This window comes from Symphalangus syndactylus, chromosome 3 (assembly GCF_028878055.3).
Source record: "Symphalangus syndactylus isolate Jambi chromosome 3, NHGRI_mSymSyn1-v2.1_pri, whole genome shotgun sequence".
NCBI classification, from domain to species: domain Eukaryota; kingdom Metazoa; phylum Chordata; class Mammalia; order Primates; family Hylobatidae; genus Symphalangus; species Symphalangus syndactylus.
In genome coordinates, this window is record NC_072425.2 from 58118275 (window position 1) to 58190363 (window position 72089).

At 42.4% G+C, this 72089-nt stretch overlaps 1 protein-coding gene across 4 annotated transcripts; it reads left to right on the top strand.

Moving 5' to 3' along the window:
* Positions 1–1342: 1342 nt before the first annotated feature.
* On the top strand, positions 1343–43192 carry C3H9orf153 (chromosome 3 C9orf153 homolog). 4 transcript variants are annotated; one of them, XM_055269951.2, is made up of 5 exons: positions 1358–1450; positions 32426–32517; positions 34032–34521; positions 36095–36231; positions 42892–43192. In XM_055269951.2, the coding sequence occupies exons 2-4, from the start codon at positions 32452–32454 to the stop codon at positions 36124–36126; spliced, it is 588 nt and encodes a 195-aa protein (XP_055125926.1). In that variant the 5' UTR covers positions 1358–1450; positions 32426–32451; the 3' UTR covers positions 36127–36231; positions 42892–43192. The 4 variants fall into 4 exon arrangements, with proteins under 4 accessions (XP_055125927.1, XP_055125926.1, XP_063492364.1 ...); XM_063636294.1 differs by lacking the exon at positions 42892–43192 and adding an exon at positions 40211–41502; XM_055269952.1 differs by lacking the exons at positions 36095–36231; positions 42892–43192 and adding an exon at positions 40211–41696 and having other exon boundaries at positions 1343–1450; positions 34032–34207.
* The last annotated feature ends 28897 nt before the right edge of the window (positions 43193–72089 follow it).

Here is a 72089-nt window from a genome sequence, read left to right on the forward strand (position 1 = left end):
GGTGGGGAGGTTACAGTGAGCCGAGATGGCGCCACTGCACTCCAGCCTGGGTGACAGAGCAAAACTCTTTCTCAAAAAAAAAAAAAAAAAAAAAAAAGCAGATGCTATAACAAAGGTCCAGGGCAGAGCCTGAGATTCTGCATTGGTAGCAAAGGCCCAAGTGAAGCCAGTGCTGTTGCTCTGCAGACCACCTTTGAATGGCAGGCTTTTGAAATATTTTCTCATTGGAAGAATCTTCTGTATTTATTAAATTCTGCTTAAAATTATTAACATTCTTGTACATCCATGTTCATAACAGCATTATTCACAATAGCCAAAAGGTAGGAACAACCCAGGTGTCCATTGACGGGGGACAGGGGGTGAGAAATTAATTTCATGGACACAGATTCAGTTGGAAAAGATGAAAAAGCTCTGGAAATGGAAGGCGGTGCAGGTGGCACAACAATGTGAATGTACTGAATGCCACGGAACTGTGTACCTAAAACGGGTTAACATGATAAGTTTCATGTTATGGATATGTTGCCTCAGCGTTCACAAGTTGTTAACTCAATTAAATCAGACTATTTAAATACCCAGTAGATTGCATTCTGGGGAAATGGCTGTTTCAGGAAAATTTTCAGTGATTGTCACAAGGACCTCCCAGTGGTGGGGACGGAGTCTGGAGCACAGCTGCATGGCACATGGAGAGAATTTGCACAGCCAGGCAGCCTCCGGTCCACTTCTCCCCATATCTGGCCAGGTGCAAAGAGCATAGCTCTACCTCCTATTATCTCTCTCAATTTCTTATTTGCACTTTGCCCATGTCTATAGAAGGAAAAACTTGACTGATTAGAAATTACATTCACGGCACCTGTAGTCCCAGCTACTCCAGAGGCTGAGGCAGGAGAATGGCATGAACCCGGGAGGCGGAGCTTGCAGTGAGCCAAGATCGCATCACTGCACTCCAGCCTGGGCGACAGAGCGAGACTCCATCACAAAAAAAAAAAAAAAAAAAAAAAAAAAAAAAAAATTATATTCATGCCAGCCTGGGCAACATGGTGAAAACTCATCTCTACAGAAAAATCCATAAATTAGCCAGGCATGGTGGTGTGCACCTCGGGTCCCAGCCACAAGCTGAGGCAGAAAAAAAAAGTAGCTACTCAGCTACTCAATGTTCACCCTTTAAAAATGCTTTTCCATCATCCTCCACCATCTTCCCACCTATTATTCTCCCACCCCCCACCAAGCAGCAAGATAATTCCCCATCGCTTAAGCATCATATAGCTGTTTATGTGACCTTGAGGATGTCCACATGTCACAATGGACAGTCACTTAACACTAAGCAATGACACATGCTAGGAGTGGGGCTGGGCTTTGGGGCTGCTGGATGAATGAGACTCAGCCTCTGCCCTGGGAGTGCAGAGACTCAAGACAGATATGACCACGTGAAGAGACAACTGTAAAACAAGTGGTAAGTGCAGCTACAGCCATAGCCACAGGGCACTGTGAGTCCACAGAGCAGCGAAGGCTAAGCCAGTCTAGGCTTGGCAAGGACAGATGGAGTGAGGTGGGCAATGGCTAGGGTGGGAAGACCGGAGTTGGGAGGTGAGATGGGATTTGGGTTTATCTTTACCAGTAAGGATGAGGAGCCTGTTTCATCTTCCTCCAGGCAGGTCACAAAAGCTGGAACGCAGTTGATTGTGCCAAGCCTGCAGACTCCCTCATCCCTTCCAGCCTTCAACACTGACAGCCCTGCCCTCTCTCCCCAGCCTCTGTGCCTTCATCCTCCCCCGTGTTCCCATGGATGCTTGGTCCTGACTTTGCACCCCTCCCTCACACCCAGTGTCCTTTCTCTTTCCTCTGCCACTTGGGAGGCTGATGGGAGGATCACCTGAGCCTGGGAGGTTGAGGCTGCTGTGACCTGTGTTCACACCACTGCACTCCAGCTGGGGTGACAGAGTGAGAGCCTATCTCAAAGAAAAAAAAAAAAACACTGCTCTGTATGATACTATCAAAGTGGATATATGTAATTGCACATTGTGAAATCCCATAGAATGCACAACACCAAGAATTGACCCTAATGTAAACTGTGAAGTATGGGCTTTAGCTAGTAAACATGCGTTGATATTGGCTCATCAAGTATAACAAACGTACCACACAAACATAAGTAGTAAAAAAAAAAAAAAAGGGGGAAGCTGTGTGTATGGTACAGGAAAGGGGGATGTGGGAACACTGTACTTTCTAACCAATTCTAAAATTGCTCTAAAAAGTATATTAATTGTTTTTAAAAAGTCTTTCGTTAAATTAGCAATATAATAGTTGCTTACCCAAGAAAATTCAGGTTTTCAAATATTGCATCTTAAAAGCAATTATTTCCGGATGTGAGGGCGATCTGGCTGCAACATCTGTCACCCCACTGATGGCCAGGGTTAATTTGTCTGATCTGGCTGGCTAGGTAGGTGTCTCCTTCTTCCCTCATCGCTCCATGTGCATCCTTCCAGATGCTGCAGATGACCTTCCCCAACAGAGGAGGGCCGTTCTTTGGTCAAGGGTATATGAGTAGCTGCACTCCCCTGCTAGAACCTCCAAACAAGATCTCTGAAAGTAATTACTTCAAAGGAAGGATTAAGAGTTTCATCTTCTATGACAAAATTAATTTTTCCTTTTTTTTTTTGAGACAGATTCTCACTCTGTCACCCAGGCTGGAGTGCAATGGTGCAATCTCGGCCCACTGCAACCTCCACCTCCCGGGTTCAGGTGATTCTCCTGCCTCAGCCTCTGGAGTAGCTGGGACTACCGGCGCCTGCCACCAGGCCCAGCTAATTTTTGTATTTTTAGTAGAGACAGGGCTTCACCGTGTTAGCCAGGATGGTCTTGATCTCCTGACCCCGTGATCTGCCCCCCTTGGCCTCCCAAAGTGCTGGGATTATGGGCGTGAGCTACAGCACCCGTCCAACAAAAATTTTAGTAATAAAGGTTGTCCTTAATAGTTGAGTGTGCACAGCTATAAAACCCACACAAGAAAGCAATCTGGCCTTCACATCAAATATCTGCTCAGGATTGATGAGCTCTCTCCCCATCCACGTTAGCACCAGATGGGTTGTTTGAGCTGCCTACACCGCTCATTCCCTGAAGCCATCGTGACAGGACACTGTCACCGTTGTCATCCATTGTGTTGGTATATAAATCCACTCAACTGATCTGTTCCTGGCCAAGACCACAGAATTTTCCCCTCTCTTTCAGGAGCTAAGTCTGATTGTCATATTTTCAGTTCTGATTGTTATATCAGTAGTAGCAAATTGCATTCCCTGTCAATCAATCGTGTTGTCAATCCACCCTCTGACAACTAAAGCAGAAGGCCTAAAATTACTGAGTGCCTACTCTGTGCCAGCTGCCATGCCAGACAAGCGGCTCCCCTGGGAAGACAGCCAGACTCAAGGGTAAGAAATCAAGGAAATCATCCAGGAAAGCCTATTAGGCATTTTGGGGAAAGACCAGGAAGGAGCTAATGAAGTCTAGATGAAAAGTGACAGCTGAGAGAACTGAAAAAGGGGCAGATGTTGACTTGTTTGGCTTGATGGAGCCTCCAACTGATTACAAGTGAAAGCCAGGAGGGAGGAGTTTAAAAGGCCTGCTGTTCTGCAGGGGAATCTCCAGGTTCCTATGGGCTCTCATCTCCTCTCCAAGGAGTCTTCTCACTTAGACCAGCACTCCCAAAGCATGGAACCCAGTAATATCTGCAGTGAGCCACAGGTGCTTTGGGGTTTCAGAGGAAAAGGCAATGTGTTGGCCTAAAGGAAGAAGCCAAGGCAAAATTAATATAAGTAGAGAGCTTATGTGAGCCAAGTTTGAGGACTGCAACCCTGGGGACATTGATTCAAGTTGCCCAGACTATATGCTCCAATTGGCAATTATAAGTGGATTTTTAAAGGGAAAAAAGAAGGGGTAGTTCTAAAGTTGTTTACCAAGTATTTACATTGGTTCATTAAAATACCATAAGCTTCTTTTTTGTTCTTCCTCTTGTTGAGACAAGGTTTACCCCTGTGTTGCCCAGGCTGGTCTTGAACTCCTGTACTCAAGTGCTCTCTCATCTTAGCCTCCCGTGTAGCTGGGATTACAGGTGCATGCCATGGTGACTCACTCAAAATAGTATAAGCTATTAATTGGCTATACGTTGTTCTTTGTATCACAAACTCCAGAAATATGAAGATATGGGTGAGGGTCACATTGCGCAACTCATAGCATTTTAGGTAATTTGTCAGCTAGTCTGGGAACTACAGGCAATAGAAGAAAAATACAAAATGGCTTTAAACAATTAACCCTGGGCATAAGAGTAATGAGACTCTCCTGTCTCTCTGATAAATTTCGCATTCCTCAGATTCTTCCGACTGCTCTGAGCTACTTTCCTTTCCCAAATGAAACAGTTGTAGTCACACTTCATAAATTGAAAATGTAACATAGTAATGATTTCCCAGAAATTTCATTTTGTTCCTAATAGCTCCTGCATATTTAAATGTTGAGCATTTTCCATGAAGATGACATTAATCAAATGTTCTTAAATAACATTCAACTAGCAGGATACAGTTAATTCTGGTTAATATATTTTTCACATTTGCTTATTTCTGTTTAGTAAGTCTACAATCTTTATCATTGCTATTGGGTTATATTAGATTGAATCAGTGGCTCAAAGGTATTCATTGAAACCTAAAATAATGATGGAGACAGTAGTGGATATTCCACACATCAGAATCATCTATGAATGCACATAGTGCTCATGATTCCAGAATGATTTAGGATGGCAACCAGGACTCACTGTGTCAAGCAAAGCTGCAGGTGTGATGATCTTAGAGAGGCAGCTGAAAAGTGAAAGTGAGTAAGAAGTGCCACAATGAACATCTGAAAAACGTGTTAGATTAAATCGAAGTTCTCCTTCCCCAAGTCCCCTGAGCAAAGTATAAGACCTGGCCAGATGAGCTTATTAGGGCTTAGAAAACAATACCCCCGTAGGAGCCAAGGGAAAAATGTCCTTTTTGCCCTCTGAAGGTTTGCTGAAAAAATAACTCACAAAAGGCAGATTCACTGGAGAAAAGGTGTACAAATTTATTTATGTGCACATAGGAAAGAACCACAGAGTGATTACTCCAAATGCCCAGTGGAGTAAAGAAGCTTACTTACCATCTTGAGGTTACCAAGAGAATGGGAGCTCAGAGAATGGCCCAAAACAAGTTATGGTGGTAAATCAGGTTATGGTACATGACAGGTTACGGCGGGGAGAGAAGAGGAGGCCTGGCTAGCAAAGGTGGTCTTGCTATGTAGATGAAACCTCATAGGTAGCAGCCTTCAGAAAGAATAGAGGGTAAATGTTTCCAACCTTCAAAGGTGTCAAACTCTCAGTTAATCTTTCCTACATCAAACAAGGGAAGGCTCAGAAGAAGCCAGGCTGCACAAGACAGGGATGCCCTCTCTCACCACTCCTATTCAACATAGTGTTGGAAGTTCTGGCCAGGGCAATCAGGCAGGAGAAGGAAATAAAGGGTATTCAATTAGGAAAAGAGGAAGTCAAATTGTCCCTGTTTGTAGATGACATGGTTGTATATCTAGAAAACCCCATCATCTCAGCCCAAAATCTCCTTAAGCTGATAAGCAACGTCAGCAAAGTCTCAGGATACAAAATCAATGTGCAAAAATCACAAGCATTCTTATACACCAATAACAGACAAACAGAGAGCCAAATCATGAGTGAACTCCCATTCACAATTGCTTCAAAGAGAATAAAATACCTAGGAATTCAACTTACAAGGGATGTAAGGACCTCTTCAAGGAGAACTACAAACCACTGCTCAATGAAATAAAAGAGGATACAAACAAATGGAAGAATATTCCATGCTCATGGGTAGGAAGAATCAATATCGTGAAAATGACCATACTGCCCAAGGTAATTTATAGGTTCAATGCCATCGCCATCAAGCTACCAATGACTTTCTTCACAGAATTGGAAAAAACTACTTTAAAGTTCATACGGAACCAAAAAAGAGCCCGCATCGCCAAGTCAATCCTAAGCCAAAAGAACAAAGCTGGAGGCATCACACTACCTGACTTCAAACTATACTACAAGGCTACAGTAGCCAAAACAGCATGGTACTGGTACCAAAACAGAGATATAGACCAATGGAACAGAACAGAGCTCTCAGAAATAATGCCGCATATCTACAACTATCTGATCTTTGACACACCTGACAAAAACAAGAAATGGGGAAAGGATTCCCTATTTAATAAATGGTGCTGGGAAAACTGGCTAGCCATGTGTAGAAAGCTGAAACTGGATCCCTTCCTTACACCTTATACAAAAATTAATTCAAGATGGATTAAAGACTTACATGTTAGACCTAAAACCATAGAAACCCTAGAAGAAAACCTAGGCAATACCATTCAGGGCATAGGCATGGGCAAGGACTTCACGTCTAAAACACCAAAAGCAATGGCAACAAAAGCCAAAATTGACAAATGGGATCTAATTAAACTAAAGAGCTTCTGCACAGCAAAAGAAACTACCATCAGAGTGAACAGGCAACCTACAGAATGGGAGAAAATTTTTGCAACCTACTCATCTGACAAAGGGCTAATATCCAGAATCTACAATGAACTCAAACAAATTTACAAGAAAAAAACAAATAACCCCATCAAAAAGTGGGCAAAGGATATGAACAGACACTTCTCAAAAGAAGACATTTATGCAGCCAAAAAACACATGAAGAAATGCTCATCATCACTGGCCATCAGAGAAATGCAAATCAAAACCACAGTGAGATACCATCTCACACCAGTTAGAATGGCCATCATTAAAAAATCAGGAAACAACAGGTGCTGGAGAGGATGTGGAGAAATAGGAACACTTTTACACTGTTGGTGGGACTGTAAACTAGTTCAACTATTGTGGAAGTCAGTGTGGCGATTCCTCAGGGATCTAGAACTAGAAATACCATTTGACCCAGCCATCCCATTACTGGGTATATACCCAAAGGATTATAAATCATGCTGCTATAAAGACACACGCACATGTATGTTTATTGCCGCACTATTCACAATAGCAAAGACTTGGAACCAACCCAAATGTCCAACAATGATAGACTGGATTAAGAAAATGTGGCACATATACACCATGGAATACTATGCAGCCATAAAAATGATGAGTTCATGTCCTTTGTAGAGACATGGATGAAGCTGGAGACCATCATTCTCAGCAAACTATGGCAAGGACAAAAAACCAAACACCGCATGTTCTCACTCATAGGTGGGAATTGAACAATGAGAACACATGGACACAGGAAGGGGAACATCACACACTGGGGACTGTTGTGGGGTGGGGAGAGTGGGGAGGGATAGCATTAGGAGATATACCTAATGCTAAATAACGAGTTAATGGGTGCAGCACACCAACATGGCACATGTATACATATGTAACAAACCTGCATGTTGTGTACAGGTACCCTAAAACTTAAAGTATAATAATAATAAAATTGAAAAAAAAAAAAAAGAAGAAGCCAGGCTGCATCAAGGCAGATTCTGTACAGATGCAAATCTCCCCACGAAAGACAGCTTTGCAGGCCTACTTCTGTTTGCTGGCTCTCTGAACAGACACCTCAAAATATATCAAAGAAGGATATTTTGGGAGTAAAATATTTTTATTTCTGTCAGTCCTACTTTGAAACTTTAAAAAACTTTCACATATTAAAAGCCATGTTGATAGCTTTGGAGAGATTTGGGTTAGAAGTTGTTAGATAGAGATAGGCAAAGGAGTGGGAAAAATTCGGGACAGGCATAAAAGAACCAATTTAAATATATTGTCCATATATTCTTGAATTAGTCTCTTTTTTCTTTTTTTTTTTTTTTTTTTTTTGAGACAGCGTCTCACTCTGTCTTTCAGGCTGGAGTGCAGTGGTGTGATCTTGGCTCACTGCAACCTCCACCTCCTGGGTTCAAGCCATTCTCCCACCTAAGCCTCCTCAGTAGCTGGGACTACAGGCATGCATCACCATGCCCAGCTAATTTTTGTATTTTTGGTAGAGACGGGGTTTCACCATGTTTGCCAGGCTGGCTGGCTGGTCTCAAACTCCTGGCCTCAGATGATCTTTATCTCCTGACTTCATGATCTGCCCGCCTTGGCCTCCCAAAGTGCTGGGATTACAGGCATGAGCCACCAAGCCCAGCCAAATTGTAGTCTTATTATACTTGCTGATTTATTGCATAAAGTGAAGCAAGAGCTGGGCACTGTGGCTTGGTCCTATAATCCCAGCTACTTGAGAGGCTGAAGTGGGAAGAGCTCTTGAGCACAAGGGTTTAAGGCTTCAGTGAGCCATGATCATGCCACTGCACTCCAGGCAGAGTGACACAGAGCAGGATCCCATGTCTTTGAAAAACAAAGAAGTGTAGCAAGAATAATGATTGGTTGATTGGTTATATGGGCTTTTTTAAAGTTGGCTTTTCTGGGTTTTTTTCATAAAGAATTTCAAATTAGGCTTTTAAAATCCTCTTGAAACTAGGAAGCCTAGCCAATGATTCACCATCAGACTGTGCCTGTAATACCTGTATGATTTGGGTTAATTCCTCTCTTCTAGAAGTCCCCAAAATATCTTGAGTTTCTTGGACCTGTCAGAAAGTGACATTCTTTACTTACTGCAAGTTCAGAAACCTTGTAAAGATACTGTAGACAAGACACCAGGCCAGTCTTTCCAAAGGGTTTTTTATCAGCTTCATAAAATCAACCTTGATTCCTCAAAGCAGTCTGCTCATATCCAAAACTATGTCATTCCAAAGTCTTGGTAAAATAACAAGTGTATTCAATTATGTCCATTACAAAAGAAGATGGGTTCTTACTGAAGTTTTGCAAATAACTGTAATGCCATAAATTAAGAATACTCACAAATAGTTTCCAAATTTTGAAGAAATCAGGTGGAGAGAAAGGTAAATGTTTCAGTTTTTCTCATAAAAGTGTAATTTACCCAATAGCTTAAAAAAAAAAAGTTTTCTTGACTCTGGAAAACAAAACCTAAAAAGCATCAGCAATGTTTCAAACAAAAAGGCATAGAAAAGCATTTCAGTTCTCTATCAGATCAGCTCCAGGTAATTAACTTTTATTTTGTTTGATGTTGGGTTAGCAATCTTCATGAATCTGTAAGATTTGTATTTAGAATTATGGAAGTTTTTACTGAATCCAATGGTAGGATCTCTAAAGTTATCAGGAACCTGTACTCAAGAGTACTTACCAACACATATCTGAATTTTAGGCATCTCATACAATTTGGGGACAAATATTAGTAACAACACATTTATCCAAATATAACTAAAAAATGTTAAACACCATTTCTTATTTGATAATGCTTCCTGAATGATTTTAACACACGAATTAAGCCTAATATATCAACCTTGGACTTCCAGGGGCCCCAATAGTAAAAAAGTTCATTGGAGGTCAAGAAGATTGAATTTAGAATTTAAAATTTGTTTTGGGGAAGTTTGTCAAATATCAAAGGTTTAAAACACTTGATCAGAATAGGATAACAGGTCACTGTAAAATAAGTCATTTGTCTAGCCAAAGTGATAATTTAAAGATTTCAAAAAGCAAAAATCTTTACTTTTTGGTAGAGAGGAGACTCAGTTTTCCAAACAATCAAAAGGCCAAATGAAGGGCCAGGTGTGGGGGCTCACACTTGTAATCCTAGCACATTGGGAGGCTGAAGCAGGCAGATCATTTGAGGTCAGGAGTTTCAGACCAGCTGGCCAGCATTGTGAAACCCCGCCTCTACCAAAAATACAAAAATTAGCTGGTTGTGGTGGCGCACACTTGTAATCCCAGCTACTTGGAAAGCTGAGGCAGGAGGATCACTGGAACCCAGGAGGCAGAGTTTGCAGTGAGCCAAGGTGGTGCCACTGCACCCCAGGCTGGGCAACAGAGTGAGACTCTATCTCAAAACAAAACAAGAAAGACCAAATAACGACAGCATGAGACCAACAGAATCTGTCTCAGAATCTGTCTCGTCTTCCCTCCTCCCCCTCTCCTCTCTCTCTGTCTCGTGTGTGTGTGTGTGCATGTGTGTGTGTGTGTGTGTGTGTAGTTTACCTAAAAGCTAAAGAAAAACCTTTTACTATCTCTTGTTAATACTACCTGGAAATCTTGTTTAAAAGAGGAAAACGAATTTTACCTTTGCATCAGTGTATTATTAATGCTAAAACTAACTTTAGTAAAACCTGATAAACAGATCCATTCAATTATAATCACTTTTGACCACACATGATAAGGTTTCCATAAACCTTTTATAACCTCTTACAATTTTTTTATTCTTTCTTTCTCCAATTTTTTATTTCCATTTAGATTTATCCATTTTTTATTCCTTTAATTAAAAAAAAACTTTCAAAACCTCTAAACTGACAAAATTATATTCCCTATAACAAAAACATATTCTCATGATGTTGTATAATTTTTTCCCAAAACCACATTCTACTTTTCTTATTACACTTTGCATGCAAAATTGTTTATCTTATACTTGGTAGTTTTAGTTTATATATCTATTAATTACAAAGTTAACTCTTAGAAACCCTAATTTTCAGTGAAAAACCTAGAAAGTAAGCAATTTTAACTGTTAGATACTAACAATCTTTGATACACATTTTATTATTTTTAGAAACATAGGCTTTCTAATGAAACAGTTTTTCAATGTAAAACAGGACACATTTACTAACAGATCTAAATAAGTTTTATTTCTCTAAAATAGGAAGCCAAAGTATAGGAGCTTAAACTCATATTTAATCATTAATGTCTTGGCATTATATCATATTTGGATATCATCTAGATAGTTAATGAATATCCATTATTTAATTTAGCTTAGCAAAACTCTAAGAGTTTTTATTATCAAAAAGGTTTGAGAAAACTTTTCTAAGTAAACACATTCTAAAAAACAATTATTATTAAACATTTGGCCAGCTGCAGTGACTCACGCCTGTAGTCCCAACTATTTGGAAGGGTAAGGCAGGAGGATTGCTTGAGCCCAGGAGTTTGAGGCTGCTATGAGCTATGACTACATCTGTGAATATCCACTTCACTCCACCCTGGGCAAAATAGCAAGACTCTGTCTCTTAATAAAAAAGGAAGATTAAAAATTTATACTCCTTTTTCACAATTCGTTTCAACTACCCTTCTGAGGATAGAGGAGAAGCTTTCCCTTTGTTCCTACAATACCACTGAAACTTCTGATTTATTAAATAAACAAACACAGTAACATTCTAATAAACCAGTAGAGTTTCTCCGTAACAAAAACAACAAAGAATTACCTTCTAGGACAAAACTGATTTCATTGCTAAATAGAATAAAGACAAAAACGTCCAACACATTATTCAAATGTCTTACTTACTGAAACACAAAGAGATGCATGTTACATTATTATAAAGAATCATAAACCTGGCTACAGAGTTCATCATGTATGTTATACTTAGAGAAAAATACAATGAGCTATTGGCCAAACAGCCTAATCAAAGATCTTATTGTATAAATATGGTACTGTTGGGGCTCAGAAACCAATACCCCAAAATATGGCCCTTTGACATGCTGAATGGAAGAAGCCTCAAGGCCTCTGTGACCTTCCCCATGTCCCGTCTCTCAATTCTGTATGACCTCCCAAAGCACAGGCTAAAGTTGTTCTCTGAAGTTCCCTTACCTGCCTGGAGTACAGATTTGCCGAAGAAAACAATTACCTCCAAATCCTGTCCCTGAGTTTTCATTAACTGAACTCATATCACATGAAGAAAGACTGTCAAAAGAAAAACAAAGTTTAAAAAGAAAAAAACATTAAAGTCTGTCAACACACTTGGACAGACTTTTGTCAGAAACCATTGTCTGCTCTGTGTGTCCAACAGACTCTGTGCCAGGCCATTGTACATTCTTCAAGCCCGTAGAATTCCACCCTCTCAAATCTTTTACTGTCCCCATAAAATAATCCACACTGCTCCATCACCCTTGCCCCCAGGAAGACGAACATATAACCATCTGTACCCCATTGAGTGGTAGGGTAATCACTGTGATTTTCCCCCTATGTACTCTAGTAAATTTCTATGCCATTTCTCCTATCAATCTGCCTTTTGTCAGTTGATTTTTCAGCTTAACTTCAGAGAGCAAAGGGGAAGTTGGCCAGGTGCAGTGGCTCACGCCTGTAATCCCAGCACTGTGGGAAGCTGAGGCAGGCAGATAGCTTGAAGTCAGGAGTTCAAGACCAGCCTGGCCAACACAGTGAAACCGTATCTTTAAAGAAAAATTAGTCGAGTGTAGTGGTGCACACTTGTAATCCCAGCTACTCAGGAGGCTGAGGCAGAAGAAGAGGCAGAAGAATTGCTTGAACTCGGGAGATGGAGGTTGCAGTGAGCCAAAATCGCGCCACTGCACTCCGACCTGGGTGACAGAGTAAGACCCTGTCTCAAAAAAAAAAAAAAAAAAAAAGGGCAGGAGACGTTTTCCTTTGGCCTCTACCATTTGGCAATATACAATGTGACAAAGCATTTACAATAGCAAATGTGAGCTAGTTTACTGCTTTTGATACATACTGTATATATACATGAAGAAGAAAGATGCAACAATGCTTTGTTCTCTTTGTCACCAGTTACTGTGGGAGATGGTTTGTAGGCTGAAACAGATGCCCAAATTCTCCTACCAAAGGAACATCTGGAAGGGAACAGGAAGGAAGGCTCCTGCTCTAAAAAAAAAAAGAACGGTCTCTGAATGGCTGTCCACACTCTGTCTTACTCCCAGGGAGTCTTTTTTTGGTTGTGATTTAGTTTTAGAAGACACTGTGAAAACTGAACACACAATCAAATGTGGACCCTGCGTTTTCATCCTGCCATAGACAGAAAGGGGTAAAGAATGAGGCTAATGAATTTGTAAGTTAAGATGATGGATTGAAATCTGTAAATAATTTTATACTTACTGAAACCTGGACCAAACTTCGACACCAGAATTTGCTTTTTAAAGACATCACACAAAATAAAGATGCTAACAGCAATAACATTTTGGAAGCTGGCAGGCAGATGGCTGTGGCGTTACTGGCATGGCAGACTTGAGAAAGCTGGGAACCAGATGAGATTACACCTCAAAATCTTCCAACAACTCTGCTACAGGCAACACGAGGAGCCACTGGAACTGGGGTGATGGGGAAGGTGGGCTAAGAGAAGGCCCTTGATGAGAAGGTTGACCTAGCGCCCGCGCACATTTCATGACTCTGGGTAAATGCCCCTGCTTCCACCTGGTGGAAATCTAAAGGTTTTTTTTTTTCTACAGAGAAACTAAAACAGGGTCAGGTCACCCAACTGGGGGAGTGCCAGGCCCAGCAGGGGGGTGTAAATATCATACCAAAAAACAATAAATAAACCCGTAGACAAACAAGGAATTGTGTGAATGTGTAAGTGCTAGATGCAAGCCCCCCAACTCTGCATTCAACATTCTCTAAAAATGAGACCCTTTGTGTACGAATGGTCTCACTTTAGAAAACTCAGTGACATGCAATTAACTCATGTAACAAACCTACGCGTGTACTCTCTGAAGCTAAAATAAAAGTAGAAAAAACAGGCTGGGCACGGTGGCTCACGCCTGTAATCCCAGCACTTTGGGAGGCCGAGACAGGCAGATCACCTGAGGTCAGGAGTTTGAGACCAGCCTGGCCAACATGGCGAAACCCAGTCTCTACTAAAAATACCAAAATTAGCCGGGGGTGGTGGCAGGCGCCTGTAATCCCAGCTACTCTGGAGGCTGAGCCAGGAGATCGCTTGAACCCAAGAGGTGGAGGTTGCAGTGAGCCAAGATCTCACCACTGCACTCCAGCCTGGGCAACAGAGTGAGACTCAGTCTCAAGAAAACAAAAACAAACAAACAAAAAACGTAGAAAAATAAATAAATAAACTGCAACCTCTACCCTCAGTGCAGACAAATGGAAATCTCTGGGGAATCCTACCAGCTCAGGAAAAACCTAAACATACTCATCACATCAAGGGACCCTCCCACAAAGGCTTCACCCAAAGTCTGTGAGTCCCACCAACGCGTGCAGAGCCTCCTGCCAGCTTTTTAGCACTTCACTCTTGCTGAGCAGATGACCAATGATCCCCAGACCGTCAGAGGACTGCCTCTATAATGGAAGGTAGGGGCCAAAACAAACAGGGACAAAAAAGAGAGAGACTATGTTGGCAGAAGAAAACTTCAAAAGAAAAACCAGCGTATCTTTGAGGGATAAGAGAAGATAATTTTGCACCATGAAACAAGAATGAATCACATGAAAAGGAACACTTGGGATAAAAATAGCTCTTTTTAAATCTTCTTCTTATTTATTTATTTAGAAAGGGTCTCACTCTGTTTTCCAGGCTGGCAAGGAGAGGCATGATCATGGCTCACTACAGCCTCAGTCTCCGGGGCTCAGTGGATCCTCCCACCTTAGCCTCACATGTAGCTGGGACTACAGGTGCGCCACGATGCCTGGCTAAGTTTTGTATTTTTTGTAGAGACAGGTTTTTGCCATGTTACCCAGGCTGGTCTCAAAATCCGGGGCTCAAGCAATCCACCGGCTTCAGCCTCCCAAAGTGTTGGGATTACAGATGTGAGCCACCACGCCCAGCCTAAAGAAAGCTCTTATAAGCTAAGTGAATGAAAACAAAATAGAAAGGTTAGAAGATAAAGTAGAGGAACGTGCACAAGAAAAAGATGAAAAAGAAGCCTGGCAGCCCGGTGAAAAGAGAGAGAGAGAGAGAGCAAAACGACAGAGCACATCCACTGTACCCCAAAGAGTTCTGCTTTGATCCACTCCTGAGATTTGATACTTGGCCATAGGGAGCAAAAATTACAGAAAATACAAAAAATATAGAGCAGTGCCGTTCCCTGACTGCATTTTGGCTGGATTGCCGTCTCTGGCCCACTGTGTCGTCCTACCAGATGTCCCAACAGTGGTGCTGTTATCCCGGACTCAGTCAAAACTTTGCCCTTTGGCTTCCCCAAAGAGACCCGTGTGAACTCGCAGGAAGTGGAAGCCAGACAGGGACCTGCCTCTGTGCAGATCACAGTCCCCTGGGAGCCTGCATCTAGCTTGGGAAACATTGCTTTCCCTTTCATCCATGGCTTGCTACTCCGTTTTCAAAAGTAAATACTGTCATGTTAGGGACATGTAAATCAATAGCAAAACTATAGAGAATAACAAGACAAGGATGTCCACAGAACTGAGAATGGGGTAGACTGTGGCTGGAGGGAGGGGATTCACTTGGAGACGGCCATCCAGAGGTCTCATGATACTGTTTCTTAACCCATTGGTGAGTGCATTTTTAGTCTTTGTTCCTTGTATTTTTATTCTTTAAATAATACATATACATTTTATACGCTGTTTTCGTGCTCAAGACAATTAGATGTTGAGAGAAAAGTAGTACTTGTTAAGGTTTTTGAAATGCAAATGAGATTTTTAAAAAATTATTTCATGTGTTAATCCACGAGTCCAGTTTGGCTGCTTTAAGTGGCTGCTTGCGGCACCAAGGGTCTTCACCAAGTAATCATGACCTTCTATAGCCTGCTCTGCTTGTCAGGACTGAAAAGCCTGCATTATTAATGTGGAAGATGCCATGTCAGACTGGCTTAGGAAGTCCAAGCTGTAGTACAATGGCTGCACTGCAGAAGGTTTCACTTTTCCCTTCACCCCTCAGTGACAGAAAGGAGTAAACTCCTTCACCCCTCAGTGACAGAAAGGAGTAAACTCCTTCACCCCTCAGTGACAGAAATCAATGGCATGCGATTGAGTATCCTTTAAAATTACATTCAAATGCTGCGAGAGAACCTGAAAACATCTTTCCAAGGCAAATACAACCAAGCATGGATTTATTGTCTCTTTGCCAAGCTGTCCTCAGCTGAGACGATCAACTGCTCAGCAGCTGAGAGGAGACTTCAGAGGGAAATCACCCCATCATGTTTGCTTTTGTAGAGAACTCAGTGACATGTTTGTTACATGAGTAAATTGTAAGCCACCTGGCAGGGCCACCAAACACTAGCTGTCATTGCAGGAGACTTATAACTGAGAGCTAAGGTTTTGTAAATTAGTAGAAATAAGGTGAAAAGAAAGCTGTGGGATGTAGAAACTGACAAACTGACCCAGTGCCCAAGTATCATCAGGATTCTTTAGGGGAAAACAGGAACGTGAGCATCTCCTCTCACTCACAGGAAACAATCATTTTTAAAGTCATGCTTTTACTTTGAGAATTGTGATAAATCTTTTCTTTTCATTTGTTAGAGTTCTATTCTATTTATTAGAATTCTGTGCTGATGCCCTGAATAGGTCAATTAGAGTGATTTGCAGGCAAGTAAAAAAGAAAACCTCATTCCAGGTGACACTAAAAATAGGAAGCATACACCTTCAGAGCAGCTTTATTCACAATCGCAAAGAGGTGGAAGCTACTCAATCGTCTCTCCACAGATGAATGGATAAACAAACTGAAGCATGCAACCCACAATGGAGTATTACTCTATAACGTGGATGAACCCGGAGGACATCATACTAAGTGAAATAAGACAGTCCCCAAGAAACGAATACTGTATGATTTCACTAATATGAGGGTCCTAGAGTAGTCACGCTCAGAGACAGAATGCAGAATGGTGGCTGCCAGGGTTTGGGGGAAGGGAGAAGTGGGAGTTTTTCAGTGGGTATAAGGTTTCAGTTTTACAAGATGAAAGGCTTCTGGAGATGTGTTACACAATGATGTGCATGCAGTTAACACTACTGAATACTACACTTACAAATGGTTACGATGGTAAATTTTGTTATATGTTTTTACCACAATTAAAAATAAAATGTTTAAAAGGGAGATGTGGCTGGGCACGGTGACTCATGCCTGTAATCCCAGCACTTTGGGAGGCCAAGGTGGGTGGATCACCTGAGGTCAGGAGTTCAAGACCAGCCTGGCCAACATGGTGAGACTCTCTCTCTATTAAAAACACAAAAATTAGTTGGTTGTGGTGGCAGGCGCCTGTAATCCCAGCTACTCAGGAGACTGAGGCAGGAAAATCCCTTGAACCTGGGAGGCGGAGGTTGCAGTGAGCTGAGATTGTGCCATTGCACTCCAGCCTGGACAACGAGAGTGAAACTCCGTCTCAAAAAAAGAGAGGTGTAAGTTTGCAGGAGATATTTATAGGATGCTTTTGTTTACATAAGGTTCAAACACATGCAGAAATGACAATAGAGTATGTTGTCAGGGATACATGCACATGTGAAAAATAGAAATAAAAAAGGAGGAGAATGCTAAACACAAAATTCAGGAGGGTGGTTATCCCTGGGATTAGGGAGGGAGAAAGATGGAACTGAGGATGGGGACAGAAAGCGTCAGTGGTGTTCCCAATATTCTTTGTCTGGGTTTGGGGCGCACAGATCTTCATAATTATTCATTCGCCGAGAAAGAAAATACTCCCATTTAAACTCTGACATGCTCTGTAATCACATAATTTTTATTTTATATCTACTTTGTTTTAGAGAAGAAGAGCTCTTTTAGATCTATTTAGGCATTGGTTTTTATCATACATCTGCTGCCGTATTCAGTGCCTACCATGACCACTACTAAATCAGTGTTATCTTTGAGATCAGCCTTGTCCAATAGAAATAGAATGCAAGTCATTGATGTGATTTTAAATCTTCCAGGTAGCCACATTAGAAAAAGTGAAAGAGGCCAGCATAATGGCTCACATCTGTAATCCCAGCACTGTAAGAGGCTGAGGTGGGAGGATCTCGTGAGGCCAAGAGTTGGAGACCAGCCGGGCAACATAGCAAGACCCTGTCTCTACAAAAAAAAATTATTTTAAAAGAGAAAAGGTGAAAGATACAGGCAAAATTAATTTTAATGCTATATTTTATTTAACTCAATGTATCTAAAATATTATCTTTTTGTAATTGATATGAAAATCCCTAATGAGATACTTTTCATTCTGTTTTCATACTTCAACACATCTCAATTTGGACTACTCACACTGTAAGCTCTCAGTAACCACATTTGACTAGTGGCTACCATATTGGATGGTACAGATCTAGAAAGTACTTGAAACAGCAATTAAACTCAACTTGTACACTCCACAATGTGTGTATATATAAGGTGAATGGATGGCCTTACCAACAGCTATGTCCAACTTCATGCAGATCTAGGCCATAGGAACTAGTCTTGAGGCCACTGGGCCAACATCAATTGTGAAACCGATTGATTGTGAGAGGCAGCCTGCTTTTCAGAAATGTGAAAATGTGAAATTGATGCAATATGGTAGTTGCAGAGCAACTGTCTGTGAGTATGAGACCAGTTGTTATTAGAAAAGCCTAAGAACAATGTAGCCAGATGGTGCTGGAAGCCTGCAAGAAGTGAATCTGGACTCTGAATGTTAGATTCAGGCGATGTGGCTTGCTAAATGCAGTTTTGTCACCTGTTAGATGGCTAGAGCCTGGGGGATCACAGTTAAGGGTCTGAGAGGCTGAGGCAGGAGAATCGCTTGAACATGGGAGGCAGAGGTTGTGGTGAGCCGAGATCGTGCCATTGCACTCCAGCCTGGGCAACAAGAGTGAAACTCCGACTCAAAAAAAAAGAAAAAGAAAAAAAATTCAGTGGTTTTAGGTGCTCTAAGGCCAGAACTGGGGACAGAGACCAAATATATTTCAAATTATACCACAGTTGTTTCTGTTGCAATGGAAGGTTTATACTTGAACATCTAATTTATTCTCTATCATCATGTTGAATTCAGGAGGGAGAGAGAAAATCTATGCCCACTTTTCTATCTCGAAAAATATTCTCGAGAGTAGGAATTGCTTCAAATATTGTTTCATGTTCCCAAAGGGCCTGTCATGGGACTGGGTACAATAGTAACTCAATAGACACTTTCCATAGAGACTAATTTCTCCTCAAAACAGGAAGGCCGCCTGGTCTGTAACACATCACCAAAGGAACACATGCTTTCTGTAAAAAACAATTCAAATAGTGGAAAACATTCGAAGTAGTAAAGTGCCAAAGCCCCCCTTTCGTGCCTTCCCACTCACTCCCTTCTATTAAGATGTGGCCTGCGGGGCCGGGCGCGGTGGTTCACACCTGTAATCCCAACACTTTGAGAGGCTGAGGTGGGTGGATCACCTGAGGTCAGGAGTCTGAGACCAGCCTGGACAACATGGTGAAACCCCGTCTCTACTAAAAATACAAAAATTAGCTGGGCGTGGTGGTAAGTACCTGTAATCCCAGCTACTCAGGAGACTGAGGCAGGAGAATCACTTGAACCCGGGAGGTGGAAGTTGCAGTGAGCCAAGATCGCACCACTGCAATCCAGCCTGGGCGACAGAGTGAGACTCCATCTAAAAAAAGTGGTGTGCGTCCTTCCAGAGGATGCTCTGTGAATTCACAACTATGCATAAATTCTCACTTGACAGACAAACGTATTTTCTCTCCTACATAAAATACATATTTGGCCTCATTTTTTACATGGTGGACTCATACTGTACAATTACTGTTAGTACATATTCATTTTTAATTAATAAGTTTCTAATTGATAAATTATAAGCTGTACATAGCAGCTAGAGTGCTCCTTTAAGAATAAATGTAAGTTAGAAAAACAAAACAAAACAAAGCTGTGCCAACTACTCAGCTCAGCCTGCTGCACAAAGTCTTGTGGCAGCAGAAAAAAAAAAAAGACTGTAAGCCAGATCCTGTCTTCCTTTGAGCCTGCGATGGCTCCTCAGTTCCCTCTCTGCAAGGCTCTAAGAAGACAGGGCTCTCTTCCTTTCCCCTCCTCTCTCCCTCTTTCCTGTTTCTCTTGCAACCTGCTCTTCCTCCAGCACATGGCCTTTGCCCCGGCTGGTGCTTCTGCTTGAAAGATTCTTCCTGTTTTTCTCAGGGCTCAGTGTCACCTCTACAGGCTTTGGGTCAAATGTTACCTTCCCAGTGAGGTCAACACAACCACCCTATTTAAAGTTGCAACCCTCCATCACCACACTCCCAATCCCCTTTACCCTGATCTCTCTGGTAACCTTCATTGCACTTAATGGCTTTCAAACTTACAAATTCACTTATCTTATGTATGATGTTCTGTAAGTTCCCCCTTGCTAGCCTGTAAATTCCACAAGAGGCCGGGCATGGTAGCTCACGCCTGTAATCCCAGGACTTTGGGAGGCCGAGAGGGGAGGATCACTTGAGGCCAGGAGTTCAAGACCAGCCTGACCAACATGGTGAAGTCCTGTCTCTACTAAAAATAGAAAAATTAGCCAGGCCCAGTGGTGGGCACCAGTAATCCCAGCTACTTGGGAGGCTGAGACAGGAACATTACTTGAACCCAGGAGGTTCAAGTGAGCTGAGATCTTGCTGCTGTATTCCAGCCTGGACGACAGAGCGAGATTCCATCTCCAGAAAAAAAAAAAGAAATGTATGACTTTTCCTATAAAAACTTGTCTATGTAAGCCATCAGGGAGTTTGGTTCTTAAGCATGAGAATCACCCAAGTCTCCTTGCTTGACATCCTGTAATACATGCCTCACTTTCTCTTGCTACAATCATGATGTCAGTGTTTGGCTTTGCTGTGCTCGGCACAGACCCAAGTTCAGTTTGATAACAATCTCCCTCCCACAACCAAAGCTATTCTTGGCACTCTGAAATAGATGGGGATCCGCCACCTGGAGAAAAGAAGATGAGTATCTACCAGGCAGGCCAGCTCCAGGTAGGACCTGGAACATGCAGCCCCAGTTCTCTCCTGGCATCTCTTGCTCGTGCCAGGCAGAAGCGCCTAGGGTGTGCTAAATGACGGGGCTGAAGTGGAAATTGGAAGACGTCCTTGCAAAAATAGTATAAGGCAGCACTCATGATGAACGGAGGTATATGTACTAGGTGAGTTGGTGGACTTCCCACCATTAGTAAGAAAAGCAAAGAGGAGGCTGTCTCTATAAGCATAGAAAAAATAAGCTCAATATATAGGTTACCTGATGAAAGGGTTAATATGAGAAGGCAGAGGAGAGGGGGTAGGGGCACAAAAGAAAAGCAAATTAGGGCCAAGCACGGTGGCTCACGCCTGTGATCCCAGCACTTTGGGAGGCTGAGGCGGGCGGATCATGAGGTCAGGAGCTCGAGACCAGCCTGGCCAATATGGTGAAACCCCATCTCTATTAAAAATACAAAAATTAGCCAGGAGTGGTGTCGCGCATCTATAATCCTAGCTACTCGGGAGGCTGAGGTAGAAGAATCGCTTGAACCCGGGAGGTGGAAGTTGCAGTGAGCCGAGGTCATACCACTGCACTTTAGCCTGGGCAACAGAGGGAGACTCCACCTCAAAAAAAAAAAAAAGAAAGAAAGAGAAAAGAAAAGCAAATTAGTGTGGTTGCGGTGGCTCATGCATGTAATCCCACCACTTTGGGAGGCTGAGGCGGGTGGATTACTTGAGGTCAGGAGTTTAAGACCAGCCTGGCCAACATGGTGAAACCCCGTCTCTACTAAAAATACAAACATTAGCCGGGCGTGGTGGTGTGTGCCTGTAGTCCCAGCTACCTGAGAGGCTGAGGTGGGAGAATTGCTTGAGCCCAGGAGGGCAGAGGTTACAGTGAGCCGAGATAGCGCCACTGCACTCCAGCCTGGGTGATAGAACAAGACTCTGTTGCCAAAAAAAAAAAAAAAAGGAGAAGAAAAAGGAAAGCAAATTAAATTGCACTGAAAAATGCATGTGTGACAAGATCATACTTATCCACTATAGCGTAATATATAAAACTGTGGGTTCTGAAGTCAAACTACTGGTTTCATCACAGATTTGCCACTTATAAGCTCTTTTATGCTAGGGAAGGGGTGCTTACCCTGTCTGTGTTTCAATTTCTTCAAATGTAAAATGGGGTTATAATTGTACATGTGTCAGAAAGTTGTTGAGCGGATCAAATGAGATAATATATTTAAGTTCTTAGAACCATATGGTTATAAAGGCATATAGTAATGTTCACAGAATATCAGCTAGTATTCATAGCTTTTAGTAATGGTCAGTATCATCGAGTTTATGTGCACCGGTGCCTTCATTATCTATAAGACACATAATGCTCAGGGCACTGAACTGCTCCACCATCAGGGGTCTCTTACCCTGAGTGGTGCTGGGTGCATCCTGGAAAATTCTAACAGCCCACATTCCCTTTTATACGTACCAGGAAGGCCCTTCTGTTAACACTGTTTTCCTTCAAGCAGATCACAATGCAACTGACTAGATTTTTGTTTCCTTTTAAAAACAGCTTTATTTAGGTATAATTTACATAGGATAAAACTCACTCTTTTTAGCATACAATTCAGTGATTTTTAGTAAATTCAGAGTTGTTCAACCAGCATCACAATCTAACTTGAAAACTTCTCTGTCATCCCCAAAAGAAACATGGTGCCCACTGGCACACACTTCCTGTTACCCCTCCAGCCCCAGGCAGGCTGTAAGGGTTTGCTGCTGAGCCCCAGTCCAGCCACCCAGGCCCTTCAGGGAGTGCAATAAGCCACCTTATTTGGACTCCCCTAAACTATAACTCCTCAGTGAAACATTATAAGCAATCTCCCATGATGTGTAATTTCTACAGACAGCTGCCTTCAGCCATTTCTTTTTTTTTCTTTCTGATTTGAAAATGTATCTTTTTTAATAGCAAAAGTAATAAATATTCATTGTAAAATACATAAAAGTGCAAAGAATTGTAAGAAGAGACAAATTTCTCATAATCTTACCGCTAGATGGAACTGTTAACATTTTTAAATGAGTCATTTTTTTTTTTTTTTTTTTTTTTTTTAACAGAGTCTCACTCTGTCGCCAGGCTGGAGTGCAGTGGCGCAATCTCAGCTTACTGCAACCTCCACCTCCTGGGTTCAAGTGATTCCTTTGTCTCAGCCTCCTGAGTAGCTGGGACTATAGGCGTGGGCCGCCATGCCTGGCTAGTTTTTTGTATTTTAGTAGAGATGGGGTTTCACCATGTTGGCCAGGATGGTCTCGATCTCCTGACCTCGAGATCAGCCTTCCTCGGCCTCCCAAAGTGCTGGGATTACAGGCATGAGCCACTGCACCCGGCCCATATATGATTTTTTTTTTTTACAAAAATAGAATTATATTATAGATACCTTCTTATAGTCTCTTTTTGTTTAGTATAAATATTATTTTAAAAATTTCCTGTCATTAAACATTTCTGTACAGTTTTGTAATTTCCCCAAATTTGTTCAATTATGAGCTCATCATTGGACATTGTTTCTTATTTTTTTCTATTATACATAATACCTTTTTCACATCTCTGGAGATCTATTTCAGCACATATCTCTGCCATTTGTTATACTAACCTCTCTCATTCAACTTGGAATTATTTCTTTACTTACTATGCTAATTCATGAAAGAAAAATTTAAAGATACAAGGAAAGTAAAAGTTCCACTGTAACCCAAACTCTTAGGGACTACTCTTTGGGCAGTCCCAATCTTGGGGTATGTCCTTCCCTATTTTAAAATGAATATGATAAAATAAAATGAATATATCACTATAGATATATTTTAAACAAAAACAAGATCATATTCCAGGTATTTTGAAAATTTCCAGCTTTCTGTTATTGATACCTAACTCCACTGTAGTGTGAGAACAGATGTTGTATGATTTTCTATTCCTTTAAATTAATAGTTGTGTGTTTTATGGCCTGGAGTCTGGGTTTATCTTGGTGAATGTCCCATGTGAACTTGATCTTGAGAAGAATGTGTAATCTGCCATTGCTGGATGAAGTAGTAGTCTATAGATGTCAATTATATCCAGTTGATTGATGGGGCCATTGAGTTCAACTATGTCTTTACTGATATTCTGCCTGCTGGATCTGTCCATTTTCTATAGAGGGGTATTAAAGTCTCCAACTATAATAGTGGATCTATTTCTTCTTGTACTTCTATCAGTTTTTGCCTCACATGGTTTGTTTTGGGTTTTTTGTTTTGTTTTGTTTTTCGGTTTTTGGTTTTTTGAGATGGAGTCTCTCTCTGTCACCCAGGTTGGAGTGCAGTGGTGTGATCTCCACTCACTGCAACCTCTGCCTCCAGGGTTCAACCTATTCTCCTGCCTCAGCCTCCCGATTAGCTGGGACTAACTACAGGTGCCTGCCACCATACCTGGCTAATTTTTTTATGTGTTTTTAGTAGAGATGGGGTTTTGCCATGTTGGCCAGGCTGGTCTCGAACTCCTCACCTCAGGTGAGGCCAGGCTGGTCTCAAACTCCTGACCTCGTGATCTGCTCACCTCGGCCTCCCAAAGTGCTGGGATTACAGGCATGAGCCACCATGCCTGGCTTGCCTCACATGTTTTGACACTTTGTTGTTAGGTGCATACATGTTACAAATTGTTATGTATTGACCCCTTTATCATTATGTAAAGCCCCTCCTCATCCCTGATAAATTTTCTTGTTCTGAAGTCTGCTCTGTCTGAAATCGGTATAGCTACTCCTGTATTCTTTTGATTAATGAGGATAATATCTCTTTCTCTATCTCTTTACTTTTGATCGATAAGAGTTCTTATACTTAAAGTGTGTTTCTGGCCAGGTACAGTGGCACACACATGTAGTCCCACCTACTTGGGAGGCTGAGGCAGGAGAATTGCTTAAGCCTAGGAGTTTGAAACCAGCCTGGGCAACATAAACCCCATCTCATTTAAAAAAGTAAATAACAGTGTGTTTCTTGTAGACAACATATAATTAATTGGGTCTTCTTTTTGGTCCACTCTGACACTCTCTGTTTCTAATTAGTGTATTTAGACCGTTGACATTAAAAGTGATCGTGATGGGTTTGTATTAATATTCACCAAATGTTTTACTGTTTTTTTATTTTTTGCCCTTGTTCCTTGTTTCTGTTTTTGTCTTCCACACTTTCTGCCTTTTGTAGTTTTAATTGACCATTTTATATGATTCAATTTTTCTCCTTTCTTAGCATATCAATTATATATTTTTTTTACTTTTTAGTGGTTGCCCTAGAGTTTGCAGTATATATAGTTTACGACTAACCCGGGACCACTGTCAAATTACACTATACACCTTTCAGGCAGTGTGAATACCTTATAATAACAGAATACTCCTAATTATTTCCTCTTGTTCTTTGTGTCATTGTTGTCATTTGTTTCATTTTATAATAAGCTATAATTGTTTGAATACATTCTTGCTATTATATTTTGTTTTGTTTTTGTTTTTTACTTAGAGACGGGTTCTCCCAATGTTGCCCAGGCTGGCCTCAAACTCCTAGGTTCAAGCAATCCTCCTGCCTCAGCCTCCCAAAGTGCTGGGATTACAGGCATGAGCCACCTAGTCCAGCCTGCTATTATTATTTTGAACAAACTGTTATCTGTTTCATCCATTAAGAATAAGAAAAATAAACATTTTTATTTTAATCTTCATTTATTCCTTCTCTAATACTTTTCACTTCCTTATGTAGATCTGAGTTTCTTACCTACGTATTTTTCCTTCTCTCTGAAGAAATTCTTTAACATTTCTTGCAAGGCAGGTCTTCTGGCAACACATTCCCTCAATGTTTGTTTGCCTGAGAAAGTACCTCTCTTTTACTTTTTTTTTTTTTTTTGAGATGGAGTCTCGCCCTGTCACCCAGGCTGGAGTGCAATGGTGCCATCTCGGCTCACTGCAACCTCCGCTTCCCGGGTTCAAGTGATTCTCCTGCCTCAGCCACCTGAATAGCTGGGATTACAGGCGCACACCACTAAGGCAGCTAACTTTTTGTATTTTTAGTAGAGACAGGGTTTCACCATGTTGACCAGGCTGGTCTCGAACTCCTGACCTCGTGATCGGCCCTCCTCAGCCTCCCAAAGTGCTGGGATTACAGGCATGAGAAACCAAGCCTGGCCCTCTCTCTCTCTTACCTTTGAAGGATAATTTCACAGAATTCAGAATTCTAGGTTGGTAGGTTTTTTTCTCTCAACACTTTAACCATTTCATTCCATTCTCTGCTTCTTTGCATGCTTTTTGAGGAGAAGGAAGAGGTAATTCTTATCTTTGCTATTTATAGCAAATAATTACTTCTAATCCTCCTATGGCTTCTTTCAAGATTTCTTTTCTTTATCTTAGGTTTTCTGCAGTATTAATATGATATACCTATGTGAAATTTTTTGTTTTGGGGCGTTTTATGCATTTAACCTATTTGATGTTCTCTGAGCTTCTTGGATCTGTGGTTTGGTGTACAACATTAATTTGGGGAAATTTTAAGTCATTATTGCTTCAAATGTTGCTTCTGTTTCTTTCTTCTGGTATTCTCATTATGCGTATGTTATACCTTTTGTAATTGTCCCACAATTCTTGGATATTCTGTTACCACTTTTTTTTTCCAGTGTTTCTCTCTCTCTCTCTTTTTTTTTTAATGGAGTCTTGCTCTGTCGCCCAGGCTGGAGTGCAGTGGCGTGACCTTGGCTTAGTGCAACCTCCGCCTCCTGGGTTCAAGCAATTCTCCTGCCTCAGCCTCCTGAGTAGCACATGCTACCACACCCAGCTAATTTTTGTATTTTTAGTAGAGACGGGATTTCACCATGTTGGTCAGGCTGGTCTTGAACTCTGACCTCGTGATCCACCCGCCTTGGCCTCCCAAAGTGCTGGGATTACAGGCATGAGCCACCGCACCCAGCCTTTTTTCTCTTGACTTTCCAGGTTTGGAAGGTTCTGTTGAGATATCCTCAAGCTCAGACATTCTGTCCTCAGTCATAGCCAGTCTACTAATGAGCCCATCAATGGCATTCTGCATTTCTGTGACAATGTTTCTGATCTTTAGCATTTCTTTTTGATTCTTAGAATTTCCATCTTCTGCTTATATTACCTGTCTGTTCTTGCATGCTGTCTACGTTTCCCATGAGAGGCCTTAGCACATTAATCATGGTTTTACATTCACAGTCTGGTAATTCCAGCACCCCTGCCATATCTGAATCTAGTTCTGGTGCTTGCTCTGTCTCTTCAAACTCTGCTTTTTGCCTTATAATTTTTTGTTGAAAGCCGAACATGATTCCTGTACTGGCTCTTCTGGAGGTTTCTGCCTTGTTCTCAGGGAACTTCCTACTTCAGTAAGCTGCAATTCCCTGTATTTGCCTGTCTGTTTCTCCAATTTTAGATCAGCAATTTGCCCTGTGACCTTACTTCTCTGCCAGATCTAAGAAGAGTTGCTGGTACTTCCAAGCTCCTTGCATGCCAGAGGAGAAGCCACACTAGAAGTCCCATTGCCCATATTTCAGCTGGGTTGTGTTTTAATTGTTGATTTCTAAGTGTTCTTTGTACATCTGTATACAAGTTCCTTGTCAGATGTATGATTTGTAAATATTTTCTCTCATTCTGTGATTGGTCTTTTCACTATTTTCACTAAAGCACAAAAGTTTTTAATTGTGATGAAGTCCAACTTATTTATTCTCTTCTTCTGTAGCTTATGCTTTCGTGTTACACCCAAGAAAACATTGTCTAACCCAGGGTCACAAAAATTTACCCGTATGTTTTATTCTAGGAGTTTTATAGTTTCAGCTCTCATACTTAGTTCTATAACCCATTTTAGGTTCATTTTGTATAAGGATTGAGGTAGGGGTCTAACGTCATTCTTCTATGTGTGGATATTTAATTGTCCCAGAACCATTTATTGAAAAGACTATTTTCCTCCATTGAATTATTTTGGCAACTTTGTCAGAAAATCGATTCAACATAATTGGGTTCTCTCTAAATAATTTTTAGCCTTTATTTCATTTCCTGTTATTTATGTTTTCATTTTATATGACACAATAGCTATTCAACATTGTGGTTCTCTCCATTTCAGCTTCAGTTCTACTATGTTTTTATTTAGATTGTCATAAAAGAGAAGGAAGGACATTCTGTTTGACTAAATGGGGAATCAGAGTGAGCATAGGCTCAAAGAATGCACAGACGTGCAGAAGATTGTTTCAGAAAAAAATGAGCCCAGATGGCTAAAGTATAGAGAACATTTATGGCATTGTGGTAGCATTGAAATATGATGATGATGATGATTTTTTCTGCAACAGAGTCTTGCTCTGTCACCAGGCTGGAGTGCAGTGGCTTGATCTCAGCTCACTGCAACTTCTGCCTCCCGGGTTCAAGTGATTCTCCTGCCTCAGCCTCTCAAGTAGCTGGGACTGCAGGGATGCACCACCATGCCCAGCTAACTTTTGTATTTTTAGTAGAGACGGGGTTTCACCATGTTGGCCAGGATGGTCTCGATCTCTTGACCCTGTGATCCACCCGCCTCAGCCCCACAAAGTGCTAGGATTACAGGCGTGAGCCACCGTGCCTGGCTGAAATATGATATTTTTAAATGATAGAAAAGTGTCAGAAGCAGATTGTGGATAGTCTCTGTAAGTCTGGTCAAGAAATTTATAAATTGGATGGGCACAGTGGCTCACACCTGTAATCTCAACACTTTAGGAGGCCAGGGCAGGTGGATCACCTGAGGTCAGGAGTTTGATACCAGCCTGGCCAACATGGCAAAATCCCATCTCTACCAAAAATACAAAAATTATCCAGACATGGTGGCACATCCCTGTAATCCCAGCTACTCAGGAGGCTGAGGCAGGAGAATTTCTTGAACCAAGGAATGGAGGTTGCAGTGAGCCGAGACTGCGCCACTGCACTCCAGCCTGGGTGACAGAACCAGACTCCGTCTCAAAAAAGAAAAAAGAAAAACGAGGACTGTAAAACTACACTAGAATTGATAATTAAGAAGTCACTATTGTTTTTAAGAATTCAATTTTAGTTCATCAGCCAGCTGGAAGCTAAATGTCGTTATACCGAAAATTATATGACAAAAATATAAATATAGCAAGTTCAGAGGTAAAGAAGAGACAAGGGTCCAGGGTGAGTGGTAGGATCACAGTCAAGAGAAGTTGCATTATTACCCCAAGTGGAAAAAATTTTACATATTTGCAAAGAAAGGAAGGAGCCATTGAGGAACATGAGACTGAAGATAAGAGAATGATAGGAAGCAAGAAGGAAGAAAAGAGTTCTTGTTGGAAGGGAAGGGAGGATAACTGAGGGGAAATATTCCACAAGAGTTATGAGGAGGGGCCGGGCACGATGGCGCACGCCTGTAATCCCAGCACTTTGGGAGGCTGAGGTGGGCGGATCACTTGAGGTCAGGAGTTCGAGACCAGCCTGGGCAACATGGCAAAACCCTGTCTCTACTAAAAATAAAAAAATTAGCCTGGTGTGGTGGCACTTGCCTGTAGTCCCAGCTATTGGGAGGCTGAGGCAGGAGAATGGCTTGAACCCGGGAACTGGAGGTTGCAGTGAGCTGAGACTGTGCCACTGTGCTCTAGCCTGGGTGACAGAGTGAGACTCCATCTCAAAAAAAAAAAAAAAAAAGAATTATGAGAAGGATAAAATATATCACCCTGGGTGGGAGAGAGAAAAAATTGACATTAGATGAGCAGAGAGAATTCTTTTCCTTCTGATTTGGAGGGAAGGGTGAAAAGTTGGGGGTGAGTGCAAATGGAGAAGAGGATACCATCCCTGGGAGTTTCTGTGAGATGCCCTTGCTCTTCATAGCACAAGGAAAATTTACTGTAGGAATTCGTGGGAGTAACGATGAAGAGAAGTGCCACAGTCCCCTGCAAAAGCTTCACTTTACTCACACAAATCTCTAAACAGGCCATTGGCCATATTTCCATGACTTCACCAGGAACACTCTCCATGAGAGATTGGGTCAAAGGGCTGATCTAGATTGAGGCATTGACTTGGATCAAGCAAAGACTGAGGTTAAAAGTTTGCTAGTCAAGTCAACCTTTAAGTGTATAAAAGCATTTCTGGCTAGTGATCTGTTTCAGCATTCGGAATCCTGACACTTCAGTGAGAGAGAAATGCACCCAACGGTAGTTTAGCAAAGAGGATTAGCAAGAATCTAAACTTATTTGTGCTCCGTTCCTTGTCATCATCAATACTATTGTAATAACGTGAGGACATATTTCTTATCTACTGCTTTGACTTCGTGTATAGAGTTGCAAGATTGGCCATTGAAGCTGGATATTGGCACTGCTGATTAAAATTGGGAGGTGGCAGGGAGAGAGAGAGAAGAGGGGAGAGAGGCGAGAGGTTACACCTTTCCCTCCTCTGAGGGAAGGGAGGAGAATATGTATTAACCCTTGGTGATGGGAGAAGGCAGCCTTCCTGTGGTGGGCAACTCTGAAGCTGTCTGAAAGACAGTAGCAATGGTTGACTGGAAGACATTGACAGGTTTTAGGTAAAGCACATTACAGAAATATTTTCCTTTGCAGAAATAATTTCCTTCCTTTGCAGGAGGAAAGCACAATCAAGTCTTATTTTATTGCCTAAACAGGTCTGTGGCAGGCATGCTGCACTGTATTGCTTTTCTAGTCCTGTATATCAATATAGTGATCTCAGTAGTGACAAATAGTGACAAAAATGTATTTGAGATTTTATACATATGTATATATGCATATACATACATGTATATATATATATATCCGTGTGTGTGTATGTGTGTGTGTTTGTGTGTGTGTGTGTGTATCCGTTCTGGGTTTTTCTACTTTGCTCAAGAAGGAGGAGAAACATAATTATTTTCACTTCATCCCAAATACCAAGTGAGTGTTTTTGGTTCATCTCAGACACTCATCCCAGTGACCATAGCTGCCAGTCATGATACAGTGGTACCCTGTACCTAGAAATACATTTTCTCTCCATATCTTCTCTTACCTACCAATAAGGGCTTCACTGGAATAAATTAAGCCAAGAATGTGAAGTTTTATGGGGTTTATCTGTATTTATTGCTATATAACAATTCATGCAAAGCTTAGTGGTTTGATACAACAATAATTTACTCTTTGTCAAAATTTTAGACTTGTCTTGCTCAGCTGGGAGGTACTTCTTCTCCATCTGGGATTGGCTGAGGTTGCTTATGCTGCTGTAGTCATCTGGAGGCTCATATGGGGCTGGGTGAACCAAGATGGCTTTATCTACATGTCTAGTGGTCAGTGCTGGCTGCTGAGTCTGCATGGTCTCTCCACATAGGCAGCCAGATCTCTCTTTACATGGTGGCTCAGGCTCCCAAGAATGTGTAGGAAAGCCACAAAGCCTCTTAAGGTCTGGGTTCTGGCACTCACACTATGCCACTGACACAATGCCACAAGCTATTGGTCAAAGCCAAGCATAGGCCAGGCCAGTCAAATGTGGGAGAGAACTTAACTGCCACTTATCAATGAGATGAATTGTGGAGATTCCGTGGCCATTTTTAACCTCTTGCAGAAAAATTAAACACAATTCCATCTGCAAAATGCCTTATAGTGTATCTGACACAAAGCAAATTATTTTCAAAATGTTTATTGTTTTTATTATTATAATTACATATGAGCCTTTTCCTCCTGAATAAAAAACATTTTTTGAGTGTAAGGAGGTGGGTGAGTTTTTCTTTAGATGAACTGAAAGTTGATCAGAATATGTAAGACAAGAAAATAAAACCATCCAGCTGGGCATGGTGGCCCACGCCTGTAATCCCAGCATTTTGGGAGGCTGAGGCGGGTGGATCACCTGAGGTCAGGAGTTCAAGACCAGCCTGACCAACATGGTGAAACATTGTCTCTACTAAAAATACAAAATCAGCCAGGCGTGGTGGCACATGCCTGTAATCCCAGCTACTTGGGAGGCTAAGGCAGGAGAATTGCTTGAACCCAGGATGTGGAGGTTGCAGTGAGCCGAGATCATGCCATTGCACTCCAGCATGGGCAACAAGAGTGAAACTCCATCTCAAAAAAATAAATACATAAAATAAAAAAATAAAACCATCCATATAGGATTTGTTACACTAGTATTAAAACTAAATACACATGTTGTAGAAGAATTTAGGTATTTCAGCGAAATGCTCAGTTGAAGCGTGACAAATTTGGCAGACCTAAACTACGAAAAAGCAAATGAAAAATTTGAATTGTATTGAAATGCTTTGGATTTGTGTCCCCACCCAAATCTCACATCAAATTGTTATCCCAGTGTTGGAGGTGGGGCCTGGTGGGAGGTGACTGGATCACAGGGGAGGATTTCCCCCTTGCTGTTCTCATGATTGTGAGTTCTCATGAGACCCGGTTGTTTAAAAGTGTGTAGCACCTCCCACTTTGTTCTTTCTTTCTCCTGTCCTGGCCATGTAAGACGTGCCCTGCTTCTCCTTTGCCTTCCCCCAATAATTGTAAGTTTCCCGAGGCCCCCCCAACCATGCTTCCTGGACTGCCTGCAGAACCATGAGCCAATTAAACCTATTTTCTTATAAATTACCCAGTTTCAGATAGTTCTTTAGAGCAATTCAAGAATGGACTAATACAGGTATAAAATTTTCAAAATGTCCCACTTACAAATTTCTTAAGATTTAAGAAGTCTCACCTCCCCCTTTGTATTCTATCTGATTTTTAATCTTTGATTTTTGTCTTTTCTCATATTGCTTTTTTTAGGAATTAGAGAATAAAATCCCAGCACGATGTTCCTCATTGGAGACACCAGTCCAGCTGAGGACAACAGAGAAGCCCCCCTTCCTCAATGTTCAGTATGTACTTAACATTGTACAATGAGGTGTACACGGGGAGCTTTACATTCAAGAATCATAAACATTCAAACTATTGAACGCACAGTGACACACTTGGGAGCCATGGGAAACTCCAAAATGTCACTTTAATGGCTTAACATTCTTAGTCACAGAGAAGTGTAGCTCTTCCCAGGGCAGATGGGCAGAAGTGCCGAGCTGTTTTCGTGATAGTTTGGTTATATAATTCGTTATAAAGAGCCAGTCACCAATGTTAGCACACTTTCTTTCTTTCTTTTTTCTTTAGGAAAAGATGTATTAACCAGAGAATAATCCACCCCAATTTCCAGGCTGAAGATTTCATGATATCAGTCCAAACATCACACTATTTAACTCCCCAAAAAAACACTGGAAAAAAAGACTATCAGTGCTAACACATTTACATATAAAATCTCCACCTATGTACCAATTTCTAAAACAGTTATAAGACAGATACACAATTTGGGATAAACTAACAAAACAGACTATTATAAAATATTAAAAGCAATCCTCCTGGTCCATGGGCCCTTGTTGCCCCTTACTTGAAGTTGGCATAACTGAGAATGTGTCCATATATTCCTGCACCACCTTGTAGCAGAGCTCATACTGGTTCCAGGGTCTGGACCACATGTGTAGCCTCTGTAGCCACAGACTCTTGACATTCTGGAAGACATCCAAAATCCCTTCTACTTTCCCACGCGTTAGCTCACTTTCTATTTGTTGCCCTTGCAATAAAATTGACTAGGATTGAAAGAAAACTCTGCACTGGGCTAAACGACCTAAATTTTGGCTCTAACCTGAGACTATGGCCTCTTTGGCCTTCCAATGTAATGGCCTAAGAAACCTCTTAGAAATGATAGGATTTGTAGGAAGTATAGGATTTTAGATGGGGACAGGTCCTCTCAGGGATCTCTTACTGTTTTTTTCTGCCAATAACTATTCCCAGATACTCAATGTATGTCACCATTTGCTCTGGTCAAATATCCCAGTGAGCAATGACTATTATAGCCTCCTCAGCACTGGATTCCTGAACATTATGGGCTCTTTGGACACCAGGATGAAGCTTTGATATCTAAGTGATCTGGCTCCCTTTCTTCCTTCAAAGACATATAGCATTGTTCAAAACAAGCAAAGGCCACAGTCTCCCACCGCTATTTCTCTCTGTGGTCACTCACAGAATTTCAGAGTTGGAAAGATCTTCAAGACTTCTTAGTTCAATTCTAACTGCCTAATTTTATAACAAGCATTTATAAGATGTGTCTAAATAATACATCTTTAGGGGAGTGAATCAGAGATTTGACCTCTGTTCTCTATTCCACATTGCCACAATGGACTTGGTTTAGTTAGGCAAAGATCTCTTCCAAAGATAAAAATGCTTTTGTCTTTATGGTTATTTATTGTCCTATGGTTATTTGTTATTTTTCCTAGGGTTTGTGGGTCTGCCAGAATATTACATTTTTGTCAGTCTCATGACTTACCACTTTTTTTTTTGTCCACAGCTTCCAGAATTATATGCATGTATTGAGAATTTTAATAAGGAGAGCAGGAAATCAAATTTTCTAAAAATGCACAGTATTTCACTTAACGAAGCACAGGAAGTACTTGCTAAAAACCTGAATGTCATGTCATTCACCAGGGGCACTGATGTGAGAAGAGATCTCCAACCTGTTATCAGGTGCACAGTGGTTAAAAAAGAGAAGCCAGCATCCATGACTGAGCTCCTCCACCGCAGCTTACTGGCAAGCTCACTCTCTCCCGTGGAGAGGCTCTCCAGGTCCCAGCAGAGGCTGTCACAGCATGGGATCTCCCCTCCCAAGCACACTTTTCCTTATGAAATTCTCATTGATCACTGGAACGCCTTGGCCCAAGTTACCGTACAGAAGAAGGTTCCAAGCGCCAAAATCTTATGCAGACTAGGCATTTCCAGTGCCACCCCAGAAAAGTTCATTTTTGAAGATAAACTTCGTAGATACTTCTTAGTTGACCCAGGTAATTTAAACAGATGAGGCCATGTGGGAGAAAAGGAATGGAAAATCCCACTGCAAATTTACTAGAGCAGAAATAGTCCAATACTGACCTACAGCCGTTTTGTAGTTCTGAGGTTCATGGCTGCTATTAATATGTTTGCTTTATGCAGTGTCAATAAAATGCAGAACAAGCCTGGAAAACATAGAAAGACCCCATCTCTAAAAATAAATAAATAAATAAATAAAAATTAGCTGAGCTTGGTGGCATGTGCCTGTAATCTCAGCTACCTGAGAGGTTTAGGTGGGAGGATCACCTGAGCACATGTGTTCAAGGTGGCAGTGAACTACGATCACACCACTGCATTTCAGCCTCAGCAACAGAGCAAGACCCTGTCTCTAAAAAATGAATAAGTAAAAATAAAAATAAATTAAAATGCAGAACAGAGAATCCAGAATTCCAGGATCAAGTCTCAGATTCACTCTTAAAAAGATATATTGTTGGGCCAGGCATGGTGGCTCACGCCTGTAATCCCAACACTTTGGGAGGCCGAGGCGGACGGATCACCTGAGGTCAGGAGTTCAGGACTAGCTTGGCCAACATGATGAAACCCGGTCTCTACTAAAAATACAGAAAATTAGCTGGGCATGGTGGTGGGTGCCTATAATCCCAGCTACTTGGGAGGCTGAGGCAGGAGAATTTCTCGAACCCAGGAGGTGAAGATTGCAGTGAGCCGAGATCGCACCACTGTGCTCTAGCCTGGACAACGAGGACAAAACTCTGTCTCAAAAAAAAAAAAACCATGAAACTTATGATGCTGAATTTTAATGCGAAGGGAGTGTCTTACACTTTAAGTCTCCATCTTATTTAATTTGAGAGAGGTAATATTTTGTCATTTTGTTAATAGATTACATCAATTTGTGATAACCCTCTGAAGCAGTTTCTTGATTCAAGATAAGACCATTTTCACAGCAAATATTTTGACACCACCATTTTTATATTAAAAGTAGTGGGACGGGGCAATATGGCAAAACCCCGACTCTGCAAAAAAAATTTTAAAAATTAGCCAGGCATGGTAGCATGCACCGGTAGTCCCAGCTACTCGGGAGGCTGAGGTGAGAAGATAGCTTGAACTCAGGAGGCAGAGGCTGCAGTGAGTCAAGATTGTGCCACTGCACTCCAGCCTGGGGAACAGAGCAAAACTCTGTCTCGAAGAAGAAAAAAAAGTAATGAGAGAGGCAGAAGGAGCAAATTTAAAGGAATAGATTGATTACTGTGAGTATATTTGGTCCAAAGAGTTGGAAGAGTTTTTGCCGTAACTCCCTACATTGACATCTTAACAGAGCCAAATGCAGGCTTCAGAATCCTTTCATAGAGTCCTAATTTGTGGGCTCTGGAGCCTAGGTAGCAGTGCAATTAAAGCAATGATAGGACTGGCCTAGATAATTCACAAAGTACACAAGTAAAGTCTGGGACCAGAGAGGAAAAATCATGAAAAGTGTTGAGACTCAGTAAGAAGAACTAGTCAAAAACCTATTGAAGAAGGGTTTTGGATGTTTGATAAGGTCTTGAACATTTATGACTTTGCCATCCATAGGGGCCAAGTTTTTCTTTCTTCCTAATGCATGAATTACCTGCTGCTTACCTAACTTCTGGAGGTCTCTGATGTGGTCTCACAAACTGTGTTGGAGTCTCTTCTCTGCCTCCGTATCTTCATTTCCTGAGATCCCAGAGGTAAATTTCTGGTACATGTCATGTCTATTCAAGAAATATGCTAGCTGGGCATGGTGGCTCACGCCTATAATCCCAGCACTTTGGGAGGCCAAAGCGGGTGGATCACCTGAGGTCAGGAGTTCAAGACCAGCCTGGACAACATGGTGAACCCTGTCTGGACAACATGGTGAAACCCCGTCTCTACTAAAAATACAAAAACTTAGCTGGGCGTTGTGGTGGGCACCTGTAATCCCAGCTACTTGGGAGGCTGAGGCAGGAGAATTGCTTGAATCCGGGAGGCAGAGGTTGCGGTGAGCCAAGATCGCGCCACTGCACTCCAGCCTGGGCGGCAGAGTGAGACTCCGTCTCAAAAAAGAAAGTAAGAAAGAGAGAGAGAGAGAGAGAAAGAAAGATGCATGGAGTCAGGCAGGAATCTAAGTGAAGGGTATCCAGTAATCCCTTAGGGATAATTAGTATTTCAACAATTCATCTTCTACTCTCCTACTTAGTCCAGAAGAACTTTAGGATCCTGGTATTCCAAAGTATACTAAAGGACATATTCCTACTAGCATCAAGCACCAGGGGAGGAAAAGAGAGTGGGCGTTGCCGTTTTGCTCTTCTATCGTATGAGCTCCTCTTGTTCAGGCTAAATCCCATGGAATCATATAGCTTAGGAACCAAAAATAACAGAAAACTAAATAGTGGTTATTTTTCTTACATAATTAGAAGTCTAGGGGTACACAGACAAGGGCCAGAACAAAGCATTTTTTTTTTTTTTGAGACGGAGTCTTGCTCTGTTGCCCAGGCTGTAGTGCAGTGGTGCGATCTTGGCTCACTGCTACCTCTGCCTCCCAGGTTCAAGCAATTCTCCTGCCTCAGCCTCTCCTGCGTAGCTGGGACTACAGGTGCCCACAACCAAGACCAACTAATTTTTTTTTTTTTTAATTTTTAGTAGAGACGGGGTTTTACCGTGTTAGCCAGGATAGTCCCAATCTCCTGACCTCGTGATCCGCCTGCCTCAGCCTCCCAGTGCTTTTTATCTCTCTATTTATTTAATGAACACATTGTCATTGTACATATATGTGGAGTACAATATATGTTTCAATAGATACATATGTTATATAGTGATCGAATCTGTGTATTTATCCTGACCTCATGCACTTACCATTTCTTTGTGGTGATGACCTTTAAAAGCCTTCCTTCTAGCTATTTTGTAAGATACCATATCTTATTGTTAACTATCCTCACCTTACTGTGCAATAGAACACCAGAATTTATTCCTCTTATCTAACTGTAACTTTGTTCTCAATTATTTATTTACTTTAATTTTAATTTTTTTTTTTTTTTTTGAGACACTCTGTTACCCAGGTTGGAGTGCAGTGGCACAATCTCAGCTCACTGCAGCCTCAACCCCCTGGGCTCAAGCAATCGTCCTATCTCAGCCTCTCAAGTAGCTGGGACCTCAGGTGCATGCCACCACAACTGGCTAATTTTTGTATTTTTTGTAGAGATGGGGTTTCGTCATATTGCTCAGGCTGGTCTTGAACTTCTGAGCTCAAGTGATCTGCCTGCCTTGGCCTCCCAAAGTGCTGGGATTACAGGCGTGAGCCACCGCTCCTGGCCCATTTTACATTTTTTTTGAGATGGTATCTTGCTATGTTGCCCAGGTTGGCCTCAAACTCCCGAGCTCAAGGAATCTTCCTCCTTCAGCCTCCCCAGTAGCTGGGACTACAGGTGCATGCCACTATGCAGGGCTTCTAATTATAACTCTGAACCCATTGACTGATCTCTCCCCATCCTCCCCTCCCACTCCCTACTCTGTCGCTGGTGACCATGATTCCACTCTCTGTGAAGCTATGCTTTCAAATGTCTCCAAGGACCCGGGCTCTGCCATTTTTGTGTGTGTGTAGCTTTTGTTTTCATGTCCAGAAGACATCTCTTTCACCCTCGGAGGCTGTGGCCACATTCCAGGCAGGAAAAGGTGGGATAGGATGAAGAGCCACATTGATACTTCCGTTCTCTTTTCATAGGGAAGCAACGATCTTCCAGAACACCTCTCCTTAGGTGATTTCTTTCTACATCTTCTTGGCCAGAATTGTGTCCAGTCATCACCCCTTCCTGTAGGGAAGGCTGCTGAATAAGAGTTCTTAGCTTCCCCCTCTGTAGCAGAGGAAGGCAGAAGAGGATTGCGATGCGTGTGGCGTAAGCTAACCTAAAGTTTCTGTCAGAGATCATGACATGAAGCTTTTTTTAATTTAATTTTCTTTTGACAGAGTCTTGCTCTGTCACCCAGGCTGGAGTGCAGTAGCACAATCTCGGCTCACTGCAACCTTCGCCTCCCGGGTTCAAGCGATTCTCCTGCTTCAGCCTCCAGAGTGGCTGTGATGACAGGCGCCCATCACCAAGCCCGGCTAATTTTTTGTATTTTTAGTAGGACAGGGTTTCTCCATGTTGGCCAGGCTGGTCACTTTGGGAGGCCGAGGCAGGTGGATCACCTGAGGTCACGAGTTTGGGACATGAGGCTCTTTAGTCATCAAAATCATCAGCTCTAAGACTTTCTCTTGTTAAAGATCCCCTTCCTTCCTTTTTGCCACCACTTCTTGCTATGCCAGGCCTCCAAAGATCTTGTCAAACTCCCTGAAACTTGGCAACTGGCCTTATGAACGGACTGCTGAACACCATGGCGTATCTGTTCTACTTGGGGAGGTATGAGCCCAATGAAGAGTCTCTGGCACCTGTCTTCTACTTCAGACATGCACAAAGTCTATATAAAGACTTCCCACCAGGCAGGCCCAGGCCCTCCCAGTATAGGGATGGAGGACTGACTGGGGTGGGGTGGTGCCTGCTCAGTCTTTGGACTACAAGTGACATGCTCAAATGTCACATGTGGGACAGTAAGGTCACCCACCAGAAATAGACCAGCCATCTTGCTTGTCTGCTGTGACCATAATTCTCCTTATACTTGTTCCCATGGCCCATTGGCTCCTGGTTTTACACTGCAACCCCTGCCTTCAGCCTTGATTTGTTGTTGTTTTCAGCGTTACAACGTATTTAGCCATGAAAAGGGTGGAAGGGAAGGGAAAGGGGAATCGCTGCTGGTCGGGGGAACATGTGTTTTGTCTTTGCTTGATTCTTTCTCCTTGGCTCATTAGCTACTTGAAGGAATTGTAACTGCTAATGACACCTCAAGCTTGTGGGTTCTGAATGAGTATGGAGAATGGCCAGATTCTAGCTCAGCCACTGCCCTTTTATACTTAGGGCTTACATTAGCATCTTGGAAGAAATGACACTAACAATCTGTGCACTTCTAACCCATCTTCCTCCCTGTTTTAGGATCCTTTTCTCCTCCCTGCTGCTTTTGGTGCTCTGCAGAGCTCTCCATTTGCACATTCTGTTAGGATCCAAGCACAGAATAAGATACTCCCTCCACCTGCTGGGGCCCTGCAGGGTCCACTCAAGCCCAGTTAGCCAGACCCACTCAATTGCTGTTTAGGAGCAGGTTTTACATGAAATTGACATCACAGGGTCTCCCTTAAATTTGTAAAGCTTTAGGCCAGGTACAGTGAATCAATCCTGTAATCCCAGTATTTTGGGAGGCTGAGGCAGTTGGATCACCTGAGGTCAGGAGTTTGAGACTAGCCTGGCCAACATGGTGAAACCCCGTCTCTACTAAAAGTACAAAAAAAGTAGCCGGGTGTGGTGGCGGCCACCTGTCATCCCAGCTACTCAGGAGGCTGAGGCAGGAGAATCGTTTGAACCCGGGAGGCGGAGGTTGTGGTGAGCCAAGATCGTGCCATTGCACTCCAGCCTGGGCAACAAGAGCAAAACTCCATCTCGAAAAAATAAATAAAAATTAAAAATAAAGCTTTAGAAATGGCTTTCTGCCAGAAAGAGGGGATTCGAGTTCATCAAAGGTTTACCCTGTCCATGAAGCATCTCTGAGTAATGAAAGGCTGAATAAAAACACCATGTGATTCTTTGAAAATATGATTCTTTTCAGGAAAACAATTCATGGATCTAAGGGATCTGGAATGGAGATATTTTAAGGGGCTTGTGAAGTGGAGGCGCACTACTGCAATTTCATTCAGAGATGTAAAATACAACACTGAGAAGAGATTTGTAGAGAGCCAGGACATGCCTGATGTTATTTTCCCCCCTATAGTTCGCAAGTCTTTGGTCATTTATCCTCAAATTGATTATCAAAATGAAGGAAGTTATTCTCTTAAATGGAATATGTAGTGTATTAAAATATTTTGGACATAGATTTTTGCTTTTGAGAGCATTGAATTTATACACAAAAAGTAAAGAAGCCAAGTACCTGATAGAACATCTGAAGTGAGTGTGTGCAACACACATGAAGGTGTATTGTAAAATTAAGCTGTTAATACGGAGCAAAAGGTCCGATTTAATCTGCTAACGTGAGAAGTGGTTTGGATGGTGCAACCCATTTGGACCACGCAACCCATTTGGACCAGAGCTAAAGCATATATAGGTCATATGAAAAGAAAAGGTGTAACTGAAGAACACTCAAGCAAGCACAGCTTTTTAAGGAATTTTAAGCACACAAGGAAGTTCATCATCATAAAAGTATTTGGTAAATTCAACAAACAAATTAACATCTGAGCATATAGAGATCAATATGAGAACTTAAATATAATCTATTAACTGTCCAGTGACAAAGAAGGAAACAGCATCCATGAAATAAGAATAGAAAGATTTGAAAAAGAACAAATTGGAAATCTTGGAAATGAAAGATATAGTCATTGAAAATTATAATAATAACCCTTGATAATTATCCCAGTGGTAGCCTGGATATATCTGAAGAGAGAGGGCTAACAAGTTGGAAGACAGCATTGAAAAGCTTATAGATCATAGCACTGTAAGACAGAAAAAGAAGAGTATTGGAGGGTAGAATGAGAAGTTCAGAAATGTATACAATAGAATTAGCAGAAAAAAAATAGGAGAATGGAAAGTAAGTGATATGTGAAAATAAAATGCAGAAAAATCTCAAGAAACACATGAGACCTTGAACTGAAAAATCTCAGACTGATTAGCAAGATATTGAAAATAAATCTATACCCAGAAATATTGTAGCAAAACTATGGACCACTAAGCAGTAAAGGAAAATATAATCTACGAAAGAGAGATGGATTACATACAAAGAAATGACAAATTGACAATAGAACGCTCGTTAACAATAGAGGTCAGAGGACAATAGTGCCATATACTTACAATGCTGAAGGAAAACAGCTGTCTGTAATTCCATAAGCAGCCAAACTCTCTCTGAGGAGTAGGGGTAAAATAAATATGTTAAAAAATACATGAGCCTAAAAATGTTTACTATCCATAATCCCTTGCTTAAAAAATACTACTAATAAAGTATGTATTTTAGTAAGAACCCAGAGGGAATGCAAGAAATAATGGCAAGCAAATTGTTAACAATATATGTGTGTATGACTGTGTAGATATTAATATATATTTCCGGATTCTGTTTCCTAATATGCTATTTTTAAAAGTTGTCTCCATATAAATGAAATTATTCTGTAGTCTCCACTTTTTGTACTGTTTTTTAAAACCAGATTTTGGTATTAAAGTTTATGCTGTGGCTCACACCTGTAATCCCTGCACTTTGGGAGGCCAAGGCAGGCGGATCACTTGAGGTCAGGAGTTCGAGACCAGCCTGACCAACATGGTGAAACCCCATCTCTACTAAAAATATAAAAATTAGCTGGGTGTGGTGGCGTGTGCTTGTAATCCCAGCTACTCAGAATGCGGAGGCAGGAGAATCACTTGAACCCTGGAGGCAGAGGTTGCAGTGAGCCCAGATCATAACATTGCACTCCAGCCATGGCGATAGAGTGAGACTCCAGCTAAAAAAAAAAAAAATTATGCTGGCTTCAGCACAGTGACTATCTTCAGCAGAAGATACTGTCTAAAATGAGCATGGGGTGGGTATCTGGGGTGCACACAGTGTTCCGGTTTTTAATCTTTTTGCACAGATGTGTTCAGTATGCAAAAGTTATTCAAGCTACACACAACTATTAATTTTTCTCCATGCATATTATATTTAAAAAAAAAAGGTTTTAGAGCCAAGCACAGTGGTTCACTCCTGTAATCCCAGCTATTGAGGAGGCAAAGGCAAGAGGATCACTTAAGACCAGGAGTTCAAGAACAGCCTGAGCAATGTGGTGAGACCCTGCCTCTAAAAAAATAATGTTATGGCTGGACGTGGTGGCTCACGCCTGTAATCCCAGCACTTTGGGAGGCCAAGGCAGGTAGATCACAAGGTCAGGAGATCGAGACCAGCCTGGCCAATATGGTGAAACCCCATCTCTACTAAAATACAAAAAGAAAATTAGCCGGGCATGATGGCGTGTGCCTGTAGTCCCAGCTACTTGGGGCAGGGGGCTGAGACATGAGGATCGCTTGAACCTGGGAGGTGGAGGTTGCAGTGAGCAGAGATTGTGCCACTGCACTCCAGCCTGGTAACAGAGCAAGACTCCATCTCAAAAAAAAGAAAAAAAAGTTAAAAAATTAGTTGGGGGTGGTGGTGTGCACCTGTAGTCCCAGCTACTTGAGAGGCTGAGGCAGGAGAATTTCTTGAGCCCAGAAGATTGAGGCTACAATTGTAATGCCCAACCTTGTTTTTTCCTCATTCACCTGGCCTTGTTTCTCCCTTAGCTAAGAGAACCAGACAAACTCCATCTTGGCTCTTTCACTGGCAGCCCCTTCCTCAAGGACTTAACTTGTGCGAGCTGACTCCCAGCACATCCAAGAATGCAATTAGCTGATAAGATACTGTGGCAAGCTATACCCACAGGCCCCAAGAATTCGTCTGATTGGTAACACCCAAAGCCCCGCGTCTATCACCTTTTAATAGTCTTAAAGCCCGTGCACCTGGAACTATTTACTTTCCTGTAACCATTGATCCTTTTAACTTTTTGACTACTTAACTTCTGTAAAATTGTTTTAACTAAGCCCCCCCCCCTTCCTAAACCAAGATATAAAAGTTAATCAAGCCCCTTCCTCGGGGTCGAGAGAATTTTGAGCGTTAGCCGTCTCTCGGTCTCCAGCTAATAAACGACTCTTAATTCATCTCAAAGTGTGGCATTTTCTCTAAACACCCCTGGGCACATTTTGGAGGCCCCAGCGAGATTTTTAACACCACCAGGTGAGAGCCGGTCTCGCTCCAGGCTCCCCCGGAAGGACGGCCGGCTCGAAGCGGGGGCGCCACCTGAGGAAACAATTTTCAGGTCCCCAAAGAGTGACCTTCTTCCAGAGGAGAGCGGATCGACTACCGTGCGAGTGCCCTAAAATTCAACAACTGAGTCCTCAGCTTCTGACCCCGGGGTCAGGTAGGTCAGATTTGACTTCGTTCTGGTTCTGGTAAGAGGGAAGCGGCCCAGATGAGGGCGTCCCTCTTTTGACTCAGCCCGTTACTCTAGGACGCTAGTGGGTGGGTTGAGCCTTGGTTTTCTGGTAGGCGTCTTTGCGTCTTGGTTTGGGTGGGAAGGGGTCCTGATGAGGACCCCCCCCCTTTAGACTTAAGACCCAGGATGCTGGGGAGCTGAGCCTTGGTTTCTGGCAGACCGGTCTCTCTCTCTCCTCTTTCTCTCTCTGTCTCTCTTATCTTCCATCCTTCTTTTGTTCAGGTTTCTTGGAGAATCTCCGGGAAAGAAAAAGGAAAAAAACTGTTATAAACTCTGTGTGAATGGTGTGTGAATGTGGGAGGACAAAGGCTTGCGTTTGTCTTCCAGTATGTAGCTCCACGGTGAAAGCTACGGAGTTCGAGTGGGCCCTCACCTGCTGTTCCATGACGACCTCATAAGGCTTAAGGCAGCATTGGGCATACCTCGATCCAAGCCAGGGGTTTATACTGGCCTGCCAATGCTCAGAGGAGCCCAAGTCCCCTCGGGGGAGCGGCCAGGTGGGCATCTGAATGATCCCATCATGGGACCCCCTTCCCTTGTCTAATTAAAAAAAAAAAAAAAAAAAACAAACAAATAGGAAAACTGTCACAACTGTTTACATGCCCTAGGGTCAAACTGTTTATGTTTTATTGTTCTGTTCAGTGTTCATTGTCTTGTTTAGTGTTTGTTAAGGTTTTGCATGTCAGGACGTCGATATTGCCCAAGACCTCTGGGTAAAAACTTCTTCAAGGTCCTTAGTGTTGATTTTTTGTCACGAGAGGTTAAATTTCTCATCAGTCATTTAGGCTGGCCACCACAGTCCTGTCTTTTTTGCCAGAAGCAAGTCAGGTGTTGTTACGGGAACAAATGTAAAGCACATTTGTCTGATTGAGATTTCTGGCACCATGAAGGTTGCTGGTATTTAGACTGTCATACCCCACGTCCTAGTGATTGGACTTCTTCTGAACTAAACTGGTGGTGGGTTCAAAACAGCCACCCTGTAGACCTATTTGCCCATCTCTTCTGTCATTCCATAACCTTCCCCGTGCCCTTAAATAGGACCTTGTGTAGGGAAACCTACGCCCGTACTGCTTTACTTCGTTTAAATTCCTACTCTCTTCCCCTGCGTATACTCTCTCATCTTAGAAACGACCGGAGTGGTCCTTTTCCTCCTCATCCCTGCCCCCCTACCCTGCACATCTCGTTTTCCAGTGCAACAGCAAGTTCAGTGTCTCCAAGACTTGGCTCTGCTCTCACTCCTTGAACCCTTAAAAGAAAAAGCTGAATTTGAACTATTTGCCTTTGAATCATGGAGACATCAAAAATATTTAGGATATAGGTCTAGAGGAAGAAGAAGAGGGAGAACGCCTAGATCGAACCGGCCCGGGAGACCTCGGGCTGGCCTCTAGTTCCCCTCCCGCAAACTTAAAGCTACAGCAACGTGGCAAGTGGTATCAGCTGTTGTGGTTTTTCTGTTCTTTCTGATTATGTTAATTCTGTTTTTCCGATACTCTAGCCCCCGCAGGGAGTGAGTTTCTCTGTCTGTGCTGGATCTAATATCTCTGCTCAAATTCTGTTAAATTGTCTTCTTAAAAAAAAAGGGAAACACCTCCTCCTGGCCTTGCAAGTGTTGGAGCCCCCTCCAGTGTATGCTGAAAATCTTTCTCTTGGTTTCTCAGAAGATTATGGAGTCCACCTTAAGAAAGGCAAGTTCCAGACACTCCGTGAAGTAGAATGGCCAAAGTTTGGAGTTGGGTGGCCCTCTGAAGGGTCATTAAATCCTATAATTGTTCAAGCCGTGTAGCGGGTTGTTACCAAAGCTCCCGGCCACCCTGATCAGTTTCCCTATGTAGATCAATGGTTAAGTTTGGTCAAGAATCCTCCTCCATGGCTCCGTTCATGCGCCATTCACAATTCCACCTCCAAAGTCCTCCTGAGCCAGGCCACGTTTTCGCCTCAACCCTCAGCCGGTTCGGCTGCCCCTGTACTGCCCCCCTCTGAAGAAGAGGAGAGTCTCCCTCACCCAGTTCCACCGCCTTACAACCAACCTGCCCCTCTAGTGTCCTCCCATGTCTCTTCAACGACGTCCCCTGTAGGCTCGCCGCCCATTGCCTCCCGGCTGCGACTGCGGCGGGAGGAAGCAGCCCCTCTACTACCACTGAGAGAGGCACAAGTCCCTCCAGGTGATGAGCGCTCAGCCCCCTTCCTGGTTTATGTCCCTTTTTCTACTTCTGACTTGTATAATTGGAAAACCCATAATCCTCCCTTTTCTGAAAAGCCTCAGGCTTTGACCTCACTGATGGAGTCCATGCTCCAGACCCATCGACCCACCTGGGATGACTGCCAACAGCTCCTTTTAACTCTCTTTACCTCTGAGGAGAGGGAGCATATCGGAAGACAGGCCAGAAAGCTCTTCCTTACATCAGCTGGTGTGTGCCTGAGGAGGAAGCTAGAGACCTCCTGGGGGAGGTCTTTCCCTCCACCCGGCCTAATTGGGACCCAAATTCCTCAGGTGGAAGGAGAGCTTTGGACGATTTTCACCAGTATCTCCTTGTGGGTATTAAAGGAGCCGCTCGGAAGCCCATAAACTTGTCTAAGACAACTGAAGTTGTCCAGGGGCCTGACGAGTCACCAGGAGCGTTTTTAGAACGTCTCCAAGAGGCTTATCGAATTTATACCCCTTTTGACCTGGCGGCTCCCGAAAATAGCTGTGCTCTTAATGTGGCATTTGTGGCTCAGGCAGCCCCAGATATTAGAAAAAAACTCCAGAAACTGGAGGGATTTGCTGGGATGAATATCAGTCAGCTTTTAGAAATAGCCCAGAAGGTTTTTGACAATCGAGAGTATGAAAAACAAAAACAAGCAACACAGACAGCTGAAAAAGCCGCTGATAAAGCATATAAAAGACAAGCAAGAATCTTGGTGACGGCTATCCAGGAAAGCAGGAAGGAAAGGCCCCCATTCCAGAAAAATGGCCAAGGAACCTTGGGTTCCCGCCAAAAAGGTAAAGAAGGTGAACGGGCCCCTCTAGGAAAGGACCAATGTGCTTATTGCAAGCAGACTGGGCACTGGAAAAAGGAATGCCCACTACTGCCAAAAGAAAAATCAGAAAAGAAAAAGGTCCTCACCCCGACCGCAACGGAGGAGCCTGATGATTGACGGGGCCAGGGCGCCCTCGCTCTTGGCCCCCAGGAGCCCATGGTAACTGCTACAGTAGGGGGCCAGCCTGTACATTTCCTAGTAGACACCAGGGCAGAGCACTCGGTACTGCAGACTCCCTTGGGCAGTGTCTCAAATAAAAACGTGACTGTACAAGGGGCAACTGGAGCTATTCAAGAATATCCTGTCACACACTCCTGAGAAGTGAGCTTGGGACAGAAAAGAGTGACACACTCTTTTCTTGTGGTTCCACAGTGTCCTTTTCCTCTCCTTGGATGAGAGCTGCTCCGTAAGTTACAGGCCTCAATCTCTTTCTCAGCCCAGCAAGCTCACCTCACACGAGGAAATGCAACTTTCCCCACTGCCCAACTCTTGCTAACCACCCTCCATCAGAAGAATATCTTCTGGTTTCACCATCACAAACACCGGAGGAAAATACTAATCCTCTTCTGTTGGACTTACAGACACTTTTTCCCCGAGCGTGGGCCAAGTCAAACCCTCCCGGACTGGCTAACCACCATCCGCCAGTGGTTGTAGAACTCTTGGCCACTGCCATACCAGTCCAGGTAAAGCAATACCCCACGAGTCAGCGGGCTAGAGAGGGGATTAATCCCCACATTCAACAACAGCTACAAGCTGGCATACTTACACCTTGTCAGTCTGCCTGGAACATGCCATTTTTGCCAGTCCAGAAACCTGGAACAAATGACTACCGGCCGGTACAAGACTTAAGGGAAGTTAATAAACAGACTGTTACTGTCCATCTAACCATCCCCAATCCTTATGCTCTACTCAGCCTGCTCCCACCAGAACATACAGTATACACTGTCCTTGACCTAAAGGATGCTTTCTTTGCTATTCCTCTGGCCCCCAAAAGCCAGCTGATCTTTGCTTTTGAATGGACAGATCCCAGCTCAGGAGACACTACCCAGCTGACTTGGACTCGGTTACCTCAGGGTTTTAAAAACTCCCCCACCCTTTTTGGGGAGGCTCTTCAGCAAGATCTTATACCCTTCTGAGCTAGTCACCCTAACTGTACTATTCTTCAGTATGTTGATGATATTTTGATAGCTACTGAAACTATGGACAGTTGTCTGCAACACACAAGGGACCTGCTCTACCTCCTTCAGGAGCTCGGGTATCGAGTCTTAGCCAAAAAGGCCCAGCTTTGTCTTCCTAGAGTGTCCTACCTGGGGTACGAGATAAACCAAGGAAAAAGAGCACTCACCAGTGCCTGGAAAGAAACCATCCTGCGAATCCCCACTCCCACCACCAAGAGACAGGTACGTGAATTCCTGGGGGCCGCGGGATACTGTCGTCTCTGGATATTGGGGTTTGCGGAGATTGCAAAGCCCTTGTATACTGCTACAAGAGGTAACGGCCCACTGATTTGGACAGACACCAAAGAACAGGCTTTTCAAAACCTGAAAAAGGTTTTAACTGAAGCCCCTGCTTTGGCCTTTCCAAATATCTCAAAGCCGTTTCATCTGTTTGTCCATGAGAGCCAGAGAGTTGCTAAGGGGGTGCTTACTCAGACTTTAGGACCTTGGAGACGCCCAGTGGCTTATTTATCTAAGAGACTGGATCCTGTGGCCTCTGGATGGCCAAGTTGCCTGCAAGCTGTAGCGGCTATAGCAAGCCTAGTCCAAGAAACTGACAAGTTAACTCTGGGCCAGAATTTAACCCTTACAGCTCCTCATGCTATAGAGACTTTACTACGAAGTGCTTCGGGTAAATGGATGTCAAAAGCTCGCATTTTACAATATCAGAGTTTACTGTTGGATCAGCCTCGTTTGACTTTCTCTCCCACAAGGTGTCTAAATCCTGCTACCTTACTCCCAGATTCAGATTCCAGTATTCCTGTCCATGACTGTCAGGAACTGTTGGAAACTACTGAAACTGGCTGGCCAGATCTTCAAGATGTGCCCCTGGAAAAGGCAAATGCCACCGTGTTCACAGATGGCAGCAGTTTCCTCCAGCAGGGGATATGAAAGGCCGGTGCAGCTGTTACCACAGAGACAGATGTGTTGTGGGCTCAGGCTTTACCAGCAAACACCTCAGCACAGAAAGCTGAATTGATCGCCCTCACTCAGGCTTTCCAATGGGGTAAGAATAAACATATTAACACTGACACTGACAGCAAGTACGCTTTCGCTATTGTGCATGTACATGGAGCCATATACCAAGAACGTGGGTTACTCACTTCAGCAGGAAAAACTACCAAGAACAAAGAAGAAATTCTAGCCCTGCTTGAAGCTGTGTGTCTTCCTCAGCAGGTGGCTGTAATCCATTGTAAAGGACATCAGAAAGAAAACACGGCCATTGCCCGTGGTAACCAGAAAGCTGATTCAGCAGCTCGAGAAGCAGCGTGACTTTCAGTCATGCCTATAAACCTGTTGCCTGCAGTTTCTTTTCCACAGCCAGATCTGCCTGACAACCCCACGTACTCAACATAAGAAGAAAAATTGGCTTCAGATCTTAAAGCAAATAAAAATCAGAAAGGTTGGTGGATTCTTCCTGACTCTAGAATCTTCATACCCTGAGCTCTTGGAGAAATTTTAGTCAGTCACCTACATTCTACCACCCATTTAGGTGGGACAAAATTAGCCTAGCTCCTCCGGAGCCGCTTTAAGATCCCCCTTCTTCAAAGCCTAACAAATCAAGTAGTTCTCCGGTGCACAGCCTGCGCCCAGGTAAATGCCAAGCAAGGTCCTAAACCCAGCCCAGGTCACCGTCTCCAAGGAAACTCACCAGGAGAAAAGTGAGAAATTGACTTTACAGAAGTAAAGCCACACCAGGCTGGGTACAAATACCTTTTAGTATTAGTAGACACCTTCTCCGGTTGGACTGAAGCATTTGCTACCAAAAATGAGACTGCCAACACAGTAGTTAAGTTCTTACTCAATGAAATCATCCCTCGATATGGGTTGCCTGCTGCCATAGGGTCTGATAATGGACCTGCCTTCACCTCGTCCATAGTTCAGTCAGTCAGTAAGGCATTGAACATTCAGTGGAAGTTCCATTGTACCTATTGACCCCAGAGCTCTGGACAGGTAGAACGCATGAACCGCACCCTAAAAAACACTTACAAAATTAATTCTAGAGACCGGTGAAAATTGGGTAAGTCTCCTTCCTTTAGCCCTACTTAGAGTAAGGTGCACCCCTTATTGGGCTGGGTTCTCGCCTTTTGAAATTATGTATGGGCGGGCACCACCTATCTTGCCTAAGCTCAGAGATGTCCATTTGGCAGAAATATCACAAGCAAATTTATTGCAGTACCTACAGTCTCTCCAACAGGTATAAGATATCATTCTACCTCTTGTTCGAGAAGCCCATCCCAACCCAGTTCCTGACCAGACGGGGCCCTGTCATTCGTTCCAGCCAGGTGACCTGGTGTTTGTTAAAAGGTTCCAGAGAGAAGGACTCACTCCTGCCTGGAAGGGACCTCACACCATTATCCTCATGACACCAACAGCTCTGAAGGTGGATGGAATTCCTGCTTGGATTCATTACTCCCGCATCAAAAAAGCCAACAAAGCCCAGACAGAAACATGGGTCCCCAAGCCTGGATCAGGCCCCTTAAAACTGCACCTAAGTCGGGTGAAACTTAGATTAATTCCTTTCATTTACTTCTCTTGTTTGTTTTCGCCTATTATGTCCTCTGTGCCTTCCTACTCCTTCCTCTTCACCTCTTTCACAACAGGACGTGTATTCGCCAACACTACTTGGAGGGCCAGTACCTCCAAGCAGGTCACCTTTGCAGTCGATTTATGTGCACTATTCCCAGAGCCAGCTCACACCCATGAAGAACAACACAACTTACCAGTCATAGGATCAGGAAGTGTCGACCTTGCAGCAGGATTTGGACACTCTGGGAGCCAAACTGGATGTGGAAACTCCAAAAGTGCAGAAAAAGGACTCCAAAATGTTGACTTTTACCCTCTGTCCTGGAAATCATCCTGATGCTAGCTGTCGAGATACTTACCAGTTTTTCTGCCCTGATTGGACATGTGTAACTTTAGCCACCTACTCTGGGGGATCAACTAGATCTTCAACTCTTTCCATAAGTTGTGCTTCTCATCCTAAATCGTGTACTGAAAAGAATTGTAATCCTCTTACTGTAACTGTCCATGACCCTACTTCAGCTCAATGGTATTACGGCATGTCATGGGGATTGAGACTTTATATCTCAGGATTTGATGTTGGAACTATGTTCACCATCCAAAAGAAAATTTTGGTCTCATGGAGTCCACCTAAGCCAATCGGGCCTTTAACTGATCTAGGTGACCCTATGTTCCAGAAACACCCTGACAAAGTTGATTTAACTGTTCCTCCACCATTCTTATTTCCTAAGCCCCGGCTACAAGGACATAATCTTCAACCCAACCTAATATCTATACTAGGTGGAGTACATCATTTCCTTAACCTCACCCAGCCTAAACTAGCCCAAGATTGTTGGCTATGTTTAAAAGCAAAACCTCCTTATTATGTAGGATTAGGAGTAGCAGCCACTCTTAAATGTGGCCCTCTATCCTGTCATACACGACCCCATGCTCTCACACTGGGAGATGTGTCTGGAAACGCTTCCTGTCTGATTAGTACCAGGTATAACTTGTCTGCTTCTCCTTTCCAGGCTATGTGTAATCAGTCCCTACTTACTTCCATAAGTACCTCAGTCTCGTACCAAGCGCCTAACAATACCTGGTTGGCCTGCACCTCAGGTCTCACTCGCTGCATTAATGGAGCTGAACCAAGACCTCTCTTGTGCGTGTTAGTTCATGTTCTTCCCCAGGTATACGTGTACAGTGGACCAGAAGGACAACTCCTCATCGCTCCCCCGGAATTACATCCCAGGTTGTGCCGAGCTGCCCCACTACTGGTTCCCCTCTTGGCTGGTTTTAGCATAGCTGGGTCAGCAGCCATTGGTACGGCTGCCCTGGTTCAAGGAGAAACTGGACTAATGTCTTTGTCTCAACAGGTGGATGCTGATTTAAGTAACCTCCAGTCTGCCATAGATATACTACATTTCCAGGTAGAGTCTCTGGCTGAAGTAGTACTTCAAAACTGCCGAGGCTTACACCTGCTATTCCTCTCTCAAGGAGGATTATGTGCAGCTCTGGGAGAAAGCTGTTGCTTCTATGCCAATCAATCTGGAGTTATAAAAGATACACTCCAAAAGGTTCAAGAAAATCTAGATAAGCGCCAACAAGAATGAGAAAATAACATCCCCTGGTATCAAAGCATGTTCAACTGGAACCCCTGGCTAACTACTCTAATCACTGGGTTAGCTGGACCTCTCCTCATCACACTATTAAGTTTAATCTTTGGGCCTTCTATATTAAATTGGTTTATTAATTTTATAAAACAGCGCATAGCTTCTGTCAAACTTATGTATCTTAGGACTCAATATAACCCCCTTGTCATAACTGAGGAGTCAATGATTTGATTCCCCAAAAACACAAGTGGGGAATGTAATGCCCAACCTTGTTTTTTCCTTATTCACTTGGCCTTGTTTCTCCCTTAGCTAAGAGAACCAGACAGACTCCATCTTGGCTCTTTCACTGGCAGCCCCTTCCTCAAGGACTTAACTTGTGCAAGCTGACTCCCAGCACATCCAAGAATGCAATTAACTGATAAGATACTGCGGCAAGCTATATCCGCAGTCCCCAAGAATTCGTCTGATTGGTAACACCCAAAGCCCCGTGTCTATCACCTTGTAATGGTCTTAAAGCCCCTGTACCTGGAACTGTTTACTTTCCTGTAACCATTGATCCTTTTAACTTTTTGACTACTTAACTTCTGTAAAATTGTTTTAACTAAACCCCCCTCCCCTTCCTAAACCAAGATATAAAAGTTAATCAAGCCCCTTCCTCGGGGCCAAGAGAATTTTGAGCGTTAGCCGTCTCTCGGTCGCCGGCTAATAAAGGACTCTTAATTCATCTCAAAGTGTGGCCGTTTTCTCTAAACACCCCTGGGCACAACACAATGAGCTATGATCATGCCACTGTACTTTGATCTAGGCAATAAAGTGAGACCCTGTCTCTTAAACAAAACACAAAAAACAGTTTATTAAAAGTTATGCTAGGTTTATAAATGAATGGGGAGTTTTTCATCTTTTTTAAGATCACAGATATTTCAACAATATTAGAAATATTGAAGTCTAGCTAGAACTCAAGTATAAAACCGTCCACTCCTGCTATCTTTTCTTGTTTTTATGAAAATGTTTAAACACTCATAAAAACGAATAGGATTCTACAATGAATTTGCATATATCCATAATCTAGATTCAACAGTTATTAAGATTTTACCACATCTGTTTTATCTGTTCCTTTTGTTGTGTTTGTTTTGTCTGCTGAAGTACTTTAAAGCAAATCTTAGGCCCCATGTCTCAGTTGTTACTTTTGTTTGCATCTCAGAAAAATATGGACATTTTCTTTCATAAATACAATGCATTATTTACTAAAAGATAATAATTCCTTAGTACCATCTTTGTATCTATATTCAAAGTCACCCCTTATTATCATAAAATTGTCTTCTTCTAGTTGGTTTGTTTGAATCAGTATCCAAGCAAGGTCTGAAGATTGCATTTGATAAGTCTCTTAAGATTCTTTTGGTCTAGAGCAATTCCTCATTTTTTTCATGCAATTGACTTACTGAAGAAATAGGTGCATTGACATGTAGAAGGTCCCACCTTCTAGATTTGTATCCTCATGGTATCCTTTAACTTGTTCTTCTATCATATGTATTTATTTAGAAATAAATTGATAGATTTATTTCTTATAAAATGGATGTCTGTTAAAGACTTGACTGGTTTTGAGCTCACCTCTTTTTGGAAAAAGTACCTCATTAGGTGGTGCTATGTACTTCAGATTGCTTCACAGTACAAGGCAAATAATGTCTATTGTTCTTTTAGTGAGTTTAAGATTGCGTAAAGGATTCAGGTGATGACAGTCTGATGCCCCTGTTTTATAAAGTCCCCATCAACTTTTCATCTAATAGCTTCCATCCTTTGATGATGATGGTAGGCAATGTTGAAGTCAAATAAAATATGGAAACACATACCTAAATTTAAAACATTTTATTTGGGAAGCAAGAATTGGAATTTGAGTCATACACACACAGACCAGGTGGTCTTCAGTATGGCCAAAGAACAAAGAGAAGGTTGCAGGTTTTATAAAAAGAAGAAATGTCACATATTGTTCTGAAAGAAAGTTCACTGGCACTAGCGAAGTTCTGGGGAACCGGCAAGCTCTAATTGGTGAGCGACCATGGTGGCTAAAACTAGTCTTAGAGTCTAAGCGGGGTTGTTCCAGTAACCATTAGATACAACTGGTTTTAGGTTATAGCAGGTCGTTTCAGCATCCAGGCTTGCAGAGAATGACATTCTTGGAGCAATGTTATGTGTCTTGGTGCTTTTTTTCCTGGCCCCTCAACTCTCATTTAGTTCGTATGACAAGAACGATCCAATTTATATGATCAACTTTTATAGCAGCCTCTAAGAGGTTCCCTGTGATTGCTGCCTTCTGTGACTTTCTGTGTAATCTCCTTATCTTGACTCTAGCCTGGACTTAAGACTTCCAGAATAGAGTGCAGCAGAGGTGATGTGATGTCACTTCAATAAGCTACCAAAAAACTGTGGATTCCACCTTGGGCATCTTCTCTTGCTCTCTTCTTCACTGCTAGCTCTTAGAGAAGCCAGCTGCCATCTTGGGAGATGCCCTATGGAGAAGCCCATGTGGCAAGTACCTGTTGTTTCTGGCTAACAGCCAGCAAGAACTTGAAAGGTGCCAACAACCCCATGAGTAAGCTTGTATGTGAATCCTCCCCAACTCAAGTCTTGAGATGACTGCAGCCCTCGTTGACATTTTTGGGTGTAGTGTTGAAAGACTGAACCAGGACACCATGTTAAGCCATGCCCTGATTCCTAACCCACAGAAACTGTGAGATGATAAATGTTTGTTGTTTTAAGCTGCAACATTCTGAAGTAATCTGTTACACAGCAATAGATAACTCACACTGTGACCTTTGCCTGAATTATTTCATTAGTGGTTACTCGTTGGTGATTATCTAATTCTGCCATTAATTCCATTTATTAGTTGGAAATTATTTGTAAAGAAAAACTTTTCCTCATTAACTAGAGTGATTTACTTGCACTGAAATACAATCTACAAGAAAGCAGGTTAACTGCTTATGTTTTTCCTGTTAGTTGTCAATTTTTAAATTAAGGAGTTGATGTTCTAGTTACTTCAGAAGGTTGCCAAATAAGTATTTCTTTCTTTATCTCTTTTAAAATAGCATTGTGGCTGGGCATGGTGGCTCACACCTGTAATCCCAGCACTTTGGGAGGCCAACGCAGGTAGATTGCTTGAGGGCAGGAGTTCAATACCAGCCCGGCCCACTTGGCAGAAACCCTATCTCGACTAAAATAAAAAAAATTAAAATTAAAAAATTAGCCAGATGTGGTGGTGTGCTGCCTATTAATCCCAGCTACTCGGGAGGCTGAGGCAGGACCAATCGCTTGAACCCAGGAGGCAGAGTTAGCAGTGAGCCAAGATGGCATCACTGCACTCCAGCCTGAGCAACAGAGTAAGACTTTGCCTCAAAAAAAAAAAAAAAAAAAAAAGTATTGTGAACTTGTAGGTGTTTGCTTCGTTTTTAAAAAACTTTTTTCAAGTATAATATTATACAGCAAATCACAAGCTTGATGAATTATAACAAGCTGAATGCACCTATGGAATCACTACCCAGGGCATGAATCAGAATGCTGCCAGTATGCCCCTCTCTGGCCCTCTCTTAATCATTACTCCATCCCTGCCTTCCAAAGATAATCATTATTTACCATAGATTAGTTTTGCCTATTTTTATACAAATGGAATCATACAGTATGGATTATTTTGTAAGATTCATCCATGTTTTGTTCCTGGAGAAGAAATGTGTGTCCAATAGAGTCCTTACAGGGAGAGAACAGTCAAAGCCTGTGCCTGATGCCCTGGGCCCCTTGCTACTGTCTGTGATACATATCCTTACCTTGATGTTTTTGCTCTATTGAATCCTTTTGTTATTGATTTCTAACTTAATTCCACTGTGGTCAGGGAACATATTTTGTATAATTTCCACGCGATGAAGTATGCTTTATGGTCTGACATGTAGTTAATTTTGGTAAAATTTCAAGTGTACTTGAATAGAATGTGTATGTCACAATTACTGATTATAGATGTTTGTTTGTTTGTTTTGAGAGTTTCGCTCTTGTCACCCAGGCTGGAGTGCAATGACAGGATCATGGCTCACTGCAACCTCCACCTCCCGGGTTCAAGTAATTCTCCTGCCTCAGCCGCCCAAGTAGCTGGGATTACAGGCATGTGCCACCATAACCGGCTAATTTTGTATTTTTAGTAGAGACGGGGTTTCACCATGTTGGCCAGGCTAGTCTCGAACTCCTGACCTCAGGTGGTCCTCCTGCCTCAGCCTCCCAAAGTGCTGGGATTACAGGCATGAGCCACCATGCCCAGATGAGTATAGCTTTTTTTATCTATATCAATTATGTCAAATTTGTTAATCACGTTGTTCAAATCTTCAACAGGTCTACTGATTTTTGTTCAGTTATCAGACAAGGAGTGTGTTAAAAAGTCCCCATTCTCATTCAAGGAGTCTCTACTTTTACTTTCATTTCTATTAATTTTATTATGTCATTTGTAAGACTCTGGAAATGTTATAGCTTCTGGATGAAAATTTTTATGATTAATAAATAATCTTTACCTCTAATGATGCTTCTTAACATTGACTTTGTTTATATTAATACAGGCATATCAACTTTCTCTTAGTTAATGTTTATATGCTGTACCTTTTCTATTCTTTTACTTTGAACCTTTTTGTATTCTGATATTTAGGTAATATCTCTGGTAAACAGCATGTTGTTGTTGTTTTTCTTTTCTTTTTTTCCTTTTTTTTTTTTTTTTTGAGACAGAGTCTCACTCTGTCACCCAGGCTGGATTGCAGTGACGTGATTTCGGCTCACTGCAACCTCCTCCTCCGGGGTTCAAACGATTCTCCTGCCTCAGCCTCCTGAGTAGCTGGGATCACAGGAGCACACCACCACACCCAACTAATTTTTATATTTTTAGTAGAGACGGGATTTCACCATGTTGGTCAGGCTGATCTCAAACTCCTGACCTCATTATCCGCCCCCCTCAGCCTCCCAAAGTGCTGGGATTATAGGCGTGAGCCACCATGGCCAGCCTGTTGGAGATTTTCTAATCCAGACTTAGAACCTTTGGGTTTGCTTTTTTTTAAGACGGAGATGGAGTCCTACTCTGTCACCCAGGCTGGAGTGCAGCGGCACAACCATAGCTCACTCAGCCTTGAACTCCTGGGCTCAAGTGATCCTCCTGCCTCAACTTGCTGAGTAGCTGGGACTACAGGTGCATGCCACTGTGCCCAGCTAAATTTTTTTAATTTTTCATAGAGACAAGGTTTCACTATGTTGTCCAGGCTGTCTCAAACTCCTGGCCTTAAGCAATCCTGCTCCCTCAGCCTTCCAAAATGCTGAGATTACAGGTGTGAGCCACCACTCCTGGCCAATTTTTGGCTTTTAACTGAGGCATTTATTCCATTTGCACTTAATTTAGTTATTGATATACACCATTTAAACATCTTATTACTTGCTTTCTGTTTTTCTCGCCTTAACTATCTCACTTTTTCTTGCCTGTTTTTGGATTTGTTTACTTTTTAATTTATTTTCCCTCTTCAATGCTTGTTAACTATACATTATCGGCCTACTATTTTAGTGGATACCTTAGATATTACCACAAACATCTTTTTTTCTTTTTTCGCTCTTGATGCCCAGGTTGGAGTGCGATGGCGCAATCTTGGCTCACTGCAACCTCCGCCTCCCAGGTTCAAGCGAACCTCCTATCTCAGCCTCCTAAGTAGCTGGGATTACAGGCATGTGCCACTAGGCCCAGCTAATTTTGTATTTTTAGTAGAGATGGGGTTTCTCCATGTTGGTCAGGCTGGTCTTGAACTCCTGACCTCAGGTGATCTTCCCACCCTGGCCTCCCAAAGTGTTGGTATTACAGGCGTAAGCCACCGTGCCCAGGCTCAAACATCTTTAACTTAGAAAAAAACAATGTATACTAGCGCTTTTACCTCATCTCAGACATGCTACTGCCTTAGGACTCTTTAACTCCATTTATCACCATTCCAAATTATGGACTATTGTTTTTGTGTGTGTGTGTGTGCGTGTGTGCGTGTGTGCATATATATATCTTTTTTTTTTTTTTGAGATGGAGTCTCACTGTCGCTCAGGCTGGAGTACAGTGGCGCGATCTCTGCTCACTGCAACTTCCATCTCCCAGGTTCAAGTGGTTCTTCTGCCTCAGCCTCCCAAGTAGCTAGGACTACAGGCGTGTGCCACCACACCTGGCTAATTTTTGTATTTTTAGTAGAGATGGGGTTTCACCATAATGGCCGGGCTGGTCTCAAACTCCTGACCTCATGATCCGTCCGCCTCAGCCTTCCAAAGTCCTGGGATTACAGGCATGAGCCACTGTGCTCGACTGTTTTTGTATATTTTAATTCTATGTAGAGAGACCCGCCCCTGAACCAATTTTGGGGCTCAGACAAAGAGTACAGATGGAGACCTACACACCATATGTCTAGATAGTTTAAAGAATAAACCAAGCTAACAAACTATTGAATAAAATGGGTGCTATTTTCTACATTTACCAATAATCCTTCATGACAACTGGAAGGGCCAAATTCAAATTCTAAATTCTAATTTAGAGCTCTCTGTAGTTCTGTGCTAAAATGGTATGGCACAAGAGAGATAGCCTCTGGTAACTGATGCTCAGTCATCCTTCTTCTCTTCCCACTTCCAGCTCTAACACTGTGAGGGCCTCATGCATGTGCATGTGGACAACCCAACTCTGCAGACACTGGCTACAAACAGCCTCCACATGTCCACTCCTAGGTGCTAGGTACTGGCAGTGTGGTTAGCCCTTGGAAGGAAGGAGCCAGGGGAAGGGGCCACGCAAGCCGGGAAGAATAATCAGATCATTTTGAGTGGGAAATTCTGAGGTCTCAGATACCTAACTGTGCTCCAGATGGGGTGATAAAAGCTCCAGGTGGGCATGTTCCCTGGGCCCCATGGATTCCTCATCCTATAAGGTAGGGCATGGCTGAAATAAGGCCAGAGTTCAGGGCCCAGGGAAAAGTACCTCTTGCCAATGTCTAAACTTAATGACTATACGTATAATATATATTTGCTAATATGTAATAATATTATATATCCCTACAAGCAACTATAGTGACTGTATGTATCTGAATATGTATTTTCTAATATATAATAATAAGTATCCCCACAAGACATTATTTACACTGTTTTATAAGGTTTTATATAGTTACTATTCATTTAGATTTACCTACATATTCTTTCTTTCTTCCCCCCTTTCTTTCTTTCTTTTCTTTCTTTTTCTTTCTTTCTTCTCTTTGATGGAGTCTCGCTCTGTCACCCAGGCTGGAGTGCACTGGCGAGATCTCAGCTCACTGCCACATCTGTCTCCTGGGTTCAAGCGATTCTCCTGCTTCAGCCTCCCAAGTAGCTGGGATTACAGGCACCCACCACATGCCCGGCTAATTTTTTGTATTTTTAGTAGAGATGGGGTTTTGCCATGTTGGCCAGGCTGGTTTCAAACTCCTGACCTCAGATGCTCCGCCCACCTTGGCCTCCCGAAGTGCTAGGATTATAGGCGTGAGCCACCACGCCCGGCCTTGTTCTTAATTTCTTTCTACATCTCTAAGTAAGTTTTTATCTGGCTTAATTTTCCCTCTGCCTGGAGAACAATCTTTAATATTTCCTTTAGAGTGGGTAGCCTGGCAATGAAGTTTTCAATTTTTTGTTCATTCAGAAATGTTTGGGCCAAGTGCGGTGGCTCAGACCTGTAATCCCAGCACTTTGGGTGGCCAAGACAGGCGGATCACGAAGTCAGGAGATCAAGACCATCCTGGCTAACACGGTGAAAGTCCATCTCTACTAAAAAAGCAAAAAATTAGCCAGGAGTGGTGGCACGTGCCTGTAGTCCCAGCTACTCAGGAGGCTGAGGCAGGAGAATCGCTTGAACCCAGGAGGCAGAGGTTGTGCCACTATACTCCAGCCTGGCCAACAGAGTGAGACTCCCTCTCAAAAAAAAAAAATAAAAGTTTGTATATCACTTTCATGTGTGAAGGATATTTTCCTTGGGTCCAGAATTCTAGGTTGGAAGTTGTTTTCTGTCTGCTCTTTGAAGATGCCATGCCATTGCTTCCTTCCGCTTTGTTTCTTCGGACTGTTCAGCAATGTTATTGTTTTTTGGGTTATGTTTTGTTTCGTTTTGTTTTGTTTGAGATGGAGTCTCTGTCTCTCAGTCTGTTGCCTAGGTTGGAGTGTAGTGGCAGGATCTCTGCTCACTGCAACATCCGCCTCCCGGGTTCAAGCGATTCTCCTACCTCAGCCCCCCCGAGTAGCTGGGATTACAGGCATCTGCCACCATGCTCAGCTAATTTTTGTATTTTTAGTAGTGACGGGATTTCACCATGTTGGCCAAGCTGGTCTTGAACTCCTGACCTCAAATGATCCACCCACCTCAGCCTCCCAAAGTGCTGGGATTACAGGCATGAGCCACCACACCTGGCAGCAATGTTACTGTTTTAACTGTGAAAAGCAAATAGATACTTGATATTAAGATAATAATTGACCAATTTTTAAAATAGACAGATTTGAGCAGAATTTTTACCAAAGATGAAGAGATATTATATATATATATATATATATTATATATATATATATATTAAGAGAATTTCATAAAATTTGGTTTATACAGCAGGCCTTGTAGTCAGGCATCCTAGGTTGAAATTTTGGCTCTTTGATCCTCACAAATCACTTAAGCTCTCTGTATCTCAATATCTTCATTTGTGAAATAAAGATAATAATTGTGAAGTTTGCTCTGAGGATTCAATAATTTAAGACATGTGGAGTGCTTAGGAGAGTGCCTGGTACATAATAAGCACTTTAAAAATGTGAGCTGGCTTTGCTGCTAGTGTGTATTTTTATCTTTATTAGTAGTAGTAAAATTAATTAGTATGAGTAGTTGTATGAGTAGTAGTAGTATGAGTAGTTGCATTGAGAAAATAATAGTAGTATGAGTAGTTGCATTGAGAAAGTTCCTCTTGGTTTTGGTTTCTATACTCCTTGAGGCCAAATTTCAGAAAGATAAGACTACCTTTGCCTTCTTCTGGGTTACTATTATCCCTGGATTATTTTAACCAATATTTTCTCCAGTTCCTTAAATGATTATTTTTTCCTATTCTCTGTTGTATGATTTAGGATGGTGCTTGGTTACAAGTATGAGAATGCATGGATGCCAGCACCTAAAACACACATTAGTTTATTGTGTCCAGCAAAATGTGCAGAGGTCAGCAGGGCTGTGCAGCACGGTAGGCTCAGAATACCACCAGTCTCCCAGACTCCTGTCTTTGTCTCATCTCATTTTTTTATTTGTGGTTTTCATTGGCATAGTTATAAGGTGGCTGCTATCCCCACAGACATTGCATCAGTGCGCCAGGCAGGAAGAATGAAAAAGCATGAAAAGCCATCTTCTCGAAGTTCCTGTTTTATTCTGGAAGGGAGGACCTTCTCATCAGCATTCTGGATACATATCATATCCAGAACCATGTAGTGTGACCATCCCCAGCTGTAAGGGACTCTGGAATTAGGGGTGTTTGTTTGTTTGTTGTTTGTTTGAGACAGTCTTGCTCCATTGCCCAGGCTGGAGTGCAGTGGCGCCATCTTGGCTAACTGCAACCTCTGTGTCCTGGGTTCAAACAATTCTCCTGCCTCAGCCTCCCATGTAGCTAGGACTACAGGCACGTGCCACCACACCTGACTAATTTTTGTATTTTTAGTAGAGACGGGGTTTTGCCATGTTGGCCAGGCTGGTCTTGAACTCCTGACCTCAAGTGATCCGCCTGCCTCGGCCTCCCAAAGTGCTAGGATTATAGCCATGAGCCACTGTGCCTGGCCTGGAATTAGGTATTTTTAATTGGGTACTATGCAACTCCAAACTAAATTGGAGCTCTGTGAGAAAGGGAAGAAATGGGAATGGATGGTTACAGGGGAGGTACCCAGCACTGTCTGCCACACAGGGGTACATTTAAAACTTCTGGCCAGGTGCGGTGGCTCACACCTGTAATCCCAGCACATTGGGAGGCCGAGGCAGGCGGATTACCTGAGGTCAGGAGTTCAAGACCAGCCTGGCCAACATGGTGAAACCCCGTCTCTACTAAAAATACAAAAATTAGCCCAGCATGGTGGCGCACATCTGTAATCCCAGCTACTTGGGAGGCTGAGGCAGGAGAATTGCTTGAACCCAGGAGGCGGAGGTTGCAGTGAACCAAGATCATGCCATTGCACGCCAGCCTGGGCAACAAGAGCAAGACTCCATCTCAAAAAACGAAAAACAAACAAAATTCCTCAAATCCTGTTTAACAATGTGGTATTTAGTAGAAGTTCACAAAACTAGTTTGCTAGTCTCTCCACACCCACTAGATTCACCCCATGCCCAGTGCCCTCAACCATCACCATCCAGCCACACCAGCTTCCTTGTAACTCACTAAGCTTGGGACCTTTCCCATAGGCTGCTTCCTTCTCTCTCTTCACATCTCAGATTCTTTACTTTTTATGTTTTGTTTATTTCACATTTTACTCTCATTGTGTTGGGTTAGGCGAAGAGTCATGCACCAACGTATAGAATATATTATTCTGTTGATTTCAGACAGAATTGGGTCCAGGTTCTAGTTGTTGCTAAATTCACAATCTGAATCAGAATCAGAAGAGGCGGACCACTGCTGCAGAGGGCTTGAGGGCTGGCTGCTGGGGAAAACGAAACAGGCAGGGGGCTTACCATGGAGGGTTCCTGTTCCAGGTTTCCCATCTGGGTACCTGAGGATCCTCCATGGAGCTCATGCCTGGTGGAGCCCACAGCAACCCCTCAAAGTGAAACAGGGATGCCACAGGCCTGGGGCTGGAACTCAGGAGGTAGAAGGACAACCAAAACCGCACAGGGAGAACCTGAAAAGACACTGTCCTTCCATCCTTATCCCAAAATCCTGTGCAGGGCCCCTCCATAAGGACAGGGCCAGGCTCGTTGGCCTCTGTGTGGCCACATGAGTGGCCCAGAAAAAGCCCTGTAAACGTGTCATCATCTGGAGACATTCTTGCCAGCTCCTCTTCATGCCCTTCTACTTGAGACGCTGGGCAATTGCTTTAGACTGTTCATGATTCTTCTCCCTCAACTCTTCAAAGCCAAGAAATTTCCATATCTTAGGAAGCTCTAGATCTCTTTGTCACTCCAAGGCTTAATTAACTGATAGGATTTTTTTTTTTTCTGGTTTCTTTTTCCTTCTTTACTTCCTGGGGATTTCTAATAATTTTACTTTAAAGTCTTACTTTCTCCATTTTTATTCCTGAATCTCTCCTGGGATTTTAAAATTTATTATTACTATTTTAATGAGGAAGCCTCTGGAGCCAGAATGCGTTCAGCATGAGTCCCTCTTCTGGGATTCTTTTCACTGCAGCCACAGGGCTGAATTCTGGGTTGGCAGAGAACAAGCGCTTACTCTGTCCTAATGGAATCCAGGAGTCAGCAGGTGCCTGACTGCAGAAATGCATTTGTTTCTTTCTGTTTCTGGTGTTCTCTACCTCTCAGATTCTAATGCCCCATCTCAGAGGACTCCCTGGCCGGCTAGTCTCAAGAGACTACTCAATTACTCTCTAAAATACCGTCTTATTTTAATTCTCCACTTTATACACATATGATTGTGTAATCATACAAGTATCATATATGATTATACAGATGGTATATCGTTTCTTTTTTTTTTTTTTTTGAGACAGAGTCTTGCTCTGTCACTCAGGCTGGAGTGCAATGGCGTGATCTTGGCTCACTGCAACCTCTGCCTCCTGGGTTCAAGAAATTCTCCTGCTTCAGCCTGCCAAGTAGCTGGGATTACAGGTATGCACCACCACACCCGACTAATTTTTGTATTTTTAGTGTAGACAGGGTTTCACCATGTTGGTCAGGCTAGTCTCAAACTCTTGACCTCGTGATCTACCTGCCTCAGCCTCCCAAAGTGCTGGGATTACAGGCATGAGCCACTGCGTGCAGCCCTATAATTTTTTTCTTGTTCACTATATAATATCAGTTGGTCTGTCTTTCCCAATAGGAACCTTGTCATTCTGTTTGTCATCGTATCTCCAGTGCCAAGGACACTCCTTGACACACAGTGGAATGAATCATCATAGATATTTACTGAATGAACTAGAGTATCCATGTGGAAATACAGTTTTTCCCTCCACAATGTAACACATTTTCTCTCTTCGTGTTCATTTTCCCAGAAATTTGCCAGAGAAGGTAAAATTTCTGCAGCTATTGAAGTGCCCGCAGACAGTTATCTGGACCTAGTGACAGATACAATGATTCATGTACTGAATTCTATTGAGGGTGGTGAATAGGTGCGTTTTCTTTGTACTAGGCCTTAAAGATAAAATAATATTTCTTCAAGAGCTCTCATTTAGTTATGTGATCATTGCCACTACCTAAACTTTTTCCACTTGTGATAAATTGCCCCCAAATTTAATGCATCATGAAATTGAGAACCTGTTGTGCCAATTTTGTTTCTAATTTTCCTCTAATTTGTATCTGTTTCCAGAATGGTAATAAAATTAAACCTAAATCATATGAAAAAAATGAAATTAGGGGCTGCAGATACACATGGAGTTTCATTAGAGTATGTAACACAATCAAGATTCTGAGATAACAAAACGTAACAATCTGCAAAATTACCATGGGAAAACTAATGTTTGAATGATGCAGTCGTATGATGAAAATAGGAGGCATTATAACTCTGAATTTGTGTGGTTTCTTATGAAGAAATGATGATTAAAGGGTAAATGGGTCAATTTAAAAGTAACTGTTGAGGTCTCTTACCAGGCCTCGAAACAAAACAAATAATCAAATTACTGCCATATCTGAAAATAGAATTAGAAATTGTGATTTTGAGAAAGAGATATATGATGTCAGTTGAAGCAGAGGGTGATAATAAAACAGACCTTTTGGTGACACCAATTAAAGCATTTGGAAGACACATGAATAGAAGATATGAAAAAGATAAGCCAAAAAAAAAAAAAAAAACAGGAAAAAGAAAGGCAACAAAAACCTATTGTAATGAACTAAGTCTTTAGGCTTTTAAAACACAAAACCACCTCATACATTGGGATTCAACTTACGATGTGACTTTTATTGAGATAACCCCTCCCCAAAATTATAATAATATATTTAAGTACCTATTTATCTCCATCAAACAGCATATCCTTTTTGATGTGCCTTTATGCTCTCTAAGTACTAGTGAGGATGAAGATTCTTTATTTGGAGTTTTACCACTTAACAAAACAATCTCGATTTATTGTTTCACTCGAGACGCTGTATTGAGACAGCTGTGCTGCGTAATCAAGCAAATACACTAGGAAATGGACACCGTATTTTATTCACTTATATTTTCCCACTCCCTGTAACTAAGAGAGGACTGACGCCATCCAGAGATTTTCCAGAGCAAAAGGGACATCTCCTTCCTTGGCAACAAGAAAACAACCCTATTTAAAAATGGGCAAGGGACCTGATGAGACATTTCTCAAAAGAAGACATGGAGATGGCCAATAGGTAGATGAAAAACTGCGCCAAATCACTAATTATCAGGGAAATGCAAATCAAAACCACAATGCAGTATCACCTCACTCTTGTTAGACTGGCTACTACAAAAAAGATAAGTGTCGGTGAGGCTGCTGATAAAATGCACCCCTGTACACTGTTGGTGGGAATGTAAATTAGCACAGCCACTTTGGAAAACAGTATGGAGGTTCCTCATAAAACTGCAAACAGAATGATCATGTTATCCTGCAATCCCAGGAGCTCTGGGTACCCTTTCAACAAGATGCACAGAGGAGAAATGCACACTGTTCACAGCAAGAGAATAACATAGGAAGGTTCAGACAAGAAACAATCTGACTTGAGAAAATAACCAAGAGAATGAATACTTGGTCTTCAGTAGCTTCCCAATTCCTCAATCTATACTTTTTCTGGCTACGGCCCTGCTTTCCAGCTCTATGAGTCACACCTGTGTAGGGGCCAGGGGTGAGCTGATGAATCAACTCACAAAAGGCAGATTAATTAGAGAAAAGGAATACAAATTTATTTAACATGTATTCCTTGGGAGCCTTCAGAATGAGGACCCAAACATACAGGGGAGGGCCGTGCACAGTGGCTCATGCCTGTAATCCCAGCACTTTGGGAGGCCGAGGCGGGTGGATCACCCGAGGTCAGGAGTTTGAGACCAGCCTGGGCAACATGGTGAAACCCCGTCTCTACTAAAAATACAAAAAATTAGCCAGGCATGGTGGCAGGAGCCTGTAACCCCAGCTACTCAGGAAGCTGAGGCAGGAGAATCGCTTGAACCCGGGAGGTGAAGGCTGCAGTGAGCTGAGATCAGGCCATTGTACTCCAGCCTGGTTAACAGGGCAACAAGAGTGAAACTCATTCTCAAAAAAAGAAAAAAAAAGATACAGGAGAAATTGTCCATTTTTATGCTTAGGTTCAACAAAGTACGGACAGCTGTGTAGAAATATGATTTTATGCTAATAGATAGAGGTGGGTAACCCTGCAAGGCCTGTCTGCCTAGATTCTTCTTGGCCTTTCTGAGCAGCATTCCTTCCTTCGGGGTGCGGGGCAGGGCCCTCTCTGGAATGGGGGTCTTATGACTTACGGTCAAACAGGGTTGGTCAGATAATTTTTTCACGGCTAGTTTTTGCACAGAAAGGTAGAGGGAAAGTTAGAGTAATATTTTTAGGTTTATGGCTGGCTTTGGGGAAAAGGGATTCTGGTTTCTCTGACTCACCCTGGGGAAGGAGAATCCTAATTTCTATGGCTAGCCTGGGGGAGAATGGGACTGAGAGATAGCAGGGCAGGAGGTTGGAGAAACACTTTTGCTTCTGAGGCCTTCATTTTGGAGTACTGTTTTCTGAGCCTCAACATGTGAAATATTATCATAAACTCCACTATTTTGCTTTAAGCTGCATTGAGTTGGTAGCTGTTATTTGCCACCCAAAGAGTCTTAATTAAGATAATATCAAATAGGAGAAAAAATCAAAGAGACTAAGGATAGTAGAGAAGTTAGGAGAAATAAAATGCTTTGAAGGGTTCTGGAATAAAGGTATTGTTTACACTCTGTTTTTCCGTAAAATAAATTCAGGTATTTGAAACGGACACATTTTACTTGTTCTTTTATTTGCTTTATAGTAATATAGAAATATGGAAATGAATCCCAACAAATCAAAGAGTAGTGATCACAACCATAATAGAATGCATGCTATTAATCTAATAAGAATTTTAATATTATTATTTTGTACATTTTTATATATCCCTAACAAGTGGCAAGTAAATGCAGTTTTGAAAAAAAAAAGTGAATCTTTTCTTAACATACTCGTTTGCTTTTTAAATGAATCCATGATGCTGTGAACATCTCTGCCCCAAATAAAAGTTTATCTAACTTTAACATTTGAAGATTTTGAAGCTTACATATCTCTAAAATTAATCATATTAAGGTTCAAAGTTGAGTAGCATCCTCAGCATGCTATTGCCCCCTAGTGGCTAATAGTAAGAACATGGATTTGAGTCAAGCACTCCCCCAGTATGCGGCTCAACCAACTAGCTCAAACTACCCACTTCAGCTTAGCCATCTCACCCTGTACTAAGGAGACAAACTCGACCAACTGACTGTTGTTGGTTTCCACCCCCTAACCCCATCAGTAGTTTCTGAAGGGATTCCGTCTTTCCCTACAAAAATCTTGCTCCCAAAATTCTGACCTCTTTCTGAGTTTTCCACTGTCTGCCTCCCAGGACTGGGAGTTCTAAGTTGTGAGCAAGCCAGGGAAGCTTGGGAAGTCGCTCAGAGAAAGCACCTCAACAGTATCTTATCTGGCTGCCATGCCATGTGACACATCTTGAAAACAGCAAAAGCAAAGTGAAATGCTTTCCACTCCACCTTGCAAAATGCTGCATAGAGTGAAAACTACTGAGATTCATGGACTCGTGAATAAGGCCACAGGAAAGCGCTCACCTTGTTAAAAAGAGAGGCTGTCCTGTGTGTGCAAAAATACTTGGCGTCCACACTTCTTGATGAGTTACCTTGGGAGAATTCCTCAATTTATCTGGGTTGGGTTTCACTTGTGAAATCCTACCCTGACAAATTTGCCCCACCTGCCAAGGCACAAATAATCACACTTCTGTGCACCCAGAACTCTTTAAGTCTTTTCTTTCTTTCTTTCTTTCTTTCTTTCTTTCTTTCTTTCTTTCTTTCTTTCTTTCTTTCTTTCTTTCTTTTTCTTTCTTTCTTTCTCTTTCTTCCTTCTTTCTTTCTTTCTTTCTTTCTTTCTTTCTTTCTTTCTTTCCTTCCTTCCTTCCTTCCTTCCTTCCTTCTTTCCTTCTTTCTTTCTTTCCTTCCTTCTTTCCTTCTTTCTTTCTCTCTCTCTCTCTCTTTCTTTCTTCTTCTTTTGAGGTGGAGTCTTGCTCTGTCACCCAGGCTGGAGTGTGATGGCGCGATCTCAGCTCACTGCAACCTCCACCTCCCAGGTTCAAGTGATCCTCCTGCCTTAGCCTCCCAAATACCTGGGATTACAGGTGCCTGCCACCACACCCGGCTAATTTGTGTATTTTTAGTAGAGATGGGATTTCGCCACGTTGGCCAGGCTGGTCTCAAACTCCTGACCTCAAGTGATCCACCCGCCTTGGCCTCCCAAAGTGCTGTTATTACAAGCGTGAGCCACCGCACCCGGTCTAAGCCATTTCTATCTGAGTTCTTGCACATTGTATGAATTCTGTTTCCTCCATCAGGCTTTAAGCTTTTGAGGGAAAAATATTGTGTCTCAATCACTTTGGTCACTTTGTGGGCAGTCCTTGAGCATTATAAAAACTGAGGCTGTCACCTCTGTCTGAAATCTTTGGGCAGTTCCTTATCTATTTGCCCTCAAAAGAAAAGTGCCTAGCCAATGAGACTGCATCCTATAGCCAGTGCAAAAGAAGCTCTTCTTGGATTGAGGAGTCTTTGCTGCTAACTAGCTCTAAGACCCTAAATAGCCCCTATTGAATCGCAGTTTTCTCACCAGTTAAATAAACAAGTTGGGTGACAATGTGTGAGGTTCTCCAAGATTACTTTCAGTTCTGTAATAAGTGAATATATTTTCCTCTAATTCTATATGACCTAATTCTGCACTGATATTTCCTTTTCTCACTCTCTCACTTCCGATCTTTCATTTCTGAAGAATAACCCTCATGAAGGCTAGAATGAATTAAGTGGTATTGGAGTAGAATCAGAGACATCATTATGAACACACACACACACACACACACACAAATAATTACAGATAAGCTGGGTTAGCATGCATACATATGTTTCCTAGCTCTGTCCACTGAAAGGTTCTAGAAGCAATGACACCCCAGTAGCAAGAACACACCTAGTGCACAAATCTTGATTTCTAATAAAATTGTCCAATCAAAACAATCAGGGCTCCTTGAGAAGAAGCTGATTCTAGGGTTAGAGCAGTGTCTTCATCCATTTTCTGCCACTATAAGAGAATACCACAGACTGGGTTATTTACAAAGAACAAAGGTTTATTTGGCTCACAGTTCTGGGACATGGTGGCTCATGAGTGTAATCCTAGCTACTTGGGAAGCTGAGGCAGGAAGATCCTTTGAGCCAGGAGTTCAAGACCAGCCTAGGCAACATAGCAAGATCCTGTGTCAAAAGGAATAATAATCTCTCCTTTTTGTTGTAAAAATAAATTTATTTTGTAGTAAAAATAAATAAAGTAGATTTTGAATTGGCACAAGAAAAAAAAACTCTCCAACATAATTTCATATTATATTCAGATGTAAAATGAAATGTACAAGTATGTAAATGTATTCATATAGTCAATTAGTGCAGGTACATTGAAAAAGTATATAGAATCTTGAGCTCCCCAAAACAAGTTCCAGAAAGGGCCCTTCACACTCCTCCTATACCAGATCTCTGTGTCAGTGGTAATCTGAGCTGAGGAATGGCTGAGCAAGTGACAGGGAGAAAGAACCAATGGATGGAGAAAACCAGAATCAAGCCCAGAAGACAACAGAGCTCTGTGTGCCTATACCAGGCAACTGGAGGGGCATCACCTTCTATCCCTAGGAAGGAGAGTCCATACGAACCTCTCAATCCTTGTCTCTTCTGGGCCTCCCTAGGCTAGTCAGTTCCATGACATTGAAGGAGACTCTAATCACTCCTTATTTAGGGAGCCCCCTCTCATAAGTAGTCTCTCTTTGCTAACCAGAGCAATTCATCCCCAAAAGCCCCGATAGTACTTAGCCTCTTAAGTGAAAAACGGAATTACTATTCATTGTAATGAAAAAAATCCATTCATGCTAAAACAACATCAAATGCCATCAAAATGAATAATGCATCAATAGTGAACATCAGGTTATCACACAACAGAAAAGGCAGGTGTCCTGTCATCTGTAACAAGCCTACGGGCTTGCTCAAAGTGCTTTCCAGTCTGTGGCATCATATAAAGCAAAGACCATGGGCCCCAACACCACCAGGTATACATGGAGTTGTGCAACTAAACCCTCATGCTGGTTAGAAATGAAGAGAAAAGAGGGGACTAAATAAATTGATGACAGACTGCAAGTAATGGGCAGATGGATTGTCACTGCTAGACACTACTAAGCTGGGGTGACCACTGGGGGAATCATCAAGTGTGAAGCTGTCTCTGGGAGAAAGGTTTTATGTTTAAGGTTATTGGATTGGGGTAACAGAGGGACCAGTTTCTACAGGGAGCTGCCAAAATATTCTGAAATACTTCTGAAATACTTGTCTAAGAATTAAGGGGTTTTTGTTGTTGTTGTTGTTGTTGTTGTTGTTGTTTAGACAGAGTTTTGCTCTTGTCGCCCAGGCTAGAGTGCAATGGCGCGATCTTGGCTTACTGCAACCTCCACCTCCCGGGTTTAAGTGATTCTCCTGCCTCAGCCTCCTGAGTAGCTGGGATTACAAGTGCCCACCACCATGCCTGGCTAATTTTCGTATTTTTAGTAAAGACAGGGTTTTCACCATCTTGGCCAGGCTGGTCTCGAACTCCTGACCTTAGGTGATCTGCTCCCCCTCAGCCTCCCAAAGTGCTGGAATTATAGGCATGAGCCACTGCACCTGGCTAGAATTAACTTTTTCAAGAGATTTACATAACCAAAGCAATAGAAAATTCTCCTTGATTACTTTACCAAAAAGCAACAGTGATCTAAAAATAGTATGTTCGTACGTTCCAGTTGGCCTGGGACAATCTATGTTTATGCCTGTTGTCTGGACTTATTAATAACGTTTGCTTTTCTCTCCAAAGTGACCTGGTTTGCTAAGTTACATTATTAGTCTACCTAAAAAATGATTCCCAGAGTTGTTTGAAGAATGGTATAAAGTTTTCATTGTTTATTTTGATTTTTTTGTTTGTTTGTTTTATTATTATAGAACTTGGCATATGTAGGTTTTTGTTAGTCCATTTTGTGTTGCTATAAAAGAGTACCTGAGCCTGGGTAATTTACAAAGAAAAGAGGTTGATTTGGCTCACTGTCCTGCGGCTGTACAGGAAGCATGGCACCAGCATCTGCTTCTGGCGATGCCTCAGGAAGCTTCCACTCATGGCAAAAGGTGAAGGGGGTGCAGCCATGTCACATGGCAAGAGACAGAGCAAGAGAGAGAGAAGGAAGTGCTAGACTCCTTTAAACAACAGGCTCTCTTGTGAACTAACAGAGCTAAGACTCACTTATCACGGAGGGGATGGCACTTAGCCATTTACAAGGGATCTGCCTCCATGATCCAAACACCTCCCTCCAAGCCTCACCTCCAACTTTTGAGATCACATTTCAACATGAGATTTGGAGGAGACAAACATCCAAATCATATCAATGTCTACTTCCTATCATGACATCTCTCCAGCCTGTCCCGTCCAGGTAGTCTCCCTTGTGTTCCTGTGCCCCTGACTCCATCATTCATGCTTGGAGACCTGGATTCACCTGTCATGCTCCCATTATACAATTCCCCTTCCGAAAGCCTTTAAACATGCCCAAATCCTGCCCCTCCGCATTCTAGAGCCTATGTCTTCCCCTATCATCTAACCATCTTAAAACATTTTTTCCTTTTGTATCATCTTATCTT

What these genes read in the sequence shown, in the direction of transcription:
- C3H9orf153 (XM_055269950.1), top strand. Translation starts at nt 32,452, where the DNA reads ATGTTCCTCATTGGAGACACCAGTCCAGCTGAGGACAACAGAGAAGCC. An exon ending in CCCCCCTTCCTCAATGTTCA is followed by an intron (nt 32,518 to 34,031) that starts GTATGTACTTAA and finishes TTTTGTCCACAG; the next exon opens with CTTCCAGAATTATATGCATG. An exon ending in ATACTTCTTAGTTGACCCAG is followed by an intron (nt 34,522 to 40,210) that starts GTAATTTAAACA and finishes GATTCTTTTCAG; the next exon opens with GAAAACAATTCATGGATCTA.